The 72,089-nt window shown below is 38.7% G+C and overlaps 1 long non-coding RNA gene and 1 pseudogene across 1 annotated transcript; one reads left to right on the forward strand and one right to left on the reverse strand.

Moving 5' to 3' along the window:
• The first annotated feature begins 10,799 nt into the window (after positions 1 to 10,799).
• On the forward strand, positions 10,800 to 11,550 carry LOC138848677 (ubiquitin-conjugating enzyme E2 Q2 pseudogene; annotated as a pseudogene).
• A 29,430-nt stretch (positions 11,551 to 40,980) lies between these two features.
• LOC138848531 (uncharacterized) lies at positions 40,981 to 43,979 on the reverse strand. The gene is made up of 3 exons (XR_011386399.2): positions 43,856 to 43,979; positions 42,758 to 42,908; positions 40,981 to 41,313 (listed from the first exon to the last, which is right to left on the reverse strand). It is a non-coding gene; the product is annotated as an uncharacterized LOC138848531 (long non-coding RNA).
• Between the last annotated feature and the right edge of the window lie 28,110 nt (positions 43,980 to 72,089).

Raw genomic sequence — 72,089 nt, forward strand, 5'->3', positions numbered from 1 at the left:
CAGTCTCTGAATGGGTTTTTGGATTCTTAACTGTTAAGCCAAATGTCCACTCCAGAAAGTGGATTCTTGAGATAGAATCTACTTCTGGTGAGGATACAGTAAAAATTGTTGACACTATAACAAAGAATTTAGGATACTACAAAAATCTAACCAAGAAAGCAGCAGCAGAGTTTTTGACAGTTAGCTCCCATTTTGAAAGAACTATCATGAACGTGTGAAGTGCTATGAAAGAGTATTAAATATTATGCAGAAATATTTTATACAGGGGTGTATTTTAATGTTGACAAATTCATATTCATTTTTCTTTTTAATAAATGATTATAGCCACTCCAATTATCAGCACCAGTCATTTTGACCAACATCCATCAACAATGAGCACTGAGGGAAAGCTCTACAACATCAAATGTATTACAAACCTAAAGTCTCAAATGCTCATTTGCATTTTAATAAAAAATTTAAGGTATTTTCTTTTTTAAATACTTAATGATATTGTGTATATAATAATAGTATGGCATATACTTGTAGGGACTATAAAATTTTCATGTGAAATTACTTATTACCATATTTCTTTTAATGTGGGGAATGAAACTAAATATCAGTATAACAAAGTTACGCCTGTGTCTATTAATTCTATAGAGGTTGCTAAGAACAAACATGACAGATTAGACAAACAAAAACAGTTTAGATATTATTTTAATGTCTGGTAAGCCCTTAAGGTGGGTCCACATATCTGAGAACAGCCTAACAAACCTCAACAAGTTTGTTCCTTTATCTCATGTGCAATAAAGTTGAGGAAAAGAAAATGTGTTCCAAATGAGATAATAAAAGAAATCACAATTAGCTTACCCTAGCAAAATGAAGATTTGTGATTTAACTAATGGAGAATCACTTCCACCATGAAAAAGTATAAAATTATAAAACCAATATAAAAAGTATAAAAGGGATCAATGATCTAAATACAAAATCTGAAAATATCAAGCTTCTAAAGGAAACATATGGGAAACACTTCAAGACAGCGGCATAGTAAATGAGTTCTGGATAACATCCTGAAATCACAAATAAGAAAATTAGATAAGTGTGATTTTATTAAACAGAAATTTCTCCACAGCAGTCAACAGATTAAAGAGACAATTTACAGCATGGAAGAAAATATTCATAAAACATGTCTATGATAAAAGATCAGTATCTAGAATACAGAAGATGCCAAAAGAAATACAACAACAAAACAAATAATTCAATTAACAATTGGAAATAGGGGTTTATATCAACTAATTATTGCCTGAGATGACCATATCTCATATGTAAAATGGGATATTACACACTCATAAAAAATAACAAAATCCTGAAATTTACAACAAAAAGATAAAATCTGAGATCATTATGGTCATTGAAATAAACAAATCACAGAAATAAAAAATATCATTTTTCTTGCTAATTCATTTATGTGTGTGTGTGTCTACAGTGATTACTAGAGGATAGAAATTGGGGAATGAGAGTTTTGATAATAAGTAACAAATGCAATCAATTCAAGTAATGGATTCTTATTTTAAGATTTATTTATTTGAGAGACAGAGTTACAGAAAAAGGTAGAGACACAGAGAAAGAAATCTTTCATGCACTGTTTCACTCCCCAAAATGCCTCAATGGTGGCTGCTGGGCCAATCCAGAGACAAGAGCCAGGATCTTCTTCTGGATTTCCTATGTGGATGTAGGGTACCAAGAACTTGAGCTATCCTCTGCTACTTTCTCAGGCCATTAGCAGAGAGCTGGATAGAAAGAGGAGCATCTAGGTCATGACCTGCCTAAAAGAGATGTTGGTAATGCAGGCAGAGGCTTAACCTCTTACACCACAGCAATGGTGCTGCTAATGGATTCTTGTGTTCCATAAATATGGAAGGTAGACTTACTTTTTCTGTGTACATGTAAAAATAGTGCTCCATGCTCCATAGGCTGTATATATTCTTCATGTTAATTTTTAAAATAACCAACACAAAAACAGGAAAAGCCATAAATATGCTAACCTGGTTAAATAAAGGAATGGATGAACAAAGTGAGAATTTCAATAGAGAGAAACATTAAAATATATACCAAACCAATATAATTTAAATACATGTAAAAACAAAGTGCAGTGCAGGTATTCAATAGGAAATTTGATTAAACCAAGGGAATGATTAGAGAAATTGAAAATATGCAATTGTTTATATGTATATATATGCATATATATATGCATTTGGAAATCATACAAAATGAACAGAAAAGCAAATAAGAATGTTAAAGAGTGAAGACAGTCAAAGGATATATGCAATACCACCAAGAAAAATAAATCCTATATTGTCAAATGGCAGAAAGGAAAACAGAGACATAAAATTATAGCATTTATAAAAGACATCAAAGACAGCCTGTAATGCACATTAGATGCCTCACATAAGCCTCACAGTAAATATGAAGAAAAACTTAGTACATACATCACCCAAATAACAAAAACAAAAAAGGATCCAGACATACCTTTACATAAAAGCATCACACCACAAAGGAATATATCAAGGAAAGTAATGATTTACAAAATAATTGACAAAATAGCAACAGTAGGTCCTTAGTTGTAAATAATTACTTTAAATATAATTTATTAAATTATCTAACTAAAGACATTAGGTGCCTTAAAGGATAATGCTAGATTTAACTATTTGCTGCCTTCATGAAACTCATTTCACACAGGAACTGAAAGAAAATGTAAAACAAAAAATTCCACAAGAAACAGGAACCAAAAGAGAGTGAGTATAACTACACTTATGTCACACAAAATATACTTTATGTAAGGAATGCCATTATGTTGTGGTAGAGGGTTCATTTCATCAAAAGCTGTAATTGCATTTATATATATACATATATACATTTATATATATATACATATATATGGTAATTTTTCCTCTTGGCTATAAGGGAAGCTCAAGTAGTGTCCATTCATTTGAGGTGCGGAGCCATCTGTAATCACTGTAAACTGATGCTGTAATATTTATTCTTTCTGTTTCCAAGTTGCAGCACTTGAAGACTTCTTGAAAACTGGAAAATATGCTAATAGTTATAGAAATAGTTGTCACTTTAGTTTTAAACTCGTTTCAAACAATTTTTCTTCAAAAAAGGAATTGATTCTTTTGTCTTCTTTTCTGGTTTTTATCTTGAAGTATTTAACTTTGTTTCCTCTGCAGGCTTAAAAATAGTGTTTCAGTTACTTTACTAGAATTTCAAGAATCAGAGGTGTAATAATCCTTTGCCCCTTTTGTGATGTCACAGCTTTTGACCCACCTGGAGTGTTCTAGTGGTACCCTGGTCCCCAGAGAATTTAACTTGTGGCTGAGCTAATGGTCACACTGACAGTTGATTCCATTGGGGTCCTAATGAATCCAGAACATGTTGCTAATAAAGAAATAATAGGGCTGTGTTTTCCTGAAACTTGAAAGCTGCAACAACAAAACATAAAAATAACATTTGTCAATATAAATATAAATAGATATGAAGAAAGAGAATGAATGTAATACAGTGAGATTCAGGGGCTTCAGTACTGAATGTAAAACAATGAACAGGGGCCAGTGCAATGGCATAACAGGTAAAGCTACTGCCTGTGGTGCTGGCATCTCATGTGGGCACAGATTTGAGTCCCTACTGCTCCAATTCCAATCCAGCTTTCTGCTATGGCCTGGGAAAACAGTAGAAAATGGCCCAAGTCCTTGGGCCCCTGTATCCATGTGGTGGACCCAGAGAAGGCTCCTGGCACCTGGCTTCAGATCAGTGCAGTTCTGGCCATGTGACCATTTGGGAAGTGAACTAGCAGATGGAAGACCTCTCTCTGCATCTGCCTCTCTGTAACTCTGCCTTTAAATAAATAAATCTTTAAAAAAATGAACAACCATCTAGAGAAAAGCAAGAAGAAAATATTGGGCTCAAACAATATTTTAGGCAAAATGTACCTATCATGTATTTTCAAAACATTGCATTAAGCAATAAAATACATAATATTCTCAAATTTACATGGTGCACTATTTTCCATGATAGAGTATATGTTGTGTCACAAAAAGTTTACAATAATTTTTTTTTCTGTAATACTACAAAACTAAAAATCAGTAAGCAAGGATTCAGGACAATTCATAAATATGTTTAAATTTTTTAAAAAAATTCATATTCTTCTGAAAACCAGTGGAGTTAAAAAATAAATTATCTAAATGACTTGAAAATAAAAGTAGAAAACAAATACAAAAACCTATGACATGTAACAAAAGCAGTTCTGAGATGTATATTTATATGAATAAACACCTACATTTAAAATAAAATCTCAAACAACTTAAAATTACATTTCCAGGAAATTAAAAAAATGACAAAATTTACCCAAACTTAGCAGAAAGAAAGAAGATAACAAGATTAGAACTTAAATAAAAGAAATAACTAGAAAAGCAATAGAAAAGATTAACAAGAGTGAAGCTTATTTTAAAGAGACCCATGGAATCAATGAACTTTAACCTAGAGTAAAAATGAAAGAGAAGTGTCAAATAAGATCATAATGAGAAAGAGACAGTACCACTGGACAAGCCAAAAGCTAGGAATAAGAAGCGATTAAAATGAAAAACTACACCAACAATTATGAAAATCTTGAAGATATGAATGAAATCCTAGAAATTTGAAATTTTCCAAAACTGAATCAGGCAGAAGAATAAAATATAAAACCAATAACAAGACAGGAAATAGAATCAATGATAAAAATTCTCCCAATTGAGTCAGAGCATTTGGCACAGCTGTGCAGAGGCCTACAACTTATATTAGAGTGCCGTGATCTGAGTCCTGGCACTGCTTTTGGTTACAGATTCCTGCTGATTTGTTCCCCAGAAGACACCAGAACCTAACAAAGTACTTGAATTTCTAGCATTTATGTGAAACCCTTGGATTGATTTTGGATTCCTGGCTCCAGTATAGCCCATCTACAGCTCTTCTAGGCATTTGAAAAGGACATTAGCACATAGAACATCTTTCGTTCTCTCCCTTTCAAATGAAGGAATAATAATACATATATCCTTTTAAAATATCTTGCATTAGAGTAAAGCCCAGGACATGAACAGTTCACTGTGAATTCTGCTAAACATTTAAAATAGAAATGGTGATAATCATCTTTAAATTCTTCCCAAAAATTGAAGAGGAGGAAACACTTAACTCACTTTGCAAGACCAACAATACACTGATATAAAAACCAGGTAAGAAACACACAAGGGAAAAAATACAGGCCAATAGTTCTGGTGAACACAGATGAAAAATCTATAAAATACTAGCAAACTGTGGCAAGATTGTGGCACAGCATGTTATGTTGCTGGCATCCCATATTGCAGCACCAGTTCAAGTCCTGGCTGTACCATTTCTGGTCCAGAACCTGAATAAAGCGCTTGGGATAGCAAAGGAAGGCCATTTACTTGGCCCTGGGCACCTATATAACAGACCTAGATGGAATTCTGGGTTTCTGACTTGGCCAAACCTAGCCCCCAATTTGGGCATTTGGGGAGTGAACCAGCAAATGCAAGATCTCTCCCTGTCTCTCCTTCTCTGTCACTTCACCTTTCCAATAAAATAAATATTTTTTTAAAATACTAGTAAACCTGGGGCCAGCACTGTGGCATAGTATGCTAAGCCCCTGCCTGCAGCAGCAGCACCCCTTATGGGCACTGATATGTGTCCCAGCTGCTCCTCTTCCTATCCAGCTCTCTGCTATGGCCTGGGAAAGCACCCAAGTGCTTGGGCCCCTGCATCTGCCTGAGAGACCCAGAAGAAGCTCCCGGTTCCTGGCTTTTGATCAGCCCAGCTCTGGCTATTATGGCCATTTGGAGAGTGAACCAGTAGATGGAAGACATTTCTCTCTGTCTCCCCCTCTCTGCCTGTAACTTCACCTCTCAAATAAATAACAATCTTTTTTTAAAAAATATTAAACAATTCTATAGCACACTAGAAAAGTTATTCAAACTTAAAAAGTGGGAATTATCTCAGGGATGCCAGAATGTTTCAATATATTAAAATTAATATGTGTGATGCATAACTGGATAAAGAAAATTGTATAGTATTCTATACATTATGGCTCAAGACTATATACATTATGGAATACTATACAATGGTTATAAAAATGAAATCCTGTCATTTGCAACAAAATGAATGCAACTGGAAACCATATACTTAGTGAAATAAGCCAGTCCCCCAAACAAAAATACCATATATTCTCCATGACCTGTGGTAACTAATAGAAGACCTAAAAGGTAATCTGTAGAGTAAAATTGATACCTTTTTTAAAAGATTTATTTATTTATTTGAAAACCTGAGTTAAAGAAAAGCAGACAGAGAGAGAGAGAGTTCTTCCATCTGTTGGCTCACTCCCCAAATGGATACAATGGCTGGAGCTGTGCCAATCAGAAGCCAGGAGCTAGAAGCTTCTTCCAGGTCTTCCACATGGGTGCACGGGTGCAAGGACTTCAGCCATCTTCTACTGCTTTCCCAGGCCACAACAGATAGCTGGATCAGAAGTGGAGCAGCTGGGACTTGAACTGATGTTCATATGGGATGCCAGCACAGCAGGTGGTGGCCTTACATGCTAAGCCACAGCACTGGCCACAAAATTGATACTTTGAAACGTGATGATCTTTAACAGCCCTTGACTTGACTATTGATGAATAATTTTCTTTCATACTAATTGTTGCATTCTTAGTCCTGGGTTAATCTTATGACTGTAAAGTTAGCTCTCAATAAATCTTGGTAAAAATAATTGGAATAGGAATGGAAGAAGGAAGAAGAGTGGCAGCATGGGCAAGGGGAATGGTAGAATGGAAAATAGCACTATGTTCCTAAATCTATATACATGAAATACATTCAATTTGTGTACTCTAAATTAAAATTTAAAATATAAGTGTGATATACAATATCATCTTAATAGAGAATAAAAATCACAAATGTCACAATACCAGCAGATGCAGAAAAACAACTTGTGAAAATTCAGATTTGATCATGGGAACTCTCAAAAAGCTGGCACAGAAAGAACATACCTCAACACAACAAAAGCCATAAACAGCAAGACCACAGCTAACATTGAAGTCAATGGTGAAATGTTTAAAACCTTTTATCAAAGATCAGAAATAATATAAGTATCTACATGTTTATCATTTCTATTCCACATAGTGCTGGAATTGCGAGATAGAATTATTAGGCAAGAACAAAAAAATCATCCTTATAAGAGGAAGAAGTAAAATTATTTCCATTTAGTGATATTAAGGAATCAATAGAAAAACTGTTAGAAAATAAATAAATTCAGGAAATTTTTAAGTTCTAAAATCAATATAAAATTATTTGTATTTCTACAGACTAATAATATATTATCTGGGAAAGAAATTAAGATAATTTTCCTATATATAGGAGCATAAAGAAATACATTTTTTAGAATAATAAATAAATAATGTATCCAAATAAATGAATGTTTTATACACTAAATTATAAAACATTGATGAAACAAATTGAAAAAGATAGAAATAAATATAAAAGTAGCCTCATCATATTGGCATATGATCCAAAGCAATCTATGCACTCAGTGCAATTCCTATAAAAATACCAACAATCTTTTATTCAGAAATAGAAAAAATTCTAAAATTTCTTTGTGACTGTAAAAATACAACATAGTCAAAGTAAGCTTGAGCCAAAAGAACAACACTGAAGGTATCACACTTCTCACTTGAAAATATATTACAATGCTATTGTAATTAAAACAGTATGGCACCAGCTGCAGAAAATCAGCTGGAGCAGCAAGGGTCAAGGCAAAAGGCCAGTACATGCTGTGGGGACAGCAAGATGCAGTGTGCTACACAGGGATCTGGTGCCAGGAGCTTTTCAGGTATCAGGATCAAGGCCAGGTGTGCAGAGGCTGAAGGACCTAGAGCTGTAGTGGGAGCAGAGCATAGCTAAGGCAGCAGGTTGGGGATCACAACTTTCTGAGGCTCAGGCAGCTCCAGTATCAGCCTGGGAAACCAATATGGAGCTAAGCTCAGAGCTGTCTGACTCACAGTGCACACTGCAGCCTGAGGGCACATCCCTGGAGATCATTTCTAGTTCTTCTAGAGGAGAGACAAGTGGAAATGAAAGTACAAAGTGAAGCTCCTGGAGAATTGGGCATCCTAGAGACCCAGTTAGAGATTGATTGGTGTGGGAACCACCACCCTTCAATAACAAACAACAATAATAAAATATAAAAAGAACGCAAACTGATGTACACTTCAAAATGATGATGTGATAAACATTAGAAACCATGGATTTGGATATATCAGAGTGTTTTAACATGGCTCATCAGGCAAAAAAGTATTATTATTCTCGAACAGAAGGAAGAGAGGCACCTTAGGCCAAATATTAAATGGAATATAACTGAAGTTTAAAGCCTTTAACAAAGTACCATGGTATTTTGGCAAATATAAGAGAAATATTTAATAAAAATACAGCAAATGAAAAATGAATGAAGCAAAATGTATTGTAATTGAAAATTCACACATAAGTTTTAAAAGATTTCAATCATCCCAGTGTGTTGGCTATATTAAATAAACAAAAAATAAAGATTTGGAGAATATAAACCCAATTTTAAAAATCCATATTTGGGCTGGCGCCGTGGCTCAACAGGCTAATCCTCCGCCTTGCAGCGCCAGCACACCAGGTTCTAGTCCCGGTCAGGGCGCTGGATTCTGTCCCGGTTGCCCCTCTTCCAGGCCAGCTCTCTGCTATGGCCCGGGAGTGCAATGGAGGATGGCCCAGGTCCTTGGGCCCTGCACCCGCATGGGAGACCAGGAGAAGCACCTGGCTCCTGGCTTTGGATCAGTGCAATGCGCCAGCTGCAGTGCGCTGGCCGCAGCGGCCATTGGAGGGTGAACCAATGGCAAAAGGAAGACCTTTCTCTCTGTCTCTCACTGTCCACTCTGCCTGTCCAAAAAAAAAAATCCATATTTGTAGGTTTAAATGAATTATTGTTCAAAATGAGAGTATTCATATTTTTATAACTCATTACAGTTAACCTACACTACAAATTAAGTTTGCTTTCCAGGTAAAATACAGGATGGCAGTTAGATGTGTTTTAGAGATAAAGTGAACATTTTTCTTTGAAGCAGGCATATTTGGGACATCATATATCAAAAATGTCTGGTTGGCTTGAAATTTAAATACAAGTAGTTTCTCCGCATTTGTATTAGCAAAATCAGTGACCAGGCTTTAAAGAAGTGACATTGCTATGGCAAGATTCACAAAAATTAAATAATAAATGGAAACAGAAACCTTAACTTCTTTCCAAATCATACAAATGAAACCTATTGTTGCTTTGGATTCATTCTTAGAGGAGGAGCGTGGTGGGGGCAAGAGGTGCGGAGTCACCACACAGACCACAGGAGTCAGGTGAAAGCAGGCCAGAGGCGAGCAGCCCACAGACTCATTTATTTCAGTTGGTACAGCAGCTTTAATAGCCAAGGCAGGCAATTCAGTCAAAGGGCGGTCTATGCCCTAACCAATCACAGCCTGTTGCCAGGCAGTATCCGAAGCCATCCAATGACAGCTTGTTGCCAGGCAGGCTCCATTGTCAGGTGGGTTTCAAAGCCACTCCTGAGTAACTGATGCTCGCTTGCCAGCAGCCACCTTGCCATGGCCTTCTCATTCCATAACAACTTATAATAAAAGAAAATTGAGAAATACCCTCTGGAAATTCAACTGCATGTTAACTCAATTAACCAAAGAGTGAATAAAAGGAGAGAAAACACATTAGTTTATTTTTATTTTTTTAAAAGAATAATTTTTTTTAATTTTTTTTGACAGACAGAGTTAGAGAGTGAGAGAGAGAGACACAGAGAGAAAGGTCTTCCTTCCATTGGTTCACTCCCCAAATGGCCACTACAGCCAGTGAGCTGTGCCGATCTGAAGCCAGGAACCAGATGCTTCCTTCTGGTCTCCCATGCAGGTGCAGGGCCCAAGGACCTGGGCCATCCTCCACTGCACTCCCAGGCCACAGCAGAGAGCTGGACTGGAAGAGGAGCAGCCGGGACAGAATCCGGCACCCTGACTGGGACTAGAACCCGAGGTATCGGTGCTGCAGGTGGAGGATTATCCTAGTTAGCCATGGTGCTGGCCAGGAGTTTATTTTAAAAGCAAAATATAAAAATGATACACTATGCCCTAGAATCATAGCTATACAAAGAATGTTTCCATGAAATTGCAGACCCAGTATCACATTGATGCTTGTTAGACCTGCAGAAATTTATGTTCATTTAAAACTAGTAAGTCTTTTTCCTGCCATACTCCGATCAGGGACTGGGGCAGTGGGGAGAGGCAGAGCTGCGAGAGCAGGGCCCCGGTGGCCCCACGGGGAGGTCATGGCTGTGACCCTGAAGTTGGCTTGGGGCCTGACTCCCCTTCTGCACCCCTCCCACCAGAAATGGGGAGATGTCTGTGTCAGCACTGAAGGCGAGATGAAGTTCCTGGCATCCATCTTTGACAAGAACCACAGGCAATTCCACATCATCAGTGAGAAGCTGGATGAGCTGCTCTGCCAGTTCCTGGTGAGGCCGCTGCTCACACTGCACTGCAGCATCATGGCAACTGACTCCTCTTCTTCACCAATACGGTTTGTGGACGCTGATGGCCCAAATCTGACCTCAGTTCTGGAGCGTATAGATGATTCTAAGAACAACAGTTTGCTTCATCAGCAATTGAGGTGGTTGATATATGAACGCAGATAATACAACCTTCCTAAGCACCTGCATGTTGAGATGCTGGATCAACCACTCCCCACAGGTCAGAATGGGACAACAGAGGAAGTCACTTCAAAAGAGGAGGAAGAGGAAAAGATGGCCAAAGATATAGAAGCCTTAGATCACTATGAGATGAAGGAAGAAGAACCTGTTAGTGGGAGACAGAGAAGGAAGGAATTGAAAAAACTTGGCAATATTAGAAAAGATTAGGAAGACTCAAAGGCAAGACCATTTAAATGGTGCCGTGTCTGGGTCAGTGCAGGCTTCAGACAGACTTGTGAAAGAGCACAGGGTCTATACAATCACAGAGCTACAATACAGGGATTTATTCAGTGGAACTCATAAATGAGTTTCTGTGACTGGCATGTTAAACTGCCGAAGGTTGACCCTGATAGTCCTTTGCACAGTGATCTTCAGATATTAAAAAAAGAAGACATAGACTATAGTTTGCTTAATTTCTCTTTTAAGGATAATTTTCTGTTTGATTCTCCATTTGTTCGAGTGGTGTTGCCTTTCTCTCAAGAGGGTATGTGTTCGGTGGAGGAGAATTGTGTACAGAACTTCTCACAAAACAGGACTGTAGCAGTGACAATCAATTGAATCAGTCATCATGAAAATAAATGCCACCTTAGACAAAGGCACAACCAGAGTGCAGTTTGGAACAAATAAGAATCAATATAATCTAGCAAGAGCCCAACAATCTTATTATTCCATTTTATAGATACATGAGATAAATGGCTGGTGCAGCCCTCCAAAGGGATATGGCTAAATAAGTTGACTGTCATATGTGTGAACCAATGTTGCTTTAAGAAAATTTTTCAAGGAGGTACCTTTCTCTGAAGGGAGGAGAGAACTTCCACTTTGACTATGACATAAATAAGATTGGAGTTGGCGAACTCAAGAGGCTTCCATAGCCTTGGCAGCTCATCACAAGAACCTAGGATGATTACTGACGCCATAAACAAGAGTGCTGATTGTTAAGTCAACAAGAGTCACTGTGCACTTACTCCCCATGTAGGAGCTCTGTCCTTAATATGTTGTACCATGTGAATTAACAGTATAACTAGTACTCAAGCAGTATTTTATACTTTGTGTTTCTGTGTGGGTGCCTTGAAATCTTTACTTAGTATATACTAAACTGAGATGCTCTATATAAAGATAATTGAAAATGAATCTTGCCTGGCACCGTGGCTCACTAGGCTATTCCTCTGCCTGCAGCCTTGGTACCCAAGGTACCAAGGTCTTGGTAGCTTCTCTTCCAGTCCAGCTCTCTGCTGTGGCCAGGAAGGCAGTGGAGAATGGCCCAAGTGCTTTGGCCCTGCACCTGCATGGGAGACCAGGAGGAAGCACCTGGCTTCTAGCTTCAGATCAATGCAGCGTGCTGGCCATAGCGGCCATTTGGGGATGAACCAAAGGAAGGAAGACCTTTCTCTCTGTCTTTCTCACTGTCTAACTCTGCCTGTCAAAAAAAAAAAAAAGAAAAAAGAAAATGAATTTTGATGTGAATGGGATGGGAGAGGGAGAAGGAGATGGAATGGTTGCAGGTAGAAGGGAGGTTATGGGAGTGGGGAAAGCTGCTATAATCCAAAAGCTGTACTTTGGAAATTTATATTTATTAAATAAAAGTTAAAAAAAGAAAATCTTTTCAACATGCAGACACAGCTTTGAGTGCCTCATAACAGCAGTACTGAAGACGTAAGCTAATAGATATTTTAGTGGATAATCTGTCAGCTGACATAGAGTGCAAGTTACAGCCTTCTAATTTTGCTCATTTCAGGTATCCTGGACTGAGCAGAGGGGCCTTTCCTATATTTATCCTGATAAATACACATACTGGCCACTCCTTATCATCCCTTTTTCTTGAAAAGTGAAATCTTTTAAACAGATCAGTACCAGGTTACTGAACAGTTGTGGCTTTATGGTGACTTTCCTATTTTGAGCCCACAGGTTAAGAGAATTGGTAATATGTTGCTATATTTAGAGCCAATAAACATTTAATATATGCTCAGTATTGGTTTAGAAATTTTTGGGTCCTATAAACCAAATAGTTTTGCCATGAATAAAACCATTTTATTATACTGCTAAAATAATGACAAGAGATGTAATTAAATCATCAAAAATTATTAATGGCTATGTCATGATTGTACTGTTTGCTGAAGATATACTCTAAATAGCATGGTGATGTACCTTTTAGGCAAAGAAATCAAGGCTACGCCAGTTTAGTGTGTAGGTGGTCACATCCACTGGGACAGCAGTCCTACTGGGCTGAATCTGCGTCTTGTTGGTTTTTTTTTTAATTTATAAAAAAGGTATTTTTTTATTTTTTTAACTTTTATTTAATGAATATAAATTTCCAAAGTACGACTTATGGATTACAATGGCTTCCCCCACATACCGTCCCTCCCACCCACAACCCTCCTCTTTCCCACTCCCTCTCCCCTTCCATTCACATCAAGATTCATTTTCGATTATCTTAATATACAGATCAGCTTAGTATACATTAAGTAAGGATTTCAACAGTTTGCTCCCACACAGAAACATAAAGTGAAAAATAATAGATGATTTTTTTTAAATGATGATGAAATCAGATCAGACCTATTGTCATGTTTAATCCCAGTGAGAGTCAAGTTGGGAATTGATAATTTCTTTTTTTTTCTTTTTTTACAGAAGATCAGTTTAGTATGCATTAAGTAAAGATTTCAACAGTTTGCACCCCCATAGAAACACAAAGTGAAATATATTGTTTGGGTACTCATTATAGCATTAAATCTCAATGCACAGCATATTAAGGACAGAGATCCTACATGAGGAGTAAGTGCACAGTGACTCCTGTTGACTTTACCAATTGACACTCCTGTCTATGGCATCAGTAATCTCCCTATGCACCAGTCGTGAGATTCCAAGGCTATGGAAGCCCTCTGAGTTCTCCAACTCTTATCTTGTTTAGACAAGGTCATAGTCAAAGTGGAGGTTCTCTCCTCCCTTCAGAGAAAGGTACCTCCTTCTTTGATGACCTGTTCTTTCCACTGGGATCTCACTCACAGAGATCTTTTGCCAGAGTGTCTTGGCTTTCCATGCCTGAAATACTCTCATGGGCTTTTCAGCCAGATCGGAATGCCTTTAGGGCTGATTCTGAGGCCAGAGTGCTATTTAGGACATCCGCCATTCTATGAGTCTGCTGAGTATCTCACTTCCCATGTTGGATCACTCTCCCCTTTATTCCATCCGTTAGTGTTAGCAGGCACTAGACTTGTTTATGTGCTCTCTTTGACTCTTAGTCCTTTCATTATGATCAATTGTGAATTGAAATTGATCACTTAGAATAGTGAGATGGCATTGGTACATGCCACCTTGATGGGATTGAATTGGAATCCCCTGGTATGTTTTTAACTCTACCATTTGGGGCAAGTCAGCTTCAGCATGTCCCAAATTATACATCTCTTCCCTCTCTTATTCCCACTCATATGTTTAACAGGGATCACATTTCAGTTAATTTTCAACACTTAAGAATAACTGTGTATTAATTACAGAATTAAACCAGTCATATTAAGTAGAACAGACAAAAAAACTACTAAGAGGGATAATGAATTAAGTTGTTCATTAACAGTCAGGGATATGCTGATCAAGTCACCACTTCCCCTAGTGTCCATTTCACTTCAACAGGTTTCCTTTTTGGTGTTCAGTCAGTTGTCACCGATTAGGGAGAACATATGGTATTTGTCCCTTTGGGACTGGCTTATTTCACTCAGCATGATGTGTTCCAGATTCCTCCATTTTGTTGCAAATGACTGGATTTCGTTGTTTCTTACAGCGGTATAGTATTCTATAGAGTACATGTCCCATAATTTCTTTATCCAGTCTACCGTTGATGGGCATTTAGGTTGGTTCCAGGTCTTAGCTATTGTGAATTGAGCTGCAATAAACATTAGGCTGCAGACCGCTTTTTTGTTTGCCAATTTAAATTCCTTTGGGTGAATTCCAAGGAGTGGGATGGCTGGGTCGAACGGTAGGGTTATCTTCAGGTTTCTGAGGAATCTCCAGACTGACTTCCATAGTGGCTTGACCAGTTTGCATTCCCACCAACAGTGGGCTAGTGTCCCTTTTTCCCCACATCCTCGCCAGCATCTGTTGTTGGTAGATTTCTGAATGTGAGCCATTCTAACCGGGGTGAGGTGAAACCTCAATGTGGTTTTGATTTGCATTTCCCTGATTGCTAATGACCTTGAACATTTTTTCATGTGCCTGTTGGCCATTTGGATTTCCTCTTTTGAAAAATGTCTCTTGAGGTCCTTGGCCCATCTCTTAAGTGGGTTGTTGGTTTTGTTTTTGTGGAGTTTCTTGATCTCTTTGTAGATTCTGGTTATTAACCCTTTATCTGTTGCATAGTTTGCAAATATTTTTTCCCATTCTGTCGGTTGTCTCTTCACTCTCCTGACTGTTTCTTTTGCAGTACAGAAACTTCTCAATTTGATGCAATCCCAATAGTTGATTTTGGCTTTGACTGCCTGTGCCACCCGAGTCTTTTCCAGAAACTCTTTGCCTGTGCCAATATCTTGAAGGGTTTCTCCAATGTTCTCTAGTAACTTGATGGTGTCAGGTCGTAGATTTAGGTCTTTAATCCATGTTGAGTGGATTTTTGTGTAAGGTGTAAGGTAGGGGTCTTGCTTCATGCTTCTGCACGTGGAAATCCAGTTTTCCCAGCACCATTTATTGAATAGACTGTCCTTGCTCCAGGAATTGGTTTTAGATCCTTGATCAAATATAAGTTGGCTGTAGATGTTTTGGTTGATTTCTGGTGTTTCAATTCTGTTCCATTGGTCTATCCATCTGTTTCTGTACCAGTACCATGCTGTTTTGATTACAACTGCCCTGTAGTATGTCCTGAAATCTGGTATTGTGATGCCTCTGGCTTTGCTTTTGTTGTACAAGATTGCTTTAGCTATTCGAGGTCTCTGTGCCTCCATATGAATTTCAGCATCATTTTTTCCAGATCTGAGAAGAATGTCTTTGGTATCTTGATTGGTATTGCATTGAATATATAAATTGCTTTTGAGGGAATGGACATTTTGATGATATTGATTCTTCCAATCCATGAGCATGGAAGATTTTTCCATTAAACACATCTTTCCAACAAAGATCCATACAGACTGAAAGTGAAAGGCTGGAAAGCCAACAGAAATGAAAAAAGAGTGGGCGTAGCCATCTTAATATCAGACAAAATAAACTTTACCACAAAAACTGTTAAGAGTGACAAAGAGGGACACTATATAATGATTAAGGGATCAATTCAACAGGAAGATATAACAATTATCAATGTATATGCACCTAACTACAAGGCACCGGTTTATCTAAAAGATTTGTTAACGGACTTAAAGGGAGACTTAGACCCCAATACAATAGTACTGGGGGACTTCAATACTCCACTCTCAGAAATAGACAGATCAATAGGACAGAAGATCAACAAGGATACAGTAGATTTAAACGACACTATAGCCCAAATGGATCTAACAGATATATACAGAACTTTCAATCCTACAGCTAAAGATTTTACATTCTTCTCAGCAGTACATGGAACCTTCTCTAGGATTGACCACATACTAGGCCATAAAGCAAGTCTCAGCAAATTCAAAAGAATTAGAATCATACCATGCAGCTTCTCAGACCATAAAGGAATGAAGTTGGGAATTAGCAACTCAGGAATCCCTAGAGCATATGCAAACACATGGAGATTGAACAACATGCTCCTCAATGAACAATGGGTCACAGAAGAAATTAAAAGAGAAATCAAAAATTTTCTGTAAGTAAATGAGGATAACAGGACAACATACCAAAACTTATGGGACGCAGCAAAAGCAGTGTTAAGAGGAAAGTTTATATCAATAGGTGCCTACATCAAGAAATTGGAAAGGCACCAAATAGATGAGCTTTCAATTCACCTCAAGGATCTAGAAAACCTACAGCAAACCAGACCCAAATCTAGTAGGAGAAGAGAAATAATTAAAATCAGAGAAGAAATCAACAGGATTGAATCAAGAAAAACATTACAAAAATCAGCCAAATGAGGAGCTGGTTTTTTGAAAAAATAAACAAAATTGACAGTCCATTGGCCCAACTAACTAAAAAAAGAAGAGAGAAGACCCAAATCAATAAAATCAGAGATGAAAAAGGAAATGTAACAACAGACACCACAGAAATAAAAAGAATCATCAGAAATTACTACAAGGACTTGTATGCCAGCAAACAGGGAAACCTATCAGAAATGGATAGATTCCTGGACACATGCAACCTACCTAAATTGAACCAAGAAGACATCGAAAACCTAAACAGACCCATAACTGAGACAGAAATTGAAACAGTAATAAAGGCCCTCCCAACAAAGAAAAGCCCAGGACCAGATGGATTCACTGCTGAATTCTACCAGACATTTAAAGAAGAACTAACTCCAATTCTTCTCAAACTATTCAGAACAATCGAAGAAGAGGGAATCCTCCCAAATTCTTTCTATGAAGCCAGTATCACCTTAATCCCTAAGCTGGAAAAAGATGCAGCACTGAAAGAGAATTACAGACCAATATCCCTGATGAACATAGATGCAAAAATCCTCAATAAAATTCTCGCCAATACAATGCAACAACACATCAGAAAGATCATCCACCCAGACCAAGTGGGATTTATCCCTGGTATGCAGGGATGGTTTAATGTGCGCAAGACAATCAATGTGTTACACCACATTAACAGACTGCAGAAGAAAAACCATATGATTATCTCAATAGATGCCGAGAAAGCATTTGATAAAATACAACACCCGTTCATGATGAAAACTCTAAGCAAACTGGGTTTGGAAGGCACATTCCTCAATACAATCAAAGCAATCTATGAAAAACCCACAGCCAACATCCTATTGAATGGGGAAAAGTTGGAAGCATTTCCAGTGAGATCTGGTACCAGACAGGGATGCCCACTCTCACCACTGCTATTCAATATAGTTCTGGAGGTTCTAGCCAGAGCTATTAGGCAAGAAAAAGAAATTAAAGGGATACAAATTGGGAAGGAAGAACTCAAAATATCCCTCTTTGCAGATGACATGATTCTTTATTTAGGGGACCCAAAGAACTCTACTAAGAGACTATTGGAACTCATAGAGGAGTTTGGCAAAGTAGCAGGGTATAAAATCAATGCTCAAAAATCTACAGCCTTTGTATACACAGACAATGCCATGGCTGAGGAAGAACTTCTAAGATCAATCCCATTCAGAATAGCCACAAAAACAATCAAATACCTTGGAATAAACTTAACCAAGGACGTTAAAGATCTCTACGATGAAAATTACAAAACCTTAAAGAAAGAAATAGAATAGGATACCAAGAAAAAAGGTATTTTTAACATTTATTTAATAAATATAAATTTCCAAAGTACAGCTTTTGGATTACAGTGGCTTTTTTCCCACATAGCTTCCCTCCCACCCGCAACTGTTCCATCTCCTGCTCCCTCTCATATTCTATTCACATCAGGATTCATTTTCAATTATCTTTATATGCAGAAGATCAATTTAGTATATATTAAGTAAATATTTCAACAGTTTGCACCAACACAGAAACACAAAGTGTAAGGTACTGTTTGAGTACTAGTTGTAGCATTAATTCACGTTGGACAACATATTAAGGATAGAGACATACATGAGAATAAATGCACAGTGACTCCTGTTGTTGACTTAACAATTGGCACTCTTGTTTATGGCATCAGTAATCTCCCTAGGCTCTTGTCATGGGTTGCAAGGCTATGGAGGCCTTTTGACTTTGCTGAATCTGATCTTATTTAGACAAGGTCATAGTCAAAGTGGAAGTTCTCTCCTCCCTTCAGAGAAAGGCACCTCCTTCTTTGATGGCCCATTCTTTCCACTGGGATCTCACTCTCACAGAAATCTTTAACGTATGTCTTTTTTTTGGCACAGTCTCTTGGCTTTCCATGCCTGAAATACTCTCATAGGCTCTTCAGCCAGATCCAAATGCCGTAAGGGCTGATTCTGAGGCCAGAGTGCTGTTTAGGACATCTGCCATTCTAGGAGTCTGCTGTGTATCCCACTTCCCATGTTGGGTCATTCTCTCCGTTATTTATTCAATCAGTTAGTATTAGCAGATACTAGTCTTCTTTATGTGATCCCTTTAACTCTTAGACCTATCAGTATAAACAATTGTGAACTGAAATTGATCACTTGGACTAGTGAGATGGCATTGGTGTGTGGGCTTGCCACACCAGTCAAACGGAACCTGAAGGAGGGAGTGGGAATGAAAAGAGGCAAAAGGGTGGAGAAAATGGAGCCAAGACAACAAGGCTGATCAAGGAACATTTTTTCTAAAGTCCCAGTGGTATTTATACATAACCAGCTGCAGAACAAAGAAGCAAAAAGAAGCACAAAAGATAACAACATGTGTAACCAACTTATTGGGCCTCCGGTGGCACAGATAATTTTAACAGAGTGTTCTGGATTATCATCCTCCTTCAGGATGTCATCCTCCTTAAGGATGGGAGTATGTGATTTTCTCATCCCAGGAATTCCCCAAGCCGATTGGCCTTAACTTGTCCAAAGGCTGCCTACACATTGGTACATGGCACCTTGATGGGATTGTATTGGAATAACCTGGCACATTTCTAACTCTATGGTTTGGGACAAGTCAGCTTGAGCATGTCCCAAATTGAACATATCCTTCCTCTATTATTCCCACTCTTAAATTTAACAGGGATCACTTTTCAGTTACATTTCAACATCTAAGAATAATTCTATGTTAATTACAGAGTTCAACCAATAGTATTAAGTAGAACAAAAAAATACTAAAAGGGATAAAGAATTAAGTTGTTCATCAACAGTCAGCACAAGGGCTGATCAAGTCACTGTTTCTCATAGTGTCCCTTTCACTTCAACAGGTTTCGTTTTTGGAGCTTGATTAGTTGTCCCCAATCAGGGAGAACATATGATATTTGTCCCTTTGGGAATGACTTAATTCCCTCAGCATGATGTTTTCCAAATTCCTCCATCTTGTTGCAAATGACTGGGTTTCATTGTTTTTGACTGCTGTATAGTATTCTATAGAGTACATGTCCCATAATTTCTTTATCCAGTCTACTGTTGATGGGCATTTGGGTTGGTTCCAGGTCTTAGCTATTGTCAATTGAGCTGCAATAAACATTAGGGTGCAGAAGCTTGTTTGTTTGCCAATTTAATTTCCTTTGGGTAAATTCCAAGGAGTGGGATGGCTGGGTTGTATGGTAGGATTATATTCAGGTTTCTGAGGAATCTACAGACAGACTTCCATAGTGGCTTTCCTGGGTTGCATTTCTACCAACAGTGGGTTAGTGTCCCTTTTTTCCCCACATCCTCGCTAGCATCTGAAGTTGATAGATTAGTGTATGTGAGCCATTCTAACCGGGGTGAGGTGAGACCTCATTGTAGTTTTGATTTGCATTTCCCTGATTGCTAGCAATCCTGAACATTTTTTCATGTGCCTGTTGGCCATTTGGATTTGCTCTTTTGAAAAATATCTATTGAGGTCCTTGGCCCATCTCTTAAGTGGATTGTTTGTTTTGATGTTGTGGAGTTTCTTGATCTCTTTGTAGATTCTTGTTATTAATCCTTTATCTGTTGCATAGTTTGCAAATGATTTTGCCATTCTGTCAGTTGCTTCTTCACTTTCCTGACTGTTTGCAGTACAGAAACTTCTCAATTTGCTGCAATCCCAAATGTTAATTTTGGCTTTGACTGCCTGTGCCTCCAAGGTCTTTTCCAAGAAGTCTTTGCCAGTGCCTATATTTTGCAGGGTTTCTAAATGCTCTCTAATAATTTGATGGTATTGGGTCATAGATTTAAGTGTTTAATCCACGTTGAGTGGATTTTTGTGTAAGGTGAAAGGTAGGGGTCTTGCTTCAAGCTTCTGCAAGTGGAAATCCAGTTTTCCCAGCACCATTTATTGAATAGGCTCTCCTTAATCCAGGAATTGATTTTAGATCCTTGATGAAATATCAGATAGCTGTAGATGTTTGGATTGATTTTGGTGTTTCTACTCTGTTCCATTGTTCTATTCATCTGTTTCTGTACCAGTACCATGCTGTTTTGATTGCAAGTGCCCTGTAGTATGTCCTGCAATCTGGTATTGTGATGCCTCCAGCTTTGTGCTTGTTGTACAAAATTGCTTTCGCTATTCGAGGTCTCCTCTGTCTCCATATGAATTTCAGCATCATTTTTTCCAGATCTGAGAAGAATGTCTTTGGTATTTTGATTGGTATCACATTGAATCTATAAATTGCTTTTGAGGGAATGGACATTTTGATGATATTGATTCTTCCAATCCATGAGCATGGAAGATTTTTCCACTTTTTGGTATCCTCTTCTATGTCTTTCTTTATGGTTTTGTAATTCTCATTTTTATCCTTCTTGGTTAAGTTAATCTTTATCATTCTTGGTTAAATTAATTCCAAGGTATTTGATTGTTTTTGTGGCTATTCTGAATGGGATTGATCTTAGCAGTTCTTTCTCAGCCATGGTCTACAAAGGCTGTTGATTTTGTACATTGATTTTATATCCTGCTACTTTGCCAAACTCTTTTGTGAGTTCCAATAGTCTTTTAGTAGAGTTCCTTGGATCCCCTAAATAAAGAATCATGTCATCTGCAAAGAGGGATATTTTGAGTTCTTCCTTCACAATTTGTATCCCTTTAATTTTTCTTTCTTGCCTAATGGCTCTGGCTAGAACCTCCAGAACTATATTGAATAGCAGTGGTGAGAGTGGGCATCCCTGTCTGGTACCAGATCTCAGTGGAAATGCTTCCAACTTTTCCCCATTCAATAGGATGCAGGCCGCAAGTTTTTCATAAATTGCTTGACTGTATTGAGGAATGCTCCTTCTATACCCAATTTGCTTAGAGTTTTCATCATGAACGGGTGTTGTTTTTTATCAAATACTTTCTCTGCATCTATTGAGATAATCATATGGTTTTTCTTCTGCAAGTTGTTTGATTTGTGAACGTTGAACCAGCCCTGCATACCAGGGATAAACCCCACTTGGTCTGAGTGGATGATCTTTCTGATGTGTTGTTGCATTCTAATGGCCAGAATTTTATTGAGGATTTTTGCATCTATTTTCATCAGGAATATTATTCTGTAACTCTCTTTCAATGCTGTATCTTTTTCAGGTTAGTGATTAAGGTGATTCTGGCTTCATAGAAAGAATTTGGGAGGATTCCCTCTTTTTGATTGTACTGAATGGTTTTAGAAGAATTGGAGTTAGTGCTAAGCTACGTCAAAACTCTTGTTTTGGGTCAGAATGAAAATTGAACAAAAGAGATATGGAAACAAGCAAATCTGAAACCAGAAAAATGGAGGGAATCACAGATGAATCATCACAGAATTATCTACTGATGTGCCCAAAATAATGAAAGCAACCTTGAATTCAGAAAGCCAAATCCTGTGCCATGTTTTCAAAAAAACATTCATCCAGTTACCTGAATTCCATTATCCAGCAGGAAACAAAATGTAACATCATAACATTCATTAAACTAGTGAAATACATGAAATATATGAAGAAAAACCCAAGCAAAGAGGCTGTAGCAAGATCTGATGTTGAGTTAGACACAAGAGAATTGGATCTTTCTCATTTGATCCACCCATATGTGGCCAAAATGTTGATAAATTCTGATTGAGTATCACCAGAAAAACACAGGAAAACTCATTTTGGAAAAAAATTATAATCCCTGTCATCTATGAAAGGCTTAAATTTCACTTTCACTAACACAAAAATCATCTCTGTCAGTGTTGCCCATAGATTTTGAAACCTAAAACTCCAGTTTGTAGTGTGTTTGTATATCATTATATATACTACATCAAAACTCTTGTTGATTTTGGTCAATGTAAAAAATGAAGGAAAGTGATACGGAAACAAATCTATAATCATAAAAATGGAGGCAATTGCAGATGAACAATAGAATTATTGGCTGATGTGCCCAAAACAATAAAATCAACCTGCAATTCCAGATATGGAAATCAAGGGTCCTGTAGAAATAACCCATTCATGCAGTTACCTGAATTCCGTTATCCAGCAGGAAAACAAAATGCAACATCATAACATTCATTAAAATAGTGAAACACATGAAAAATATGCAAGAAATCCTAAAGCAAAGAGGCTATGGCAAGAGCTGATATGCAGTTAGTCACAAGAGAACCAGATTTTTCTTGTTTGATCCACCAATAACTTGCCAAATTGCTGGGGAATTCCAATTGAGTATAACCAGAAAATTGCAGGCAAACACATTTTGGAGAACAGTAAAATCCTTCTCTTCTACGAAAGGCTTAAATTTCATTTTCTCAAATGGAAGAATCATCTTTATCAGTGTTGCCTGTAGACTTTGAACCATAAAACTCCAGTTTGTAGTGTGTTTGTACATATAATATATACTAGGACAAAACCATTGTTGGTTTTGGTCAGATTAAAAAAATGAACAAAAGAGATAACGGAAACAAAAAGATTAAAACCCTGAAAAAGTGGAGGGAATTGCAGATAAACAATGGAATTATCAGCTGATGCAACCAATGAATAAAACCAAACTTGAATTCCAGAAAGCAAAATCCTGTGCTGTGATTTCAAAAGACCATTCATTTTGTTATCTGAATTCTGTTATGCAGTATGAAACAATATGTAACATCATAACATTTATAAAAATATTGAAATACATAAAATATGCAAGAAACCCCAAAGCAAAGAGGCTGTAGCAATAGCTGATATTTAGTTAGCCACAAGGGAACCAGATTTTTTTCGTAGCACCCATCCACATCTGGCCAAATTGCTGAGGAATTCTGATGGATTTTAAGCAGCAAATTGTAGGCAAGCTAGTTTTGGAGAAAATTAAAATTCTTCTCTTCTACAAAAGGCTTAAATTTCATTTTTGAAAACACAAAAATCATCTAGGTCAGTGTTGCCTGTAGATTTTGAACCATAAAACTGTAGTTTGTAGTGTGTTTGTATAGCATAATGGATACTACGCCCTAACTATTGTTGTTTTTGGTCAGAATAAAAACAAATCAAAGAGATACAGAAACAAAAAAAAATTAAAACCCTGAAAAAATGGAAGGAATTCCAGATGAACAATGGAATTATCAGCTGATGTGCCCTTAACAGTAAAAACAACCATGAATTCCAGAAAGCCAAATCTTGTGCTGTGAGTTAAAATGGTCATTCATCCAGTTAGCTGAATTCGGTTATACAGCATAAAACAAAATGCAACATCATAACATTCATTAAAAATAGTGAAATACAGGAAAATCCAAATATAAACAGGAAATCCCAAAGCAAAGTGGTTGTTGCAAGATCTGATATTGAGTTAGCCATAAGAGAATATGATGTTTTTCATTTGATCCACTCATAACTGGTCAAATTGCTGAGGAATTCCAATTGAGTATAAACTGCAAATCGCAGGCAAACTCATTTTGGAGAAAAGTAAAATGCTTCTCTTCTATGAAATGCTTAAGTTTCAATTTCGCAAACACCAAAATCATCCGGGTAGTGGTGGCTGTAGATTATGAAACATAATATTCCAGTGTGTAGTGTTTGTATCATAATGGAAACTGCATCAAACTGTTGTTTTTTTTAATTTTAATTTTTTTGACAGTCAGAGTTAGACAGTGAGAGAGAGACAGAGAGAAAGGTCTTCCTTTTGCCATAGGTTCACCACCAAAGTGGCCACCATGGCTGGAGCATTGTGGCTGGTGTGCTGTGCTGATCTGAAGGCAGGAGCCAGGTGCTTCCTCCTGGTCTCCCATGCGGGTGCAGGGCCCAAGGACCTGGGCCTACTGCACTCCCAGGCCACAGCAGAGAGCTGGACTGGAAGAGGAGCAACCGGGACAGAATCCAGCACCCCAACTGGGACTAGAACCTGGGGTGCCAGTGCCACAGGCAGAGGATTAGCCAAGTGAGCCATAGTGCTGGCCAGATTTTATTTTTATTTTATTTTATTTTTATTTTTTGGTGAGAATAAAAAATGAACGAAAGAAATACGGAAACAAACAAATCAAAAACCAGAAAAAATGGAGGGAATTGCAGATGAATAATGGAATTATTGGGTGATGTGCCCAAAAGAATAAAACCAACCTTGAATTCCAGAAAGCCCAATCCTGTGCCCTGATTTAAAAAGAGGATTCATTCATCCAGTTACCTGAATTCCATTATCCTGCATGAAAACAAAATGCAACAGCACAGCATTCAATAAAAATAGTGAAATACACAACAGGTACATGACAAAACCCAAAGCAAAGAGCTGTAGCAAGATCTGATATTGAGTTAGCTGCAAGAGAACCGGATTTTTTTCATTTCATCCGCCCATAACTTCCCAAAGTGCTGAGGACTTCCATTTGTGTATAACCAGAAAATCACAAGCAAACTAGTTTTGGAGAAAAGTTAAATCCTTCTCTACTTCAAAAGGCTTAAATTTCATTTTCACAAACACAAAAATCATCTCGGTAAGTGTTGCTGGTAGATTTCAAACCATAAAAATCCAGTGTGTGTGCAGATTATAATGGATACTATGTGCAAACTGATGGATTTTTTTTTGTTGTAATAAAAAATGAATGAAAGAGATACGGAAACAAATATAAAACCAGAAAAATTGAAGGGAATTGCGATAAATAATGGAATTATGGGCTGATGTGCCCAAAACAATCAAACTAACCTTGAATTCCAGAAAGCCAAATCCTGTGCCCTGATTTAAAAAGACCACTCACCCAGTTACCTGAATTCCATTATCCAGCATGAAAACAAAATGCAACATCAGAACATTCATTAAAAATAGTGAAATATATGAAAAATATCAAAGAAAATCCACAGCAAAAAGGCTGTAGCAAGGGTTGATATTGAGTTAGCCACAAGAGAATCGGATTTTCTCATTTCATCCACCCATAACTGGCCAAATTGTTGAGGAATTCCGAATGATTTTCACCAGTTTTGGAGAAAATTAAAACCCTTCTCTTCTACAAAAGGCTTAAATATAATTTTCACAAACACAAAAATCATCTGTGTCAGTGTTGCCTGTAGATTTTCAACTACAAAACTCCAGTGTGTAGTGCGCTTTTGTATCATAATGGATACTATGTCCAAACTGCTGTTTTTTGGTCAGAATAAAAAACAAACGAAAGAGATATGGAAACAAATAAATCAAAAACCAGAAAAATGGAGGGAATTGCAGAGGAACAATGGAATTATTGACTGATGCACCCAAAACCATGAAACCAACCTTCAAATCCAGAAAGCGAAATCCTGTGCCCTGATTTAAAAAGATATTCATCCAGTTATATTAATTCCCTTTTCCATCAAGAAAACAATATGCAACATCATCACATTCATTTAAAATAGTGAAATACAAAAAAAATGCAAGAATCCCAAAAGCAAAGAGGCTGTAGCAAGAGCTGTACTGAATAATCCACAAGAGAACTGGATTTTTCTTGTATCTTCCACCCATAACTGGCCAAATTGCTGAAGAATCCTGTTTGAGTATAACCAGAAAGCTGAAGACAAACTCCTTTTGTAGAAAAATAAAATCCTTCTTTGTCGCTCCCCCATTCGCGGAGGAACGACACTGGACCCTGCGCTGTTCTTTTGTCTGCTTGGCCCTTCCCAGGTTTGCTGCTGGTCCTTCCCAGGTTGGCTGCCAGCCCCTCCACCTCCATGGAGGGGCGGTACCCCCTGCCACTTTCCCCGCTTCCGCGGAGGAGCGGCACACCACCGGCCGGCTCTCTCGGGGGCTGCTCAGGTGTTCCTTCAGATGTTCCTGGTTCATGTTGTCTCTCTCTTCCTTTATAGTCCTCTTCCACCAATCCCAACTCTGCTGCCCACATGCCCAGCACGCTGCTCTCCTCCAATCAGGAGCAGGATCAGCTCCTGCAGCTTATCAGTCAAATTGGCAAGAGGCAGCTGCGTAGAAGTTTACTCCTCCCCAGCGCCATCTTGTAGGAGAGCAGATGCATAGAATAAGTCTTAATTCCAGTAACTTAGTCTAGTCTCAGTTGCTCCCCACACTTCTTGTCTATTAAAGGATTAAATTTCATTTTCATAAACACAAAATTCATCTGGGTCACTATTACCTCTATATTTTGAACCATAAAAATCCATTGTTTAGTGTGTTTGTAAATCATAATGGATACTATGTCCAAACTACTGTGTTTTTGGTCAGAATAAAAAACAAAGGAAAGATAGATGGAAGCAAACAAATCAAAATCCAGAAAAAAATGGAGGAATTGCAGATGAATAATGGAAAAATCAGCTGATGTGCCCAAAACAATGAAACCAACCTTCAATTCCAGAAAGCAAAATCATGTGCCCTAATTTAAATAGACCATTCATCCAGTTACCTAAATGCCATTAGTAGAATGAAACAAAATGCAACATGAAAACATTCATTAAAAGTAGTGAAATACATGAAAAATATGAAGGAAAACCCGAAGCAAAGAGGCTGTAGCAAGATTTGACAATGAGTTATTCACAAGAGTATCAGATTGTTCTCGTTTCATCCACTCACATGGCCAAATTCTGAAGAATTCTGAATGAGTATAATGAGAAAATCGCTGGCAAATGCATTTTGGAGAAAAGTAAAATCCTTCTCTTCTAAGAAAGCCTTAAATTTCATTTTCACAAGCAAAAAAATGATCTGTGTCAGTGTTGTCAGGATAATTTGAACCCTAAAACTCCACTTTATAGTGTGCTTGTAGATCATAATTGATACTATGGCAAAACTGTTATTTTCTGGTCAGAATAAAAAACGAACGAAAGAGATATGGAAACAAACAAAATAAAAACCAGAAATAAATGGATGGAATTACAGATGCACAACAGAATAATGGGCTGATGTCCCCAAAACAATAAAACCAACCTTCAAATCCAGAAAGACAAATCCTGTGCTGTGACTTTAAACTCCATTCATCCAGTTATATGAATACAATTATCCATCAAGAAAACAAATGCAACATCATAACATTCATGAAAAATAGTGAAATACACAAAAACTATGCAAGAAAACCCAAAGCAAAGAGGCTGTAGCAAGAGCTGATATGGAGTTAGCCACAAGAGAATTGGATTTTTCTCCTTTCACCCACCCATAACTGGCCAAATTGCTGAGGAATTCTGATTGAGTATAACCAGAAAATCACAGACAAACTCATTATGGAGAAAAGTAAAATCCTTCTTGCCTATGAAAGGCTTAAGTTTCATTTTCACAAACACAAAATTCATCTGGGTTACTGTTGCCACTAGATTTTGAACCATAAAACTCCAGTTTGTAGTGTTTTTTTGTTTTTGTTTTTGTTTTTCATAATGGATACTGCATCCAATTTGCTGTGTTTTGGGTCAGAATAATAAACTAATGAAAGAGATACAGAAACAAACAAATCAAAAACCAGAAAAAATGGAGGGAATTGCAGATGAACAATGGAATTAAACACTGAGGGGCCCCCCAAAATAAAGACAACCTCAAATTCCAGAAAGCCAAATCCTGTGCCATGATTTTAAAAGTCCATTCATCCAGTTACCTGAGTTCCATTTTCAATCAAGGAAACTTGATTGCAACATCATAACATTCATTGAAAATACTGAAATACATGGAAAATATGCAAGAAAACACAAGGCAGATAGGTTGTAGCAAGATCTGATATTGAGTTAGCTACAAGAGAATCGGATTTTTCTTTTCTGATCCACCCATAACTGGCCAAATTGCCGAGGAATTCTGGTTGATTTTCACCAGATAATTACAGGCAAACAAGTTTTGGAGAAAAGTAAAATCCTTCACAACTATGAAAGTCTTAAATTTCATTCTCACAAACAGAAAAAGCATCTGGGTCAGTGTTGCCTGTAGATTTTGAACCATGAAACTCCAGTGTGTAGTGTGTTTGTATATCATAATGGATACTATGTCCAAACTGCTGGGTTTTTTTGGTCAGAATAGAAAATGAACGAAAGAGATAGGGCAACAAACAAATCAAAAACCAAAAACCAAAACAAAAAGGATGGAATTGCAGATGAACAATGGAATTATTGGCTGATACACCCAAAACAATAAAACTAACCTTGAATTCCAGAAAGCAAAATCCTGTGCATGATTTAAAAAGACCATTCACCCAGTGTCTGGAATGCCCTTATCCTTCAAGAAAAGAAAATGCAACATCAGAACATTCATTAAAAATAGTGAAATACCTGAAAAATATGCAAGAAAACCCAAAGCAAAGAGGCTCTAGGAAGATCTGATATTGAGATAGCCACAAGAGAATCAAATTTTCTCATTTCTTCCACCCATAACTGACCAAATTACTGAGGAATTCCGATTGGGTATAACCAGAAAATCACAGGCAAACTCATTTTGGAGGAAAGTAAAAACGTGCTCTTCAAGAAAGGCTTAAATTTCATTTTCATAAGCACAAAATTCATCTGGAGCAGTGTGGCATGTAGATTTTGAACCAAAAACTCCAGTTTGTAATGTGTTTGGATATCATAATGGATACTACATCAAAACTGTCATTTGCTTTGTCAAAATAAAAAATGAAATAAAGAAATATGGCAATAAATAAATAAATAAATAAATGGCAGAAAAAATGGAAAGAATTGCCGATGAACAATGAAACTATCGGCTGATGGGCCCTAAACAATAAAACCAGCCTTGAATTGCTAAAAGCCAAATCCTGTGCCCTGATTTAAAATGAACATTCATACAGTTACCTGAATACAATTATCCATCAAGAAAACAAATGCCACATTATAACATTCATGAAAAATAGTGAAATACACAAAAACTATGCAAGAAAACCCAAAGCAAAGAGGCTGTAGCAAGATCTGATATTGAGTTAGACTCAACAGAATCGGATTTTTCTCGGTTCATCCACCGATAACTGGCCAAATTGCTGAGGAATTCTGCTTGATTTTAACCAGAAAATTGCAGCCAAACTCCTCTTGGAGAGAACATTAAAACCCTTCTCTTCTATAAAAGGCTTAAATGTCATTGTCAAAATCACCAAAATTATGTGGGTGAGTATTGCCTGAGGATTTAGTACCATAAAACTCCAGTTTGTAGTGTGTTTGTATATCATAATCGATACTAAATCAAAACTGTAGTGGTTTTGGTTTTTTTGGTTTTTTTTTGGATACTAAATTAAAACTGTAGGGTTTTTGGGGGGGGGAGGGTGAGAATAAAAATGAACAAAAGAGATACGGCAACAAAGAAATCAAAAAACAGAAAAAAAGAAGGGAATTGCAGATGAACAATGGAATTATCAGCTGATATGCCCAAACAAATAAAACCAACCTTGAATTCCAGAAAACCAAATCCTGTGCCGTGATTTAAAAGACATTCATCCAGTTGCCTGAAATCGTTAACCAGAATGAAAAGAAAATGCAACATCAGAATATTTATTAAAAATAGTGAAATACATAAAAATATGCAAGAAAACCCAAAGCAAAGAGGCTTCAGAGAGCTGATACTGAGTTAGCCACAAAAGAATCATATTTTTCTCATTGCTTTCACCCAAACTGGCCAAACTGCTGAGGAATTCCGATTGAGTATAACAAGAAAATCGCAGGCAAACCTGTTGTGGAGAAAGTAAAATCCTCCTCATCTACAAAAGAATTAAAATTCATTTTTACAAACACAAAAATCATTGGGGTCAGTGTTGACGGTAGATTTTGAACCCTAAAATCCAGTTTGTAGTGTATTTGGATATCATAATGGATACTACATCAGAACTGTCATTTTTCTGTCAAAATAAAAAACGAAAGAAAGAAATGCAGCAACAAACACTAAAAACCAGAAGAAATGGAGATAATTGCAGATGAACAATGGAATTATCGGCTGATGTGCCCTTAACAATAAAAACAACCTTGAATTCCAGAAAGCCAAATCCTGTGACTGATTTTAAAAGACCATTCGTCCAATTACCTGAATTCAGTTATCCATCAAGAAAACAAAATGCAGCATCACAACATTCATTTAAAATACTGTACATGAAAATATGCAAGAAATCCCTAAACAAAAAGACTGTAGTAAGATCTGCTATAGAGTTAGCCACAAGAGAACCGGGTTTTTTTCATTTCATCCACCCATAACCAGCCAAATTGCTGAGGAATTCTGATTGAGTATAACCAGAAAATCACAGGCAAACTCATTTTAAGAAAAATTAAAACCCTTCACTTCTACAAAAGGCTTAAATTTCACTTTCACAAACACAAAATTCATCTGGGTGAGCATTGCCTTTAGATTTTGAACCCTAAATCTCCTGTTTGAAGTGTGCTTGTATATCATAATGCATACTTACTCCAAACTGCTGTTTGTCCCCCCCCCACCCCCCCGCTTTGGTCAGAATAAAAAAATGAATGAGATACAGAAATAAAACAAATCAAAAACCAGAAAAAAATGGAATTATCAGATGATGTGCTCAAAACACTGAAAACAACTTCAAATTCCAGAAAGCCAAATCCTGTGCCCTGATTTAAAAAGACAATTCTTCCAGTTACCTTAATTCCCTTTTCTATCAAGAAAACAAAATGAAGCATCATAACATTCATGAAAAATAGTGAAATACACAAAAACTATGCAAGAAAACCCAAAGCAAAGAGGCTGTAGCAAGAGCTGATATTGAGTTATCCACAAGAGAATCGGATTTTTCTCCTTTCATCCACCCATAACTGGCTAAATTGCTGAGGAATTCCGATTGAGTATAATCAGAAAATCGCAGGCAAACTCATTTTGGAGAAAAGTAAAATCCTTCTCTTCTATGAAAGGCTTAAATTTCATGTTCACAAACACAAGATTCACCTGGGTCAGTGTTGCATGTAGATTTTGGACAATAAAACTCCATTTGTAGTGTATTTGGATATCATAATGGATATTTATCTAAACTGTGGTGTTTTTTTTTTTTGGTCAAAATAAAATAACAAATGTTAGAGATATGGAAAAAAAATCAAAAACCAGGGAATTGCAGATGAACAATGGAATTATTGGCTGATAAATCCAAAACAATAAAAACCAGCCTTGAATTCCAGAAAGCCAAATGCTGTGCACTGATTTTTAAAAAAAAACATCCGGTTACCTGAATTCCATTATCCAGCATGAAAACAAAATGCAACATCAGAATATTTATGAAAAATAGTGATATACACAAAAACTATGCAAGAAAACCCAAAGCAAAGAGCTGTAGCAAAATCTGATATTGAGTAGCCACAGAGAATTGGATTTTTCTCATTTCATCCACCCATAACTGGCCAAATTGTTGAGGAATTCCAATTGATTTTAAGCAGAAAACTGCAGTCAAACTTGTTATGGAGTAAAGTAAAAACCTCTTCTATGAAAGGCTTAAATTTCATTTTCACAAACACAAAAAACATCTGGGTCAGTGTTGCATATAGATTTTGAACCATAAAACTCTAGTTTGTAGTGCCTTTGGATATCATAATGGATACTACATCAAAACTGTGGGGTTTTTTGTTTGGTCAGAACAAAAAAAAATGAACAAAATGGATTCAGAAACAAACAAATCAAAAACCAGAGAAAATGGAGGGAATTGCAGATGAACAGTGGAATTATCAGCTGATGTGCCCAAAACAGTGAAACCAACCTCGAATTCCAGAAAGTGGAATCCTGTGCCCTGATTTAAAATGACCATTCATCCTGTTACCTGAATTCCATTATCCAGCAGGTAAACAAAATGTAACATCATAACATTCATTATAAATGGTGAAATACAAGAGAAGTGTGTGAGAAAACCCAAAGAAAAGAGATGTAGGGCTGGTGCTGCGGCTCACTAGGCTAATCCTCTGCCTTGCAGCACCGGCACACCAGGTTCTAGTCCCAGTCAGGTCTTCAGATTCTGTCCCAGTTGCCCCTCTTCCAGGCCAGCTCTCTGCTGTGGCCAGGGAGTGCAGTGGAGGATGGCCCAAGTGCTTGGGCCCTGCATCCCATGGGAGACCAGGAGAAGCACCTGGCTCCTGCCATCGGATCAGCGCGGTGCACCAGCCACAGTGCGCTGGCCGTGGTGACCATTGGAGGGTGAACCAATGGCAAAGGAAGACCTTTCTCTCTGTCTCTCTCTCACTGTCCACTCTGCCTGTCAAAAAATAAAAATAAAAAAAATAAAAAAAGAAATGTAGCAAGATCTCATATTGAATTAGCTACAAAAGAATTGGCGTTTTTACATTTCATCCATCCACACCTGGCCAACTTGCTGTAGAATTCCGATGCAGTATAACCAGAAAATCACAGGTAAACTCATTTTGGAGAAAAGTAAAAGCTTTCTCTTCTATGAAAGTGTTAAATTATATTTTCACAAACATAAAAATCATTTCATCAGTGTTGCCTCTAGATTATGAAGCATAAAATTCCAGTTTGTATTGTGTTTGTGTATCATAATGGATACTACATCCAAACTGCTGTTTTTTTTTGTTAGAATAGAAAACGAAAGAAAGAGATACAGCAATAAATTAAAAACCAGAAAAAATAGAAGGAATTGCAGATGAACAATGGAATTATCAGCTAATGTGCCCAAAACAATAAAATCAACCATCAATTCCAGAAAGCCAAATCCTGTGCCATGATATAAAAAGACCATTCATCCTGTTACCTGAATTCCATTATCCAGCAGGAAAACAAAATTCAACATCATAACATTCATGAAAAATAGTGAAATACAAGAAAAATATGCAAGAAAACCCAAAGCAAAGAGGCTATAGTAAGATCTGATATTGAGTTAGCCACAAGAGAACCGGATTTTTCTCGTTTGATTCACCCATCACTGGCCAAATTGCTGAGAAATTCCAATTGATTTTCACCAGAATATTGCAGGAAAAGTCATTGTGTGTGTGTGTGTGTGTGTGTGCGTGTTTTGCTTACTTACAACTTGTTACTACTTGAATTCTTTATTTACTGGAGGGTTCTCCTTGTGTATAAATTAAAAGTATGTCATTGTAATAATAATAAGAGTAAATTAGAAAGGTAGGGGGTGGGAGCGAGAGTGGAAGAGAGAGATGGTATAGTGGGAAATATCATTATTCTCTTAAAACCAGATTTGTCAAATACATGAATTTTGCTATGTTCATTTACATTTTTAAGATTTTTTTAATCTATATGAAACAGAGTTACAAAGAGGCAGAGGCAGAGATAGAGAGGAGAGAAAGAGAAAGAGAGAGAGAGAGGAATCTTCCACCTACTGGTTTACTCTCAAATGGGCCACAACCAGGAGCCAGGAGCTTCTTCCAGGTCTCCCATAGGGGTGCAGGGGCCCAAGGACTTGGGCCATCTTCTAATGCTTTACCTGGCCAAAGCAGGGAGCTAGATTGGAAGTTGAGCAGCAAGTTCTTGAACTGTCAGTCATATGGGATGCCAGCACTGCAGGTGGCACCTTTATCTGCTATGTCACATTGTTTGCCCCTCCATTATTTAAATAAAAATTATTTTATAATTGGTATAGGCAGTTTAGAAATAAAGATATATAATTGAGCAATGAACTTAGGAAATAAAATTCAAATACACTAATAATAAAAAATGCAAAACAACAGTGAGATGACATTTTAATGACTCAATTGATGATTCTTTTTTTAACTTTTTAAATAAATATAAAATTTTCAAAGTACAACTTTTGGACTATAGCGGCTTCTCCCCATAACCTCCCTCCCACCTGCAACCATCCATCTCCCACTCTTTCTCCCATTCCATTCACATCAAGATTCATTTTCAATTATCTTTATATACAGAAGATCTAGTTAGTATTTACTAAGTAAAGATTTCAACAGTTTGCACCCACACAGAAACACGAAGTATAGAGTACTGTTTTAGTAATAATTTTACCAACAATTCACACAGTACAACACATTAAGGACAGAGATCCTACATGGGGAATAAGTGCACAGTGACTTCTGTTGTTGATTTAACAGTTCACATTCTTATTTATGATGTCAGTAATCACCTGAGGCTCTTGTCATGAACTGCCAAGGCTAGGGAAGCCTCTTGAGTTCACCAACTCCGATCTTTAGACAAGGCCATAGTCAAAGTGGAAGTTCTCTCTTCCCTTCAGAGAAAGGTACCTCCTTCTTTGATGGCCTGTTCTTTCCACTGGATCTCACTCACAGAGATCTTTCATTCAGGTAATTTTTTTTTTTTGCCACAGTGTGAAACTATTAATCATAGGATAATTGGTTGTCAGTAAAACAGGATGCTTCAAATATAAATAGCCACAAAATATTTTTGTAAAGGTTAGATTTGTCTCTATGAAGTTGGTTTTAATGATTACAATGATGATTATAATGGATAATATAAAAAACTGGTTTTTAAGATGTTAATAATTTCTGTGTTAATACAATATATTTTTCTATTCAATAGAACAGAAACATAGAAAAAATGATGGAGGTCCATAAAAAAATGATACAAAGTGATTCTAGTTAATAAAAAATGACATCAAGCACCAGCATTGTGGCGCTGTTAGTTAAGCTACCACCTGTGATGCCAGCATACTCTATGAGAGCTGGTTTAGGTGCCTAATGCCTCACTTTGAATCCAGCTTCCTGCTAATGTTAATTCTAATGCTTCCATCAGTAGAGGATGGCCCAAGTACGTGGGCCTCTGCCACCCCAATAGGAGACTCAGATGGGGTTCCAGGCTGCTAGTTTCTGGGCCAGCCCCAAGCTTTGGGGTCATTTGGAGCAATAACTCAGAAGTTGGAAGATCTCTCAATCTCTCTCTCTCTCTCACACACACACACACATTCATGGCCTTTTAAAATTATTTCTTTATTCATTTGAAAGAGTTACAGAGAGAGATCTTCAATGTTTGGTTCATTCCCCAAATGGCTGCAACAGCTGAGGCTGGCCAGGCTGATCCAGGACACAGGAGTTTCTTTCATTTGTCCCACATGGAGGCAGGGACCCAAGGACCCAGACCATTCTCCCCCACTTTCGCAGGTGTATCATCAGGGAGCTGGATGGGACTCAAACTGGCACCCATGTGGGATGCTGGCACTGCAGATGGTGCCTTAATCTGCTGCATCAAGCACTTATCTCTATTTATTTTACAGGCAGAGTTGGAGAGAGAGAGGGAGAGAGAGAAAAAGAGAGAGAGAGAATCTTGCATTCTCTGGTTCATACCCAAATGGTTGCAGTATCTGAGGTTGGGCCAGCCAGAAGCCAGGAGCCAAGGGTTTCATCCTGGTCTCCCACATACATCCAGGGTTTCAAGCACTTGTGTCATCCTCCAGTGCTTTTCTGGATGCATGAGTATCAGCTGGATTTGATTTGGGGCATGAACCATTGGATGGAAGACTTTTCTCTCTGTCTCTCCCACTCTATCTATAACTTGGCCTCTCAAATAAATAGACTAATCCTAATTAATGTTAACTATTTAAACCAACTGAAAGGATGGGATTCCTCCCAAATTCCTATTAATCAGTTAGCATGATCTTAATTATAAAATCAGAAAAAAGATACAACAAAGAAAATGAACTAAAGACCAATATCTTTGATGAGCATAGATGTAGAAATCCTCAACAAGTTACTATAAAATAGAATCTAACAGAATATCAGAAAGATCATCCACCCAGACCAAGTAAGATTTAACTATTGTATACAAGGATTGTTTAACATGCACAAATCAATAAATATGATACATCATATTAGTAAATTGAAGAATGAAGACCATATGTATGATTATATAAATAGAGGCAGAAAGGGGCCAGCACTGTGATTCACTTGGTTAATCCTCTGCCTGTGGTGCCAGCATCCCATATGTGTGCCGGTTCTAGTCCTGGTTGCTCTGCTTCCAGTCCAGCTCTCTGCTGTGGCCCGGGAGGGCAGTGGAGGATGGCCCAAGTGCATGGACCCCTGCACCCACACGGGAGACCAGGAAGAAGCACCTGGCTCCTGGCTTTGGATTGGTGCAGCACTGGCCATAGCAGACATTAGGGGGATGAACCAATCGAAGGAAGATCTTTCAGTCTCTCTCTCTCACAGTTTATAACTCTACCTGTCCAATAAAAAAATAGATGCAGAAAAATCATTTGATAAAACACAAAATCCTTTCATGATACAATCTTAAGCAAATTGGGAATAGAGGGAGCGTTTCTCAACATAAGATAATGTATGTCAAACATATGATAATATATGACAAATCAACAGTCACCATAATTTTGATGAAAAATTGGAAGCATTTTCATGGAGATCCAGAACCAGACAAGGATGTCCAGTTTCACCACTACAATTCAATACAATTCTGGATGTTTTAACCAGAGCCACTAGACAAAAAGAAATAAAAGGTATAAAGTTGGGAAAGAAAGATGTCAAATTATCCCTGTTTGCAGAGTATATGATCCGATACATAGGGGAACCAAAAGATTTCACTAAGTGATTATTGGAATTCATAAGAGAAATTTGCAAAGTTACTGGATACAAAATCAACACACAGATAACAAAAGCTTTTATATACACAATGTCATGGCTGAGAAAGAACTTGTAAGATCAGTCTCATTCACAATAGCTACAGAAAATTAAATCCTTTGGGATAAATTTAACCAAAGATCCAACTAAAGATTTCTCTAATGAATGTTACAAGACATTAAAGAAAAAATAGAAAAAGACAAAAAAATAGAAAACTCTTCCCTATTCATGGCTTGGAAAAAATAATTTATCAAACTCTTCATATTACCCAAAACAATTTACAGATTCAATGCAGTCCTAATCAACATATTGAAACATTCTTCTCAGATCTGGATAAAATGAACCTAAAATTCATATGATATCATAAGACCAAAAATAGCTAAAGAAATCATAAACAATAAAAATAGATCTGGAGGCATCACAATACCAGACTTCAAGAAATATTACAGGGCAGATATAATCAAGTCAGTTTGGTATTGGCAAAAAATTAAACAGATTGACCAATGGAATAGACCTGAGACTCTAGAAATTCACTAATGCATCTACAACCAAGAAATCTTTGACAAGTGACCTAAAATCACTTGCTGAGAAAGGGCATTCTTTTCAACAAATGATGCTGGGAAAATTGGAACTCTGTATGCATGAGTATGAAAAAAAAACAGTATCTTATACCCTATAAAATCATCTCATAGTGGATCAAGGATTTAAATCTAAGGCCTTAAACAATCCAATTACTCAAGGAAAACATAGGGGAAACACGACAAGACATTGACTCAGGCAAAGACTTCTTGGAAAACACCTCAGAAACACAGGCAATAAAGGCAATCATAGACAAGTGAGATTACATGAAGTAGGGAGTGCCTACAACAGAAAGGAAACAGTCAACAAATTAAGAGAAAATCAACAAAATAGGATAAAATATTCAAAAATTATAAATTCCATAGAGGACTAACACTAGGATATATAAAGAGCTCAAGAAACTCAACAACAAAACAAGCAATCGAGTTAAGAAATAGGCTAAGGATATAAACAGAGATTTTTCAAAGGATGGAATACAAATGGCCAACAGACACATGGAAAGATGCTCAGGGTCACTCGCCATCAGGAAAATGCATATAAGTTCCATAATGTGGTTTTGCTTCACAACATAAGAATAACTATCACACAAATCGAACAACAGCAAATTGTGGTGAGGATGTGGGCAAATGTACCCTAATCCAATGTTTATGTGAATGCAAATTAATACAGCCAGCATTGGAAGACAGTATGGAGATTTCTGAGAAATCTGAAAATAGATTTCCCATATGATTTAGCAATCCCAGTCCTGGGAATGTACCCAAATAAAATGAAATCCTCTTACTAAGGACTTACCTGTACCTTCTGTTTATTGTAGCTCAATTCACAACAACTAAGACAATGGAATCAAACCAGATGTCCATCAATTGATAAATAATTAATGAAACTCTGAGATATATACATACAGACACACACACACACACGCATGCATGCACACTATGGAATGCTACTCAATCATTAAAAAGAATGAAATCCTTTCTTTTGCAAGACACTAGATGCAACTGGAGACTATTATGTTTAGTAAAATATGCCAGCCCCATAAAGATAAATATCATGTTTCCTGATTTGTTGTAGCTACTATACAGAGCAAAAAAAATGTAGTGCATATGATCAAAATTGATGTTTTTACATTTGACTTTTTTGGCCCTTGTCTACACTCTTGAGAATCAAAATTTTTTATTTAAAACTTGTTCCTGGTTTAATTCTTTTTTAATGGAGCCTTAAGCTTGTGTGTGTAAAGTAAATTAAAAATATGTCATTGTAGGGGCCGGGCCTGTGGTGTAGTGGATAAAGCCACTGCCTGCAGTGCAGCCATCCGACATGGGCGCTGGTTCGAATCCAGGTTGTTCTACTTCTGAATCAGCTATCTTCTATGGCGGAAAAGCAGTGGAAGATGGCTCAAGTCCATGGGAGATGCAGTAGGAACTCCTGACATCTGGTTTCAGTTCAGCTCAGCACTGCCCTTGAGGCCACTAATCATATTATGACTAAAAATTATTTTTGTTCCATAGTAACCTTCCCAATCACAAAAATACAAGTCTAGATTCCTAAATTATTTTTAATTAATAATTTAATATAGTGTAATTTTTCAAGAATATTTGAGTATAATTAACATTCAAAATTTGTATATACTCAAGTTATGCAACCTGATGTTTTGACATGTGAGGGGACTTTTAAAGGTTTATCAAAAATTCACCTTATCTTGTAATCGCAGTTTTCAAGAACCTCTTTGTGAGGGGATTTCAAGCTTTTAGAAAATTCACATTTTTATCCTATTTTTAAGAAACCTTTTTGTGCCCCCTTGTACATATATATTATTTAATGATAGGACAATCAAACTAACAAATCAATCATCTTATATGGTTTGTAAAAAATACTTAAGATCTTAACAAGTTGTATCTCATACTGTATTCATTTTTCATATACTGTGCAATGTTTTAGGTCTCAAGGAGTCAATTTATCTACTAACTGCAAATACATGTCATTAAACTACCATTTTATTTCTTCTATTCTCAGCCCCTGGTAACCACTATTCTGTTCTGTGCTTAAGTTTAATGTTCCTAGATTCCTCATGTATGTGAGATTGTGTGGTATTTATCTTTGTGTCTTATTTCAAGCATTCTGATATCCACATTCATATATTTGGATCCATTTCTGGAGATGATTCGCAAGAAAATTCTACCTAGATTTTGAAAAGATGTATGTATTAGAGAGTGAGTGAGTGAGAGCTTCCAATCACTGGTTCACTCCCCAAATGTCTGCGAAGCAAGTGCTGGGCCAGGCTAGAACTAGGAACACCATCCTGGTCTCCCACATGGGTGTCAGGAACTCACATACTAAGGTTATCACCATTGCTTCCCAGGTGCATTAGCAGGAAGCTCAATTGGAAGCAGAGGCAGGATCTGATAGTTGTTGTACCCATAGTTATATATGGTAATGCAATCTAAGTATGAATAAAGATTTGATTGAATGGGGTTGCAGTAAATTCATTGCTTTTTTATCATGAAAAGTTTAAAGACAAATCAATATTTCCAGTAAAATTATTGTTTGCTCTTGTTAGAATGAGAATGGAAGAGAGAAAGCTGAAGGAGAAAGAAAAGGTGTCTGTATTTGTAGAAAGATTGGGAATCACAGCTCCAGTGGAGTGAGTCCAGTCTTGGTGGTGTAGAGGAAGGTGTGTTTCCCTTATCATGTCCTCCATTCAACCCATGGGATAGGAAGCCAAGTGCAATTAGAACACATCTGATTGTCATTTAGAATTTGCTCTGAAGTTATGGGAGTTGCTCATGGCCCCTTTCCATGACAAATGACTCTTTCAGGTGAAGACTGTAATTAGCAATGTGTTGAGTAGGTGGTATCCTTTGGGAGATGCAATTTTCCCTACAACATTTCATTAATGAAAAACCTAAGAATATTAACAAATTATTCACAAAAAAGTGCCCAATCAACCCAAGCTTGTGAGGTTACTCAGACATCTAAGCACACAATCCTGCACGAGGGCCCCCTGACCAAAATTCACATCTCATTCCCTTGCCACAGCTCTAACATTCTGTTCCTCATTTGTTATTGTGGCCCAGGTAAATGGAGTCTTGCAGTCACACGCAAGCATGAGCAATATGAGAAGATCAACATCTTACAAAGAGATTACAGAATTTATAAATCCAGAATCTATAACCCAAAGGTTTTACAGGACCCCAGATGTTAGCAGGAAAGAAAATGCCTGGGGAAATGGTTCTGAATCTATCACTGTTGATAATGAAGCCTTTGTGTAGAATTAACAGCAAACCTGATTCAAGTGGCTGAAATGTTAATACCAGAAAAAAGGAACTTCAAAAACCCTTCACATGACATTAAACAGAAACAGAAACACCAAAAAATACATTCAAAATCAAGATTATGCACTGTATGCTCTGAAACTCTTAACCACTGCAAACACGAAGATGAACTGTACCTGTATCTTTATCGGGAATCAAGAAGGCAGGACTGCCTGTTGCTCAAACATCTACACCCACACCTGAGCAGTTTCTAGACCTGTAGGGAAGATGTTTTAGAAATGGAAACATGTGTTAAATGATGACTTATTTTTAACACCCCTACCTTCCTTATGAAAACAGATGCCATCATTTACTTCCCCTCAAAGTACTTATTTTCCCCATACAAACAACTGATAGCATTTGTTGTCTATTCTTCTTTTGTCAGAATAGAAACATCAGATTTCAAGACTTTGTTTTAGAAGTCACTATCTAGAACTCTTCGTGTGTGCACTTTTTGTGCCCAATTTCATGCAATTTGGGTTTACAATTCTGGTGTATGGGGGATGCTGACAAATTAGCATCAACAACATATTTTCTAAACCTGAAAGACTTGACTGGAATGATGATCATGCTTTTTTTTTCCTCTGCTGGATTTACATTCAGGCAATTTACTCAAATGTTTGGCCTTATTTGAATTATTAAGGTGACTTGTAATAAAATGTTACATAATTTTCTAAGAATGAGAATTTACTTTAACTGGAGTATCTAATAAAAAACAGTGTGCAATACATTGCATGCATTGCAGTCCATGTTTAGCTAATTAGTAAGAAAGACAAAACAGGGGCTGAACACTGGAGCTGGCCTCACCTCAACAAAAGGCCAAGACTTATGCTGTTGAAGAGATGTCTGAGTTTGCCACACACTATCAACATCAGACAATGTGTCTGCATGACTACGATGAATCAACACAAAAGATTTTGTGTAATCATGTCTCAAAAACGAAAAGGGGACACATTCCAAATCCTGAAAATGCCCATTATGTCCCTCTTGTCATTTCCATAACTGATTGGTCCTTCTTATGAATTAGCTTTAGTTCCACTCCATTCTCTCTGCCTCCTAGATAAGAACTACTCATATTACCTGGACAGAATAAAATTAACTTCCTCAAAACATCCAATGCAGAGAAGCTTCTTAATTCCTTAAACATTAACCAATATATGTGAAACAAGCACGAATCCATTAAGAAATCCCTTGGGGAAGCAGCCTCTGAGTGATAAACTACACAATCATGTATGGCCTGCTGTCATATTTATTACTCTAAGTATTTATACCTCTTTGGACAACAGCTGTCATACTGATGGTCTTTGGGAAAAGTGATCTCATAAAATATTTTTTGTCAGTTTCGGCAACACAGTACAATAAATAAATATGTAGCTTAAAAGTAAATTTACAGGAGGAAACAATAATACTGTCAATATCCAACAAAAATCTAAAAGAAAATTATAAAGTTGAATATGAAATTCATTGGACCCCTGAAAGCCAAGGGATATTTTAATTTATCTTCTCAGTAAATCAAAGTCATAGAACATGTACTAATAAACAAGTTGTTTGAACACTAAAATCTCTGCACAAGAAAATGGGGACAAATACCAAATATACATTTTATCATACTACAGGTGCAAATTCTCAAATTCATAAGCCTTCTCCACAGTGATTCTTACCCTCTCAGGCAGCTTCATTTGGCACACATTACACGCTGAATACAACTCTCTGGAGCCAAAAACTGCTGGGTCCTGAACTTTTCAGGTCTGGCGCTACTTAGCTAAAGTGGTTTTTCCTTGGCTTCGGTCACACCCTTCTCCCTTCTCAAGTCTGAAAAATCAAGTTGCATATACGAGCATCTGAGTAACTGACTGCTTTATCTCCCAGCAATGGAAACTGTGGTTAGAAGGAAATCTGAACGTCCCAAGGGCTTAAAGATACAGACAGCAGGCAGGTGTACCAGGAGTTTCAACCCAGCTCAAGTCAGCTGCTCCCAGGAAAAGGCTCAGGGCCAGGGGCTGCCCCCAGTGACTCAGGGACTGTCATTCACTAGGCATTCCTGGAAAGAGGCATGTTGGACATCATGCCCAGGCAGTTTTAGGAACCAAACAAGAAAAAGAAAGGAGGGTGGGTGGAGGTGACAGCACCCTGTGAAGTTTGCAAAGAGGAACATCAACCCAATGAAGTTCTAATGTCCATGCTTAAGGAGCGTAAAATCAGGAGAGGTGCACGGATATTTTGCACTGGAGGGACGGGTGGGCATTCTCTACTTTCCTCTCTTGTAAAATGGTCACCAAAGTATACCCTTTAATGTGTCATGGTGATGCCGGCTCTGCCTCTGAGCTCTGCAAGTTCATCATCAGATGGCATCCCCAACCCTTGTCTGAAAAGCTGAGCAAAGTAAGACTTCCATTTCTGAGTTCCCCAGCTTGTAATGTGCATGGCTGGCGAGAAAGGAGGACTGATGACCCCCAACCTCCTCGCCGCGTGAACGCCACAGCGCAGTCCACTCTCCCGATCTCCCTCCGTCCTCTCCACACAACCTGGGGAGAGGCGGACTGTGTGCACGGAGATGGAGAGGAGGCTCTGGAGCGAGCCGAGGTTACTGGTGCAGGGACGGGGCTGTCGCCCGTGTCCGGAGCCGGCCCAGCCCTCAGCGGTGGGGTCCACAGATGGAAGAGCTCACGTGGGGGAAGTCCAGGTCCCTCTGTAGCTGGTTCTGGCAGGATCCACCTGCCCCACAGCCCCTTCTGGAAAACCTGGCCCCACACACTCACCACTTCCTGCTCGCGAGGTCCAGGGCTTCCTCTTCTCAGAGCTGAGGAGGCTGAGCCACCGCGGGACGCTCTGCCCTCTACAGGCTGGACGCCACTAGGACACAGGGATCTCGCGAGATTACAAAGCAGACCCGCCACCTTCACTGGGGCCCCTGATTGGACAGGTGCCAAGCCGATGGGCATTCGGGGCGTCACGAAAGCCGTAGCCAATCAGCACGCTCCCTGGCACAGTGGGCGTGGGGAGGCTGCTGCCAGGCGACGTGAGTGCTGGGCGGGTTTGGTGTCTGAGGCCGCCGCCTCTGTTGCTTGAGTTCCTGGCGTCGCTGTCACCTCCGTGTCCTGCGGGGCTCTCTGGACCTCTAGAGTTTGCCGTGAGCTGCAGAAGCCGCTCCAGGTGAGTCACCACTAACTGCGGTGCATGTACTTCTGGTCTTGTGTTTCTACATATTCCCCAACGATTTCTCTTCTGGGAAGTTGTACAGGTGTGCAATGTTCATTTGAACAAGGTTTAAAGATATAGCGTAGTGAATCTTCTTGATTCGTTTTTCTTCTAGATACGTGTTTTCTAGTCTTTAGTCCTTTAATATGATTTCCTATTTCTTGCTGTTAGTAATGACAGGTTTTTAAATTTATTTGAAAGGCAGAGGGAGAGATGGGGGGAGGAGGAGGGAGAGGTCTTCCATCCACTGGTCACTCGCCAGATGGCCACAAGGCCAGAACTGGGCCAATCCAAAGCCAGGAGCCAGGAGCTTCTTCCCCGTCTCCGATGTGGGTGCAGGGGCCCAAGGACTTGGACCATCTTCCACTGCTTTCCCAGGCCATAGAAGGGAGCTGGATCAGAAGTGGAGCAGCCGGGACTCGAACCAGCACCCATATGGGATGCTCTGGTAATGACATTTTACCCAGTAATCTTGTTACCCCCACTTGTCAGTTGTATGTGGTTCGGGATTACATTGATTGCCTGTATGTAATGGGCGTTATCTGGGTATATTATGGGTATATATATGTTATCTGGTTTATTTAAAGGTTGATGCATGTTTTTATTTTTCAATTCCCTGTTAAAGAGAGATGGGAAGAAGGCAGCAGGCATGTCTGGGTACGTTCCCAGGGGAAAAGCTTTCCCTGATCTTGTATTAAGTAGTTTGTTGTAGGTCCATTTTAGAGCATCTTGATCATATACAGGAAATCACTGTTTTTGCATTTTTGCCGGAAGTTCATTTTTTTCTGCCTGGATACTGTATTTTATTTTACATATTTTAAAAATGCTTTTTGACACTTAATAGAAATGATTGTGTAATTGCCTCACTTTTTCTACCTACCTGGATGATTTACAGGGTTTGTTTGAGAATGGTGAATGCTCTTCAAATTTTATGTGTCTTGCTTGTTATTGATCTATTGTGTTTTCTTGTATGATTGTATTCATATAATAATAATTTCCATATGATATCACCTGTTTATGAAACAGATGCTGTTTAATTTTATTTTTAATCCATATCCTGAAGTTCTTTGCATCATAGATACAACAATGACTTCCCCAAAGTAATTGAAATATATCCTCCATTTAGTTCCAATTGGAGCTTGTTTGGGAAATTTCATTTTTTTTCTTTCTTAAAAGTTTGAAATATTCCATATGTCTGGACCCAAAATTTGTTTGTGGAACTTTTTTCTTGGTTGATTTGACTTCTTAAAAATTGGTTCAACTTATTAAATTATATAGAAATTTTTCTATTTCATTTTATATTTGTAATTTGGGAAACTGACTTTCAAAATGTAGCAGATTTTGATCTCCAGAGTCAAATTTTTACTTTTATGAATTTAGGAAAATCCTTAGTATTAGTAAGTTCTATAAGCTCTATAAAGACCGGTTCTGTTTTCATTTCCTGCAATTAGTTATTGGTTTATTTATTTTCTTAACTTTTTTTAATTTTCTTAACTTTTAAAGTATGTTTTTCATTATATGTTTCTGTAGTACTTTTGTGACTACCAACTATTTATTTGGATAGGCAGAGTTAGACAGTGAGAGAGAGAGAGACAGAGAGAAAGGTCTTCCTTTTCTGTTGGTTCACCCTCTAATGGCTGCTACAGCCAGTGCGCTTTGAAGATCCGAAGCCTGGAGCCAGGCACCTCCTCCTGGTCTCCCACGCGGGTGCAGGGCCCAAGCACTTGGGCCATCCTCCACTGCCCTCCTGTCCCACAGCAGCGAGCTGGACTGGAAGAGGAGCAACTGGGACTAGAACCCGGAGTGCCAGTGCCACAGGCGGAGGATTAGCCTAGTGAGCCGTGGTGCCAGTGCTACCAATTTTTTTAATTGATGTCTGTTGTCATCTGTTACTGCTTTTATTTAAATATTCTTCAACATTTTTCAGCTTCAGTTTTTGAGAAAGATGCTGAGATCATTTGGTTTCAGTGTCCTAACATATTCACTTAAGGATTTAAATTTACTCTAAGCACTAACTTATCTGTGTTCTCTTAATTTTCTCATTTGTTTCCAAAACCTGTAAGTGTAGACCCTGTCTGCCCCAGTATCTCCATCCCCAAGTGCCTGCAACCATGTCAGCCTTCGTGTATCTCCAATCCTGTGCCTGAAACCCCATGTGTTTCCTCCATTGTCATTCTCCATAGAACTGTGAGCTCTCTCCACTCTTGTACATTGTCATTTGTAAAATCTCTGTACTCCATGTCAGCTATCGAAAGTCCTATTCCTTGTGCCTAAAGCATGTACCTTCATGAGTCTCCATCCCCTGTGTCTCCAGCACATTTTTAAAGTACTTATTTGAAAGTTACATAGACAGAGAAACAGAGAGAGAGACAGAGACAGACAGAATGAGCTTCCATCCACTGTCTCACTCCCCAAATGGCTGCAATGGCCAGGGCTGGGCCCATCCAAAGCCAAAAGCCAGGCATCTGGAGTTTCTTCTGGATCTCTCACATAGGTGGCAGGGGCCAAAACACTTGGACCATCTCCCACTGCTTTCCCAGGTCATTAACAAGGATCTGGATCTGAATGGGGAGCAGCCAGCATACAAACCAGCACCCATATGGGATTCCAGCATCGTAGGCAGTGGTGTAACCCACTGCATCACAATGCCAGCGCCTCCATCACATCTTTCCTTGAGTGTCCATCTGTGCCTGAATCCCTAGCCATTTGTCATGTACTCCAGCCCCTCTGCATGAAGCCCTGATCTCCCATCAATTATCTGCTTCCCTACTCCAGAGTATTTTCCTACTAACATGGAGTGACTTCATTGCCTGTGCCTCCAGCTCATGGCAGGCTTTAGATACCTCTCTGCCATTGGCTTGAGGTCATTGTCTTCCTTAGGCATATAGAGCCCCTATGACTGCAGCCTAGGCTTTTCACTTGTGTCCCCATGCTAAATGTTTACATCCTAAGCATCTCATGTGTGTTCATCTCCTGTTCTCTTCCCAGGATCTCCACCCACTATGAAGGTTTGGTTATGTGGTTAACTATTGAAGAACAACTTGGTTTTATATGAGTTTTAACCATTGTGAATAAAGCTGCTATATATATTTTCATGTCAGTTTTTATCAAAGCATATGTTTTCATACCAGCTGTGAAAATATATTTGAACATGTATGCTGTATGACATGGTGTTGGGTTTTTGATAACATGTCAAGATGTCTGATAAAGAATCTGTCCCACTATGAGTTCTCACCAGTAATGAATTTGATGTCCTGCTACTCTATCCTTGCAAAGCATTTGTAATGTGTATTTTTTTAAATATTTTATTTATTTACTTGGCAGTCAGTTACAGGGGGGATGGGATGAGAGAGAGAGGTCTTCTGTGTGCTGGTTCACTACTCAATTGGCTGCAGTGGCTGGAACTGTGCCAATCCAAAACCAGGAGCCAGGAGCTTCTTCTGTGTCCCCCATGCAGATGCAGGGGCCCAAGGACTTGGGCCATCTTCCACTGCTTTCCCAGGCTATAGCAGAGTTGGATCAGAAGTGAAACAGCCAGGACTCAAACCAGTGCCCATATGGGACACTAGCACTGCAGGCAGTGGCTTTACCCACTAAGCCAAAGTGCCGGCCCATAATGTGTATTTTTTAAGTATAATCATCCTGATACATAGTGTGTCCATCTTGTTGCTGTCTAAATGTACTCATCTTTAATGTATGGTACATTTCTTTTTCTCATAATTACCTAATGTTCAGAATGGGTTATATCCTTATTTGAATACATGTGTTATGTGTGTGTATTTATATATTCATTTGATATACTTTAAATATTTATTTTAGTTATTTGAAAGGCAGAGCTACACAGAGGCAGAGAGAGAGAGAGAGAGAGAAAGAGAGAGAGAGAGAGAGAGAGGTCTTCCAACCACTAATTCATTCCCCTGATTGGCTGATGTGCCAATCCAAAGCCAGGAGCCAGGAGCCAGGAGCCAGGAGCTTCTTCCAGGTCTCCCATGTGGGTGCAGGGTCCCAAGAACTTGCACCATCTTCTACTGTTTTCCCAGGCTATGACGGAGAGTTGGATTGGAAGTGGAATAGCCAAGACTCACGCTGGCACCCATATGGGATGCCTGCACTGCAAGACGGTGCCTTTACATGCTATACTGCAGCACCAGCCCTCTTTCAATATTTAAGTTGCATTTGTTTTCTTGTTCCTGAGTTTTACAAGTTATTGTTAAGTTTTACATGCAATTCCATCAAATATGTATTTTTTCTTATTATTAGATTTATTTATTTGAAATAAAGAATTACAAAACACACACACACACACACAGAGAGAGAGAGAGAGAGAGAGAGAGAGACCTTTCATCTGCTGGTTCACTCCACAAATGACCACAATGGCTGTTTCTGTGCCAGACTGAATCCAGAAGCCTGGAACTCCATCTGGGTCTCCCATGAGGGTGGTTGGGGACCAAGCCCTTGAGTCAACCTCTGCTATTTCCTGAGGCTCATTAGCAGAGAACTGGATGGAACATGGACTTCAACTGTTGCTCATATGGGATGTCAGTGTCATAGGACATGGTTTAACCTGCTGTGCGACAATACCGGTCACTGTTTTGTCTCTTTGATAATAGGCATTCTAACTGAAGTACTTGGTATCTAATTGTGGTTTTTATTTGTGTTTCTTTGTTGATTAGTGATGCTGAGCATTTTTTTCTTGTACTTGTTGGCCATTTCTATGTCTTCTCTGACAAATGTGAATTTAGACCTATTACCAGTTTTAAAATTTGCTCATTTTTTGTTGAGTTTTTAATTTTTTTTTTACAGGCAGAAAGGACAGTGAGAGAGAGACAGAGAGAAAGATCTTCCTTTGCCGTTGGTTCACCCTCCAATGGCCGCCACGGCCGGCGCACTGTGGCCGGTGTACCATGCTGATCCAAAGGCAGGAGGCAGGTGCTTCCTCCTGGTCTCCCATGGGGTGCAGGGCCCAAGGACCTGGGCCACCCTTCACTGCACTCCCGGGCCACAGCAGAGAGCTGGCCTGGAAGAGGGGCAACTGGGACAGAATCCGACGCCCCGACCGGGACTAGAACCCAGTGTGCCAGTGCCGCTAGGCAGAGGATTAGCCTGTTGAGCCACAGCAGTGGCCAAGTTTTTAAAATTTCTTACACACACACATACACACACACACACATTCTGGTTATTCATCCCTTACTAGATGTATAGTTTGCAAATATTTTCTCCCTTTTCATAGAATGTCTGCTGTGTTGATTATTTTATTTGCTGTCTGAAGCTTTTTAACTTAAAAAAATCCATTTGACTATTTTTTTCTTTTTCTTTTCTTTTTTTTTTTTTTTGCTGTGCTTTGGTGTCTTATTCCCATAATGTTTGTCCATTCCAATGTCCTGAAGCATTTTCTCCAAATAGTCAGGTCTGACATTTAAGTCTAAATTATCTTTAACTAATTTTAAAGAGTTTTTATTTGAGAGCAGAGAGACATAGAAAAAGAGACAGATAGAGAGGGCTCTCATGTTAATTGACTCCACAAATGCCCACAAAGGCCAGGACTGGGCCAAACAGAATTAGTGTGGAATTCTATCCAGCTCTCCCTCATGGTATAAGGAACCCAGTGCTTGAGTTATCACTACTCCCACCCAGCAGGAAACTGGAGTCAGAAGTCAGAGCTGGGTATCTAGCTGAGGTACTTTGATATGAGACGCTAGCATCTTAATGACTAGGATAAATTAACACCCTTGAGTTCATTTTTTGGTAAATGATGAGAGATAAGAGCACGTTTAGCAAGTTTAAATCTTCTGCATGTGGGTATTCAATATTCCAAGCATCATTTATTGAAAAGACTCTCCTTTCTGCAGTGTATATTCTTAGCATTTTTTGAAGATCAGCTGGCTGGAGATGTTTAAGTTTACTTTTAGGTTCTCTAAATTGTTTTATTAATATAAAGAGAACAGAATTCATGTATTTCATAGATACAATTCCAAGAAGATAACCATAGTTCCCTCTCTCTCTCCTTCAACTCTTCTTCACCCTTCTTTTTTCCTTAATTTTTACAAAAAACAAATTTTTGAAATACATAATTTCATAATTTCCAGTATAAGCTCAGATTTAGTGTATCACTAGCCATAATATTCAGCAAGTAAAAAGTACAAATACCACAGTTTCACTAGAATATGTACAAGGCTAAAAAACCATAATCAAATCATAAGTGCACTTCATTCTTACACTTTTTTATATCTTTATTAATTCACATATATTTGTCTTTGTATTTCTTTAATAGCTTATTTCAATAAGCATCATGGTTTCCAGTTGCATCCATTTGTTTCTTTTTTTGTTTGTTTGTTTTGACAGGCAGAGTGGACAGTGAGAGAGAGAGACAGAGAGAAAGTTCTTCCTTTTTGCCGTTGGTTCACCCTCCAATGGCCGCCGCAGCCAGCGCACTGTGCTGAACCGAAGGCAGGAGCCAGGTGCTTCTCCTGGTCTCCCATGGGGTGCAGGGCGCAAGCACTTGGGCCATCCTCACTGCACTCCCAGGCCATAGCAGAGAGTTGGCCTGGAAGAGGGGCAACCGGGACAGAATCCGGCGCCCCGACCAGGACTAGAACCCGGTGTGCCAGCGCCTCTAGGTGGAGGATTAGCCTGTTGAGCCACGGCGCTGGCCTCCATTTGTTTCAAAGACAGGATTTCATTCTTTTTTAAGACTCAGTAGTATTCCATTCTACTCATTTTCTTTATTCAGTCATCAGTTAATAGAAATCTGACTTGATTTCATATCTTAGTTATTTTCTTTTTTTTTTTTTTTAAATATTTTTTTTTTTTTTGACAGGCAGAGTGGACAGTGAGAGAGAGAGACAGAGAGAGAAAGGTCTTCCTTTGCCGTTGGTTCACCCTCCAATGGCCGCCGCTGCAGCCGGCGCACCGCGCTGATCCTGGCAGGAGCCAGGAGCCAGGTGCTTTTCCTGGTCTCCCATGGGGTGCAGGGCCCAAGCACCTGGGCCATCCTCCACTGCACTCCCTGGCCATAGCAGAGAGCTGGCCTGGAAGAGGGGCAACCGGGACAGAATCCGGCGCCCCAACCGGGACTAGAACCCGGTGTGCCGGCGCCGCAAGGTGGAGGATTAGCCTATTGAGCCACGGCGCCGGCTCCATATCTTAGTTATTTTCATTCAAGCTGCAATAAACATGAGGGTTACAAATAACTCTTCCATAGGCTGAATTCATTTTGTAGATTTCATCTGATTTCATATAGTAGATCTATTTTCAGATTTCTGAGGAATATCTTTACTGCCTTCCATAATGGTTGTACCACTTTACATTCCCATCAACAGTACATTAAGGTAACTTTTTCCCTCACATCCTTACCAGCATTTATTATTTTTTGGTTTTTGGATAGTAGAAATTCTAACTGGGATGAAATGAAACTTCGTTGTGGTTTTCTTTGCATTGCCCTGATGGTTAGAGATACAGAGCATTTTTTTCATGTGTCTCTCAGCCATTTATATTGCATCCTTTGAAAAATTCCTGTTCATGTCCTTTGCCCATTTCTTAACTACATTGTTTTGTTGCAGTTGAGTCCCTTCAGGTCTTTATAGATATTGGATATTAACCCTTTACCAGTTATATAGAGTACAACTATATTCTTCCATTCTGTAGGTTGCCTCTTCACTTTGCTGCTGAGTGTTTTCTTGGCAACACAGAAGCTTCTTTGCTTTTGCCTTTTTCTTCTTTCATTGCCTGTGCTTCTGGGGTCTTTTGCAAGACATCTTTGCCTGTGCCAATGTCTTGCAGAGTTTCCCCAATGTTTTCCTCTAGTAATTTGATAGTATCAGGTCATAGATGTAGATCCTTGATCAATTGTGAATTGATTTTGTATAGGGTGTTAATACAGGTCTTATTTCATATTTCTGAAGGTAGAGGTCCAATTTCTCCAGCACCATTTGTTAAAGAGGCAGTCCTTTCTTCAGGGATTTTTAGTTCATTGGTTGATTGTGGCTACATGGATTAACTTCTGTGGTTTATATTTTGTTCCTTTGGTATACATGTCTATTTTTGTGCCACTTCTAGGCAGTTTTGTTTATAACTGCTCTGGCCCTGTAGTACATCTTGAAATCTAGTATTGTGATGATTCTGACTTTATTTTCCTTGTTTAAAATTGCTTTAGCTATTTGGGGTCTCTAATGTTTCCATATAAATCTGAGAATAATGTCCTTGGTATTTTTACTGGGATCTCATTGAATCTCTAAGTTGCTTGGGCTAGTTTGAACATTTTCATGATATTAATTGTTACAATCCACAAACATGGGATATTTTTCCATTTTTTGTGTGTTCTTCTGTTGTTTATTTTTTAATATTTTATTATTTCCATTGTGGAGATCTTTCACGTCTTTAAATTTTTGAAGCTATTTAATTTTTTGGTAAACATGCTTATAGCATCAACTTCCCAAGGGTTTCAAAAATTACTTTTTTGATACAATATTAAAATTATAAAAGGCATTTTTAAATACCCTTCCCAGATAATAAGTCCTGTCAAATCATGTGACAGTAGATATAATTATAGATGAGAATTTTAATTATAAATGTAGATATTGATGAATCCCTCAAAATTTACTATGGTATTTTTGTTTAAATTTTAAGTCATTTCTGAATATAAACTCATTAGTATCATAAAATTTGTGGCAGTGAAGAGTGTTCATAAATTACATTCCTACTTTCTCTGAATTCTGAATGATTTAAAGCTAGACATAGAAGGAAATGTGATCTTTATAGCCCACAGAGTTATTAGTCTTGGTGCTTAGCAAAAAAGACTCCCATCTGTTGCCCCAGTACCTTGCATCCTTACCTAGTCACTTGCAGTGCACAGATGATGTTCTAAATTTACAGTATAAATGAGGGCAGACAAGAACTCATGTTCATTTGTAGGCATCCTAAAAACATCCTAAATACAACAAAAGGTGGTATGGTAACTCATTTACTCCTTCCAATATCTCCAATCATATAAGTCATTAATAAATTCCATATAGTGGAACAACTGAGGAGGGGTCAGGAGCAATGCTCTAATATTTAGGCATTTTTCTTTGTGGAGTAGGCTGAATCCTTGTCAGCCTAAATTCAAAGAAAACACTATGTTCCAGAAAAACAAGAAGACTAGAAAAGTGATCATACCAAATTGTTTCTTTTAATTTTAGAGAATCACTTGTGTGGGGCCACTGCTGTGTTGCAGCAGGTAAAGCTGTTGCCTGCAGACAGAAATGATTTTAAACTATCCTTTCTTTGTAGAGAGTAAATATAAAAATGTACAAAATACAGTATGAACTGCCTGAGCTAAACAGTAGCAAAAACACTGTTGGATTTAAAAAGTCAAAAACAAATAAAAATATTAGCCTAAAATGGAAAATTTCCAAACACCAATGTATGTACAAATGTTTAAATAGTGATGTTACTTCAGAAATACCTATTTTTTCTATTTGCAGCAATTTTAAAGGGCAAAGAAACACCTGCAATTAAGGTAGCAAAGACAAATTCACAAACTTTGGATTAAGAAACATATCCTTCCTGTGTTTTAACAGCATCTTCTATACAATATTAATTCTAATTGTAGCAGATTTTTTAATTCACGTCATTGTATAAAAATTTAAAATACTGAAAACGTTTCTGTTAAAAAGACATTAAGTCCTCACAATTATCTCACAATCAAAATACTGTACAGAAAAATCTCAAGTCACCATATATTACATAAAGGTATAAGCTATATTACATTTGCAAAGGCAGTTCTAAAATTTGAGGTTAAGCCAACTGCTACTAATGGTTTCCTTTAAATGGTGCTTGCTACTATCTCACATTGCTTTTTACATAACAGGTTTTAACAGAGCATGTATTTTTTAAAATTTATAAGAGTTGTTGTATCTTCTAGTGAATATTTTCATACACTGTTATTTAATGGTTGAAGCTGCTGTTCCCTTATTTCTCTATACTGTTTAAGATGGGGAACTGACTCTGTGCTGTGGGATTCTCCAAGATGTACAGTTCGATTTTTAGATCTTATGAAAGGAGTGGCAAACATTTTCTATATTATAGCATAGCCAAAATAAGAGCTTAAATTGTAACTTCACAACTAAATTTACTTCACCATGAGATCTCAAATCCCCTTGGGCTAGCTGGTGAAAGTGGCATGTTAAGTTTTAATGTGATCATGCAGATTAGATTAAGTTTTAAAATGACCATATTAGATTGGAATGTTTTAAAGCAGTCATATAGTATAGTGATCGTATCAATAAAATTAGTAAAATTATAGAGGAGTGAATGCTCTGACATGGGAAGGAGTTCATACAGCAGACTCATAGAATGGCAATTGCTTTAAGTAGCACTCAGTGACCTCAGAATTAGCCCTAAAGATCTTCTCACTTGGCTAAAAGTCCCACAAGAGCATTTCAGGCATTGAAAGCCAGAATACTCATGGGAAAACATATCCCTGCATGGAGAACTTGACTTCATTGTTTAAATTTCTTCCAAACTACTTGATTTTTTTTGTAGTTGTTGTGAATGGGATTGGTCTTAGACTTTCTTTCTGAGCCATGGCACAGTCTCCGTATACAAAGGCTGTTGATTTTTGTGTATTGACTTTATATCCTGCTACTTTACTAAACTCTTATATGAGTTCCAATGGTCTTTTGGGGGAGCCATTGGATCCCCTATATGTAGAAAAGGCCATCTGCAAATAGGGAAAATTTGATTATTCCATACCAATTTTATATCCCTTTGATTTCTTTCTCTTGAATAATGGCTCTAACTAAACTTTCCAGGAATATTGAATAGCGATGGTAAGAGGGGGAATCTTTGTGCTTCCAGATCTCAGTAGGGATGTTTTCAACTTTTCCCCATTCAATATGATGCTGGCTGTGGGATTGTCAGAGATTGCCTTGATTGTGTTTAGGAATGTTCCTTCTAAACCCAATTTGCTTAGAGTTTTGATCATGAAAGGGTTTTGTATTTTATCAAATGCTATCTCTGCATCTATTGAGATAATCACATGGCTTTTGTTCTGCAATTTGTTAATGTGATCTATCACATAATTGATTTGCACATGTTGAATCATCCCTGCATACCAGGGATAAATCCCACTTGGTCTGGGTGAATATTTCTGATGTTCTTTATTTAGGGGACCCAAAGAACTCTACTAAGAGACTATTGGAACTCATAGAAGAGTTTGGCAAAGTAGCAAGATATAAAATCAATGCACAAAAATCAACAGTCTTTGTATACACAGGAATGTCATGGCTGAGAAAGAACTCCTAAGATCAATCCCATTCACAATAGCTACAAAAATAATCAAATACCTTAGAATATACTTAACCAAGGATGTCAAAGATCTTTATGATGAGAATTAAAAAATCTTAAAGAAAGAAATAGAAGAGGATACCAAAAAATTGAAAAATCTTCCATGCTCATGGATTGGAAGAATCAATATCATCAACATGTCCATTTTCCCAAAAGTAATTTATAGATTCAATGTGATACCGATCAAAATACCAAAGACATTCTTCTCAGATCTGGAAAAAATGATGCTGAAATTCATATAGAGGAACAGGAGCCCTCAAATACCTAAAGCAATCTTGTACAACAAAAACAAAGCCAGAGGCATCACAATACCAGGTTTCAGTACATACTACAAGGCAGTTATAATCAAAACAGCATGGTAGTGGTACAGAAACAGATGGATAGACCAATGGAACAGAATAGAAACACCAGAAATGGTCCTGGAAAAGAAACACACATAGCACACAGAAAGGATGCACGTAGCTGTTCCCCGGGTCCAAAGAAATCCTGGGATGCCTTTATTGTGCTGTTACAAAAGGATGCAATATCCTTCTGTTCCCTCTCAGCAAGGTAGAACAAATGAACTCCCAAATTAAAACCCACGAGCAGATCTGAAGAAAAGGTAGAATTTAGGCAAAGCTGTAGAGTTACACCTTCCTGTTGAATGAGCTGTGACAGTGCTCCTTTTGCTTTAAATTTCTTACAAGTCTCACCCTCTGGAGAGCTGTCAGAGTGAGACACTGGAGACCTCCCACAAGTCCAGTCCAGTTGCCTCTGGTTTGATGGAGGGACCTGACCACCTGACATTGGGAGGGGCCTGATCCCCTCATAACGCTGCCGAGAGGTTTTGATTGTGCTTTTCCAGAGATCATTCTGCAGCCTGTGTGGATACCAGCCTGATACATCAAACCCTGACCCCAATCTCCAAAGCCAACCCTCCGACAAGCCAACTCCAGTGTCTTTCCCTGAACAAACCATTCATAGACAGATCTTCTTCAGATCAGTTTCAGTTTATATGGATGGGACCTTACCAGGTGCTACTAAACATGGCACCTCAGTGAAATTAGGATTAAACTTCTACTTCTTAAGTCTTCACAGATGACATACCTGATTATTCTTGTAAGCCAGATATCATAAGCCTTTGCCTTCATCACATCAAAACTGCTACACCCTAATGCAGACATGCTATACCTGCCTCTTTTTATTCTCTCTGGGAACTGTTATTGACAATAAACTCCTAATGGGTTCTTCTATATAATTCTCTCTACTCAAACTAAATGGGCTTATGGTCTTTCATCACCCACTATTGGGAGTCTCCATTGACAGTTGGTCTTGGTCCAGCCTCACTCATGCTAATTAACAAACTTAAATGTTTCAGAACTCAACGTCTAAGAGTGGCTGGCCATGCAGGGGACAAAGACTCTGGTGGTAACTGAGACTGCCCCAGCTCACAAGGCAAATTTTTAGATGAGATAGTCAGAGACTTCCAGACCCAAGACAGGCAGGGCCAGCACTATGCCCCTCATAAGCAGGAAGCAGCTATTAAAGATGTGATGATTCTGCACCCCTCAACACCCTCTAGGGATTAAGGGAATGAAGTCTCTGAAAGGAGAATGGTCTAGGAGGTATACACGATCAGGTTTGTGAGCTGGAAGACTAGGCCTTCACTACACCCCCTGTGTGAACTCATGCCCCTGCCAGCTCACACCTGTTCACCCACCTGCCAATCACAAAGGCCTGAAACATGGTTGGCCTGGCCTTTTTTCTCTTGCCCTTCCTTTTCCTCCCCACCCTTAATCCCCAACATCTTACCTGGTAGACAAAACTCTACTCTGGGGATTATACAATTTTAATATTTTATTTGTATTTATGAGGAAGACAGAGATCTACTTTATTCCCTAAATATTCACTCCAGGCAAGACTGAGCCAGGAAAAAGTCAGGAAATCTTATACAGAATGTCACCATCCTATATGCAAATTCATCTAACAAACCTGGCAGTTCTCCCATTTTAAAGCTTCCTTTTAACTTTTTCCAATCTTCCAGGATGATCAAAGAAATATTTTTAAGATGAAAACATCATTTTGTCTTTCAACTAATCACTCCAAAACATGATTGTGATGTGAAAAAAATCTTAAGTGTGAATTCAAAACCCTCATGTTCTGACTACTCACCACTACTTTAAGAGCTTCTCTCATCTGTCAAAAAGCTAAATTGTTCATAGTTTTCTAAGTTCACTATGCTGTTTTATGTGCTTATTCAGGCCAGTATTGTGGTGCAGAATGTTTTTTTTAAAAGAAGATCAAGAAAATAGACAAATCTTTTGCCAGATTGACAAAGAAAAAAGAGAAAAGAAACCCTCAAAATGTAAATGAATAAAAATAGACTTGAGTAAAGAAGATATTACTACTGATACCACTGAAATATGAAGTATCATAAGTAACAACTACTAACAACAATATTTAATGAGTTAGACAATCTTGAAGAAGTTAATAAATTCCTGGATACATTTAACTTATGAAGATTGAATCAAGAAGATGTAGAAAATCTGTACAGGTCCATAACAAGAAATCAAATTGAATATAAGTTACAAAAAGGTCTCCCGTGTAAGAAAATCCAGGACCAGATCTTAAAAGCATTTAAAGAGGATATAACACCAATAATTTTCAAACTATCTCAAAGTATTTAACAGCATACAGCTCTGACAAAACATTTTCATGAGGCCAGCATCATTCTGAAACTAAAGTCATAACACAAAAAGAAACCCACAGACCAAGACTGTTAATGAAAATGCATTTGCAATTCTCAAAAATATACTAGCTAATAAAATCCAATATCATATCAAACATCATATGTTACAATCAAGTTGTATGCATCTCAGAGATGAAGGGTGGCTCAACATTCTCAAATGTCATAAACCACATCAACAGAATGAAGAACAAAAATCACATGAGGATCTAAATAGATGATGAGAAAGCATTGGAAAAAATTCATCATCCTTTTCTGATAAAAATCCTCCACAAACTAGGTATAAAAGAAACATACCTCAAAACTTTAAAGGCTATATGTGACAAACCAACAGCCAACATCACACTGAATGGAAAAAGTTAAAATTATTTTCCCTCAGAAATAGGACAGGATGAGGATCCATCATTCTTATCCAATATACTATTGAAATTACTAGCCATAGCAATCAAGGAAGACAGAAAAGGTATCAAAATTGAAAAGGGGAAAGTGGAACTATCCGTGTTTGCGGATGACAGGATATAGCATATGAAAAAACCTAAATCCTCCACAAAAATCTGTTAGAACTGATAAAACAATTCAGGAAATTCACTGGTTATAAAATCAAAATACAAAAAGGTAGCTTTGTTTATACACCAATATCAAACTCACCAAAAGATAAATCAAGAAAAAAGTTATATTTACAATAGCCACAAAAATAAAAAAATTTTGCTTACACTTAACCAAAGCAATGAGATTTCTATAATAAAGATTATAAAATATTGATAAAATTATCAATTATACAGAATGAGAATATATTACTTATTCATGTTTTAGAAAATTAAAATGGCAATGTTACCTAAAGTAATGACAGCTTCAATGTAATTCCTATCAAAATACAAGTAACATTCTTTACAGAGTTAGAAAAACAATCCTAAATCTCATATAGAAACACAAAATATCAAGAAGACCAAAAGTGATCCTAATTTTTAAAAAATCAAATTGTAAGCATCACAATTCCTGATGTCAAAGCATACTACAAAGATATCATCATTAAAACAGCATGGTACTGGAATAAAATCTGCCATATGGATCAAAGCAATAGATACAGAAAACTGAGTTTTGACAAAAGTGCCCAGTACATACCTTGGAGAAACAAGAGTCTCTTTAGTGAGTTCTGCCAGCAAAACTGAATATATGGTATGTGAAAAAATGAAATGATATATCTACCTATCATCATATACAACTATCAACATAAGATAGTTTGAAGAACTAAATTTAACACCTGAAACTATGAAAATTCTAGAAGAAAATGTAGAGAAAATCACAATGAAATATCATTTCCCCCATCACAATGGCTATTATTTAAGAGACAGAGAAAGTAACAAATACTGCTGAGAATGGGGAGAAAGGGAAAATTTATACAGTATTAGTGACCATTATTACATTATTAAGTTATTACAATCACTGTGGAAAATATTATGGATATTTTCTAAAAATACAGAAATAGATTAGCCATATGATCCAATAATCCCACTACTTAATAGATACAGAAGACATGAACTCATTGTTAAAGAGATACTTGCTTCACCATGTTTACAGAAACACTGTTCACAATGGCCAAAATATGGATTCAATCAAGTGTCTATCATATGAAGGGATAAAGAAAATGTGAGAGATAAATACACACAACACAGACACAAACACACACACAGAGAGAGAGAGAGAGAGAGAGAGAGGTAAATATTATTGTAATATTGTTTGGCTATAGAAAAGAATGAAAATCCATTATTTGCACAAAATGGTTGGAACTGGTGGACATGATGTTGAATGAATAAAACCTGACACAGGGGACCAGCACCATGGCTCACTTGGTTACTCCTCTGCCTGCAGTGCTGGCATGCCATATGGGTGCCGGGTTCTAGTCCCGGTTGCTCCTCTTCCAGTCCAGCTTTCTGCTGTGTCCTGGGATGGCAGTGGAGGATGGCCCAAGTCCTTGGACCCCTGCACCTGCATGGGAGACCAGGAGGAGACTCCTGGCTCCTGGCTTCTGATCGGCGTAGCTCTGGCCGTTGCAGACATTTGGAGACTGAATCAACAGAGGACATTTCTCTCTGTCTCTCTCTCACTGACTGTTAACTCTACCTGTCAAAAAAAAAAAAAAACCTGACATGGAAAGACAAATATTATGGGTTCTCCCTCATCTAAGAACTAAAATTTTAAAAAGTGATGCCTGTGTTAATCAGTTTGTACAATGTTTGCACACCATTCTAAAACATTTGTCAAATTGATAGAAGTTATATAATAGTAGCTTAGATGATTTTGCTTCATATGAGTGAAGTTGAACATTTGTTCATTTATCTTTGTTTATACACCTTGCCTCTTTTTCCTTCAGGATTATAGTCTTTCTATTCTGTATTTGTTATACTCTTTATTTAGTGGAACCAATGACTTTGAGTATAGTAGAAATTAAAAACATCTCAAAAGTATTAAGTTGGAAAAATGTTTAGTATAGATAAATAATAAGAAATAGACTAATAATTGTATCAGTGGGTTTATGAGGAGGTGTTAGGTGGGGGAGATTTAGAACTGAGGAGTGATTATGGATGATATGGAGTTTCTTTCTGTGGTGGTGAAAATGTTCTAAAATTGATTGTGGTGATAGGTGCATAACTGTGAACAAATTTATAAAACATCTTAAATTGGTGGAGCAAATAACATATGTTATATTTCTATAGTTTTTAAGAGGTAAAAGAAGAAAAGACATTAGGAATATGATAAAATTCAATAATTGTCAAATGTGTCTGAAAATGCCATTTTTATATTTCCCTATGGTACCTGTTATAGCAGCCAAGATTCTCTTATTCATGCTAAGGATGCTGGGGTTTCTGATCTTATCTCTCCCTGCCTCTGATTTTGCTGATGACTCTGTTTCTTGAGACTAGCCAGAAGGTCATTCTTCATCACTAGCTTAAAGGAAAATTCCACACAAATAAAATACACACCTCAGCATTTCAAAATCTATTAGGTTTAATTCTACTGCCTCCTCTGAGAAGTGTTTCTCATAACCAAGGATGTATATTCCTTTAAAATATGGGGTGTTTTTCCAAAGGATTGTGATAGCTCCTGCCTGTTCCACTTTAAGGTAAGGATTATAAGTACCCCTCATTGTAATAGGCTTTCCCAGTGTCCTCATGCACTTCCTCCACCTCCAAACTATTTGCAGATTTTTCACTTCTGAATCTTAAACTTGATCAGTGACCAGCTGAGAATTAGTGAAACAACCTCTAACTTATCATTTAAAGCAGAGAAATGTGTTCAGTTGACAAGGCTTTATTGAGAGCAATAACATGTTAATTCACATGGGAAAACATTGTAGATCCTGCAGACTATCAAGTGCAACTGAGCCAGCAGAAATGTAATCAATCAAATAATACCTAATGATGCTTTCCCTCATGTTTTCAATGCCTTCTGCACATGTGGAAACATCAGACCTGCAAGAAGCAAACACACTGAGAGACAAAAGCTCTGTGAGTATTTGTGGGCTTCAGTCTCCAGAGAGACTCATGAGCTCATCTGTCCTTTTGTCTCTATTGCTCTTATTCCTTCATATATTTCCAAATCTATTTTGTTCTATTCTTTTAAATGTGATTACTCATTCCATTAATGAACTGAAATCATTTTACTTTATTCAAATGTAATTCAACATTTTTCAGACTTTTAATGAATATTTTCATTTGTTATTTTTTTAAAACATATTTATTTATATGAAAGTAAGAGCTACACACAGAGAAAAGGAGAAAGAAAGAGAGATCTTGGCCAGCACCATGGCTCAATAGGCTAATCCTTCGCCTTGTGGCACTAGCACTCCGGGTTCTAGTACTGGTCAGGGTGCCGGATTCTGTCCCGGTTGCCCCTCTTCCAGGCCAGCTCTCTGCTGTGGCCCGGGAGTGCAGTGGAGGATGGCCCAGGTCCTTGGGCCCTGCACCCCATGGGAGACCAGGAGAAGCACCTGGCTCCTGCCTTCAGATCAGTGCAATGCGCCCGCCACAGCGCGCCGGCCACGGCGGCTGTTGGAGGGTGAACCAACGGCAAAGGAAGGCCTTTCTCTCTGTCTCTCTTTCTCACTGTCCACTCTGCCTGTCAGAAATAGAAAGAAAGAAAGAAAGAAAGAAAGAAAGAAAGAAAGAAAGAAAGAAAGAAAGAAAGAAAGAAAGAAAGAAAGAAAAGAAAAGAAAGATCTTCCATATGCTGATTCACTCCCCAGATGGGCACAGTGGCCGGAATTGGCCAGGCTGAAGCCAGGATCCAAGAGTTTCATGTGGGTCTCCCATGTGTATAGCAGGGGCCTAAACATTTTGGCCATCATCTGATGCTTTTCTCAGGCCATTAGCAGGGAGTGGACTGGGAGTGGAGCAGCCAGGACATGAAAAACCACCCATATGGGATACCAGCCTCACAGGTGGTGACTCTACCAGCTATGCCATAATGCTTGCCCTTATTTGTACAATTTTTTGGGAAAAAATAAATCAATGAAAAGATCATTGATTTATATTTTATAATTTTATTTATTCATTATTTACTTATTTGAAAGGCAGAGAGAGACATAGAGAGAAAAAAATCCCACATGCTGCAAAGTGCTGCAGTTTGGGACAAAGCTGGGGAATCTCCTGCATGGGGGTCAGGGATCCATGTACTTTATCACCTGCTGCCTCCCAGAGTAAAAAACTGAAATCAAGAGCAGATCTGGGCTGGCACCCTGGCTCACTTGGCTAATCCTCTGCCTGCAGCGCTGGCACACTGGGTTCTAGTCCTGGTTGGGGCACCAGATTTTGTCCTGGTTGCTCCTCTTCCAGTCCAGCTCTCTGTTGTGGCCCAGGAGGGCAGTGGAGGATGGCCCAAGTGTTTGGGTCCCTGCACCCACATGGGAGACTGGGAGGAAGTACCCAGCTCATGGCTTCAGATCATTGCAGCACCGACTGTAGTCATTGGGGGAGTGAACCAACAGAAGGAAGACCTTTCTCTCTGTCTCTCACTGTCTATAACTCTCTCTGCCTCTCTCTCACACTTTCTAACTCTACCTGCCCCCCCCCCCAAAAAAAAGCAGATTTGGAGTTGAACCATGGCAATCTGATATGAGATATAGGCACCCCAAGGGGCATCTTAACAACTATATCAAATGTTCATCCTCTGATGATTTAGCCCTTTTATTATTATTTCTTTGAAAGGCAGAGTCACAATGGTGGAGAGACAGAAAACGAGAGAGAAAATCTTCCATCTGCTGGTTCACTCTACAAATGGCCATAACAGCCATGGCTGGGCCAGACCAAAGCCAGGAGCCTCTACATTCTTTACTTTTTTTTTTTTGACAGGCAGAGTGGACAGAGAGAGACAGAGAGAAAGGCTTTCCTTTGCCGTTGGTTCACCCTCCAATGGCCATTGCAGCCAGCGCGCTGCGGCGGGCACATTGCGCTGATCCGAAGGCAGGAGCCAGGTGCTTCTCCTGGTCTCCCATGGGGTGCAGGGCCCAAGCACTTGGGCCATCCTCCACTGCACTCCCGGGCCACAGCAGAGAGCTGGCCTGGAAGAGGGGCAACCAGGACAGAATCCGGTGCCCCGACCGGGACTAGAACCCGGTGTGCCATTGCCGCAAGGCGGAGGATTAGCCGAGTGAGCTGCGGCGCTGGCCAGGAGCCTCTACTTTCTTCTGGTTCTTCCATATAGGTGGCAGGGTCTCAAGGACTGTGGCCATGTTCTGCCTCTATCCCAGGTGCATTAGCAGGAAGCCAGTAAGGAAGTGGAGCAGCAAGGACTTGAACCTGCACACAAATATGATACCAACACTTCAGGCAGCATCTTTGTACTGTTGAATCCTTCCCAAATTTGTGGTGCTGTTCATTTTTTTAAAAGATATATTTGTTTATTTGAAAGGCAGAGTTACAGAGAGACAGAGGAAGAGAGAGAGAGAGAGAGAGAGTACGATTTTTCATCCACTGTTTCACTTTCCAAATGGCTTAAACAACCAGAGCAGGGACAGTACAAAACCAGAAACCAAGCGTTTCTTCTGATTCAAGTACTTGGGCCATCCTTTGTTGCTCTCCCAGGTGCATTAGCAGGGAGCTGGAGTGGAAGCAGGGCAGAGCCCACATGGGATCTGGCATCGCAGGTGCTAACTTCATTACTTAAGCCACAACATTGGCCCCAGTATCATTATATTTGTATCAATCTGTTTTCATGATGTCTGAAATATTTTACAGTACAATATTAATTGAACTTACTAAATATGATTTTCCATTAAATTCTGATAGTGTCTTTTTCATCTAGGAGCATGAATACATGGCATTCTTGTTAATCAATGTGGATAACTGCATTATCATAGTTTCTAATGTAGAATCTTACTTTTATTCCTTGTGTAAAGTCTGATTAATAATAGTTTAATATGTTAATATACAATAAAACATTTTGAACATTTTGAATATTTACATATATATCATGTATCCTAAATATCTAATATGCTACATGGATTAATTCAGGCAAAACACTCATATCATCTTGATACAATCTGCCTGGAAGTAATGGGAAGATTGATTACTTTAAAACTAAAAATTTTGAATATCACTAGATTATATTTTTTAACTTTTATTTAATGAACATAAATTTCCAAAGTACGATTTATGGATTACAATGGCTTCCCCCATATATCGTCCCTCCCACCCACTACCCTCCCCTTTCCCACTCCCTCTTCCCTTCCATTCACATCAAGATTCATTTTCAATTATCTTCATATACAGAAGATCAGCTTAGTATACATTAAGTAAGGATTTCAACAGTTTGCTCCCACAAAAAAAAAAGTGAAAAATAATAGATGATTTTTTTTATGATGATGAAATCAGATCAGACCTATTGTCGTGTTTAATCCCAGTGAGAGTCAAGTTGGGAATTGATAATTTCTTTTTTTTTTTTTTACAGAGGATCAGTTTAGTATACATTAAGTAAAGATTTCAACAGTTTGCACCCACATAGAAACACAAAGTGAAATATATTGTTTGGGTACTCGTTATAGCATTAAATCTCAATGCACAGCACATTAAGGACAGAGATCCTACATGAGGAGTAAGTGCACAGTGACTCCTGTTGTTGACTTTACCAATTGACACTCCTGTCTATGGCATCAGTAATCTCCCTATGCTCCAGTCATGAGTTTCCAAGGCTATGGAAGCCCTCTGAGTTCTCCGATTCTTATCTTGTTTAGACAAGGTCATAGTCAAAGTGGAGGTTCTCTCCTCCCTTCAGAGAAAGGTACCTCCTTCTTTGATGACCTGTTCTTTCCACTGGGATCTCACTCACAGAGATCTTTTGCCAGAGTGTCTTGGCTTTCCATGCCTGAAATACTCTCATGGGCTTTTCAGCCAGATCCAAATGCCTTTAGGGCTGATTCTGAGGCCAGAGTGCTATTTAGGACATCTGCCATTCTATGAGTCTGCTGAGTATCTCACTTCCCATGTTGGATCACTCTCCCCTTTATTTATTCCATCGGTTAGTGTTAGCAGGCACTAGACTTGTTTATGTGCTCTCTTTGACTCTTAGTCCTTTCATTATGATCAATTGTGAACTGAAATTGATCACTTAGAATAGTGAGATGGCATTGGTACATGCCACCTTGATGGGATTGAATTGGAATCCCCTGGTATGTTTCTAACTCTACCATTTGGGGCAAGTCAGCTTGAGCATGTCCCAAATTATACATCTCTTCCCTCTCTTATTCCAACTCATATGTTTAACAGGGATCACATTTCAGTTAATTTTCAACACTTAAGTATAACTGTGTATTAATTACAGAATTAAACCAGTCATATTAAGTAGAACAGAAAAAAAAACTACTAAGAGGGATAATGTATTAAGTTGTTCATTAACAGTCAGGGCTATGCTGATCAAGTCACCGTTTCCCATAGTGTCCATTTCACTTCAACAGGTTTCCTTTTTGGTGTTCAGTCAGTTGTCACCGATCAGGGAGAACATATGGTATTTGTCCCTTTGGGATTGGCTTATTTCACTCAGCATGATGTGTTCCAGATTCCTCCATTTTGTTGCAAATGACTGGATTTCGTTGTTTCTTACTGCGGTATAGTATTCTAAAGAGTACATATCCCATAATTTCTTTATCCAGTCTACCGTTGATGGGCATTTAGGTTGGCTCCAGGTCTTAGCTATTGTGAATTGAGCTGCAATAAACATTAGGCTGCAGACCGCTTTTTTGTTTGCCAATTTAAATTCCTTTGGGTGAATTCCAAGGAGTGGGATGGCTGGGTCGAACGGTAGGGTTATCCTCAGGTTTCTGAGGAATCTCCAGACTGACTTCCATAGTGGCTTGACCAGTTTGCATTCCCACCAACAGTGGGCTAGTGTCCCTTTTTCCCCACATCCTCGCCAGCATCTGTTGTTGGTAGATTTCTGCATGTGAGCCATTCTAACCGGGGTGAGGTGAAACCTCATTGTGGTTTTGATTTGCATTTCCCTGATTGCTAATGACCTTGAACATTTTTTCATGTGCCTGTTGGCCATTTGGATTTCCTCTTTTGAAAAATGTCTCTTGAGGTCCTTGGCCCATCTCTTAAGTGGGTTGTTGGTTTTGTTTTTGTGGAGTTTCTTGATCTCTTTGTAGATTCTGGTTATTAACCCTTTATCTGTTGCATAGTTTGCAAATATTTTTTCCCATTCTGTTGGTTGTCTCTTCACTCTCCTGACTGTTTCTTTTGCAGTACAGAAACTTCTCAATTTGATGCAATCCCAATAGTTGATTTTGGCTTTGACTGCCTGTGCCTCCCGGGTATTTTCCAGAAACTCTTTGCCTGTGCCAATATCTTGAAGGGTTTCTCCAATGTTCTCTAGTAACTTGATGGTGTCAGGTCGTAGATTTAGGTCTTTAATCCACGTTGAGTGGATTTTTGTGTAAGGTGTAAGGTAGGGGTCTTGCTTCATGATTCTGCACGTGGAAATCCAGTTTTCCCAGCACCATTGGTTTTAGAATTGGTTTTAGATCCTTGATCAAATATAAGTTGGCTGTAGATATTTTGGTTGATTTCTGGTGATTCCATTCTGTTCCATTGGTCTATCCATCTGTTTCTGTACCAGTACCATGCTGTTTTGATTACAACTGCCCTGTAGTATGTCCTGAAATCTGGTTTTGTGATGCCTCCGGCTTTGTTTTTGTTGTACAAGATTGCTTTAACTATTCGAGGTCTCTTTGCCTCCATATAAATTTCAGCACCAATTTTTCCAGATCTGAGAAGAAGGTCTTCGGTATCTTGATTGGTATTGCATTGAATTTATAAATTGCTTTTGGGAGAATGGACATTTTGATGATATTGATTCTTCCAATCCATGAGCATGGAAGATTTTTCCATTTCTTGGTATCCTCTTCTATTTCTTTCTGTAAGGTTTTGTAATTTTCATCGTAGAGATCTTTAACGTCCTTGGTTAAGTTTATTCCAAGGTATTTGATTGTTTTTGTAGCTATTGTGAATGGGATTGATCTTAGAAGTTCTTCCTCAGCCATGGCATTGTCTGTGTATACAAAGGTTGTAGATTTTTGTGCATTGATTTTATACCCTGCTACTTTGCCAAAATCTTCTTTGAGTTCCAGTAGTCTCTTAGTAGAGTTCTTTGGGTCCCCTAAATAAAGAATCATGTCATCTGCAAAGAGGGATAGTTTGAGTTCTTCCTTCCCAATTTGTATCCCTTTAATTTCTTTTTCTTGCCTAATAGCTCTGGCTAGAACCTCCAGAACTATATTGAATAGCAGTGGTGAGAGTGGGCATCCCTGTCTGGTACCAGATCTCACTGGAAATGCTTCCAACTTTTCCCCATTCAATAGGATGTTGGCTGTGGGTTTTTCATAGATTGCTTTGATTGTATTGAGGAATGTGCCTTCCAAACCCAGTTTGCTTAGAGTTTTCATCATGAACGGGTGTTGTATTTTATCAAATGCTTTCTCGGCATCTATTGAAATAATCATATGGTTTTTCTTCTGCAGTCTGTTAATGTGGTGTAACACATTGATTGTCTCGCGCACATTAAACCATCCCTGCATACCAGGGATAAATCCCACTTGGTCTGGGTGGATGATCTTTCTGATGTGTTGTTGCATTCTATTGGCGAGAATTTTATTGAGGATTTTTGCATCTATGTTCATCAGGGATATTGGTCTGTAATTCTCTTTCAATGCTGCATCTTTTTCCAGCTTAGGGATTAAGGTGATGCTGGCTTCATAGAAAGAATTTGGGAGGGTTCCCTCTTCTTCGATTGTTCTGAATAGTTTGAGAAGAATTGGAGTCAGTTCTTCTTTAAATGTCTGGTAGAATTCAGCAATGAATCCATCTGGTCCTGGGCTTTTCTTTGTTGGGAGGGCCTTTATTACTGTTTCAATTTCTGTCTCAGTTATGGGTCTGTTTAGGTTTTCGATGTCTTCTTGGTTCAATTTAGGTATGTTGCATGTGTCCAGGAATCTATCCATTTCTGATAGGTTTCCCTGTTTGCTGGCATACAAGTCCTTGTAGTAATTTCTGATGATTCCTTTTATTTCTGTGGTGTCTGTTGTTACATTTCCTTTTTCATCTCTGATTTTATTGATTTGGGTCTTCTCTCTTCTTTTTTTAGTTAGTTGGGCCAATGGGCTGTCAATTTTGTTTATTTTTTCAAAAAACCAGCTCCTCATTTGGCTGATTTTTTGTAATGTTTTTCTTGATTCAATCCTGTTGATTTCTTCTCTGATTTTAATTATTTCTCTTCTCCTACTAGATTTGGTTCTGGTTTGCTGTAGGTTTTCTAGATCCTTGAGGTGAATTGAAAGCTCATCTATTTGGTGCCTTTCCAATTTCTTGATGTAGGCACCTATTGATATAAACTTTCCTCTTAACACTGCTTTTGCTGCGTCCCATAAGTTTTGGTATGTTGTGCTGTTATCCTTATTTTCTTCCAGAAAGTTTTTGATTTCTCTTTTGATTTCTTCTATGACCCATTGTTCATTGAGGAGCATGTTGTTCAATCTCCATGTGTTTGCATATGCTCTAGGGATTCCTGAGTTGCTAATCCAACATCACTCCTTTATGATCTGAGAAGCTGCATGGTATGATTCTAATTCTTTTGAATTTGCTGAGACTTGCTTTATGGCCTAGTATGTGGTCAATCCTAGAGAAGGTTCCATGTACTGCTGAGAAGAATGTAAAATCTTTAGCTGTAGGATTGAAAGTTCTGTATATATCTGTTAGATCCATTTGGGCTATAGTGTCGTTTAAATCTACTGTATCCTTGTTGATCTTCTGTCCTGTTGATTTGTCTATTTCTGAGAGGGGGGTATTGAAGTCCCCCAGTACTATTGTATTGGGGTCTAAGTTTCCCTTTAAGTCCGTTAACAAATCTTTTAGATAAACCGGTGCCCTGTAGTTAGGTGCATATACATTGATAATTGTTATATCTTCCTGTTGAATTGATCCCTTAATCATTATGTAGTGTCCCTCTTTGTCTCTCTTTGTGGGGAGCAATCCGGACTAGACTAAGTTACTCGAATTAAGACTTATTCTATGCATCTGCTCTCCCACAATATGGCGCTGGGAGAGAAGTAAACAGCTTCCGCACAGCTGCCTCCAGTTCAACCAATAAACTGTAGGACTTGCTCCTGATTGGAGGAGAGCAGCGTACTCGGCGTCTGGGCAGCCGAGTTGGGATTGGCGGAGGAGGACTATAAAGGAGGAGAGAGACGGCATGCACGGGGGAACATCTATGGGGAACATCTAAGGGAACCCGTGCAGCCCCCGAGAAAGCCGGCCGGCGGTGTGCCGCTCCCCTGCGGAAGTGGGGAATGCGGCCAGGGGGAACTGCCCTTCCACGGAGGTGGAAGGGATAGTAGCCAACCCGGGAAGAACCAGCAGCAAACCCGGGGAGGGCCGAGCAGACGAAAGAACAGCGCAGGGTCCTGTGTCGTTCCTCCACGAAGACGGGGAGCGACATAATGGTGCCGTGACTCGGATAGGAAACCTAGAACGGATAGCAAACTTAGGAGGGAAGAAACGGGAAGAACTGGGAAATTACCGGAGAGAGAGACTAGCAAACAGCCTAGGGAAAAGCCGGACGAAAAGGGTGCCGGAAGAAGCTGTTGAAAGCCTAGGCATAGACTCTACGGGGGGAAGCTGGGAGAAATCTCTAAGATCAAAAGCGAAAGTGAAAGCTAGAACAAACAGACTCGGATGCAGACTGTGGGGAGAGGCCAGGAGAAATGAGGGAGGAGTATTGTTGGAAGAAAGCTTGGGGAAACATACCGGGTAGAGAAAAATGTTAGGGAAATTGAAGCTGCGGGGGGCAGGCCGAGGCGGAAACGAAAGCCACTTTGGGGTTCTCAAGTTAGCCCGGGAATAGGGGGCGAAAAGTTGAAACCAGAAGCTGAGACGTAAGCCAGATTGGGATCCGTCTGATTAGCCCGGGGAGCAAAGGACGGGAAGCCAAACCGTGGGGCGGAGACGTACGCTGGGTTGAATTCGCCAGGCTAGCCCGGGGAACTTAGATTGAATCCTAGTGGCGAACACGTAAGATACGCTGTGTTACTCGCGGAAGCCGCCGCGTGCAGAGAGAGCACGGGGCGTGAGTAGATAGGGAACGGGGCTGGCGTAGGCCGTGGTTCAGACGCGAAAGGGTTAAGCGTGGAGACCGCGGAGCGCGCGAAGCCGAGCCGCGCAAAGCCGGGAAGCTGCGCAGATGAGAGAGGCGCGCGGGCTGAAGCGGCGCAGAGCCGGGAACCCGCCGGCGGGGCGAGGTGCCGGAAAGCCGCAGGGATAAGAGAAAGTGAGAAAAATAGGAATGCTGGAAGATAGAAGTAAAATGGGAGAAATAGGAATGCCCGGAGATAGAGAAATAGAGAAATAAAAAGGCCTCCCCTCAACATGCCAATGTGAGAGCTTGGATTCGGTCTGCCTAATCAAGTGAGGCGATGAGCACCTGCGGGCAGCTAGCAGCTTATGCGCCGCAGGTCACCGAAGACAGGCACGAATTAACATCAGTAAAGCTTCCCCACAATACAACAATATTAAGCTTGGATTCGGTCTGCCTGATTTAAGGCGGTAAGCGCCAGAAAAGCTCGACCAGAGTATGAGCTGCAGGTCACCGAAGATAGGCACGAACCAACACTAATAAGTCTCCCCCACAATAAGGCAATGAGAAGGCTTGGATTCGGTTTGCCTGATAGGTCTTGTAAGTCCCCTGCAGGCAGAGCAGAGCATGCGCTGCAGGGCACCGAACACAGGCACGCATCAGCGCCTAAAAACCTCCTCACAACATGGCGAAGAGAGGACCCGGATTCGGTTTGCCTGATAGGACTTGTAAGAGCCTGTGGCAACTCTAGCAAGTAGAGCAGAGTGTGTGCCGCGGGACACCGAAGACAGGCGCGTATCAACGCTAAAAAATAAAAAGAAAGGGGGATCTGTGGGGAGCAATCCGGACTAGACTAAGTTACTCGAATTAAGACTTATTCTATGCATCTGCTCTCCCACAATATGGCGCTGGGAGAGAAGTAAACAGCTTCCGCACAGCTGCCTCCAGTTCAACCAATAAACTGTAGGACTTGCTCCTGATTGGAGGAGAGCAGCGTACTCAGCGTGTGGGCAGCCGAGTTGGGATTGGCGGAGGAGGACTATAAAGGAGGAGAGAGACGGCATGCACGGGGGAACATCTATGGGGAACATCTAAGGGAACCCGTGCAGCCCCCGAGAAAGCCGGCCGGC

Source organism: Oryctolagus cuniculus, chromosome 2, assembly GCF_051225735.1.
Source record: "Oryctolagus cuniculus isolate XC-2025 breed Fujian yellow rabbit chromosome 2, ASM5122573v1, whole genome shotgun sequence".
Lineage (NCBI taxonomy): Eukaryota > Metazoa > Chordata > Mammalia > Lagomorpha > Leporidae > Oryctolagus > Oryctolagus cuniculus.